The sequence below is a fragment of the Somniosus microcephalus genome, chromosome 4, assembly GCF_052327205.1.
Source record: "Somniosus microcephalus isolate GS21.2 chromosome 4, FLI_Smic_1.0, whole genome shotgun sequence".
Classification (NCBI taxonomy): Eukaryota; Metazoa; Chordata; class Chondrichthyes; order Squaliformes; family Somniosidae; genus Somniosus; species Somniosus microcephalus.
The window spans coordinates 68,868,525-68,929,472 of record NC_140990.1 but is presented as its reverse complement, the minus strand read 5'-3'; the positions used below and the strand labels follow the sequence as shown (position 1 = coordinate 68,929,472).

At 47.4% G+C, this 60,948-nt stretch overlaps 1 protein-coding gene and 1 pseudogene across 1 annotated transcript; one reads left to right on the top strand and one right to left on the bottom strand.

Moving 5' to 3' along the window:
- Positions 1 to 1,424: 1,424 nt before the first annotated feature.
- Positions 1,425 to 7,308, bottom strand: LOC147119141 (uncharacterized; annotated as a pseudogene).
- Positions 7,309 to 9,741: 2,433 nt separating this feature from the next.
- On the top strand, positions 9,742 to 13,317 carry LOC147119140 (uncharacterized). Its single transcript, XM_085984039.1, has 2 exons — positions 9,742 to 9,824; positions 12,777 to 13,317. The coding sequence occupies exons 1-2, from the start codon at positions 9,742 to 9,744 to the stop codon at positions 13,315 to 13,317; spliced, it is 624 nt and encodes a 207-aa protein (XP_085840165.1).
- The last annotated feature ends 47,631 nt before the right edge of the window (positions 13,318 to 60,948 follow it).

Below are 60,948 nucleotides of genomic sequence, written 5' to 3'. Positions count from 1 at the left end.
TCCTGTCTGATATAAACCAATCCCATAGTCACTGACACCAATCTCCTCCTGTCTGATATAAACCAACCCCACTGTCACCAATTTCCTCCTGTCTGATATAAACCAACCCCACAGTCACTGACACCAGTCTCCTCCTGTCTGATATAAACCAACCCCACAGTCACTGACACCAATCTCCTCCTGTCTGATATAAACCAACCCCACAGTCACTGACACCAATCTCCTCCTGTCTGATATAAACCAATCCCATAGTCACTGTCACCAATCTCCTCCTGTCTGATATAAACCAACCCCACAGTCAGTGACACCAATCTCCTCCTGTCTGATATAAACCAACCCCACAGTCACCGACACCAATCTCCTCCTGTCTGATATAAACCAATCCCATAGTCACTGACACCAATCTCCTCCTGTCTGATATAAACCAATCCCATAGTCACTGACACCAATCTCCTCCTGTCTGATATAAACCAACCCCACTGTCACCAATTTCCTCCTGTCTGATATAAACCAACCCCACAGTCACTGACACCAGTCTCCTCCTGTCTGATATAAACCAACCCCACGGTCACTGACACCAATCTCCTCCTGTCTGATATAAACCAACCCCACTGGCCCAGAAAGATTAATCTCAGCTGTTACTTAGATTGGACTCGTCTCCATTCCCGTGCCGAGAGGATTGCTGTACCAGACGGGCAGGGCAACATTTGGGGACTCTCGATTCTCCACCAATTCCCATTCCCCTTCTTTCTGGTGGATAATGGAGATGCCGCTGTGTGTAATGTGCAAGTCAGTAAGAATTGTCAGCGAGGATTAATCAGCACTTTCTAATTGGAGATGTTAATCAGTGGAAACTTTCAGACAATAAATTGTAAATTTTGTACCAACGATTAATTTAGGATTGAAGTAAAAGTTCATAATTTTATTGTGAACTAATTTCTGATGGGAATTCCTGATCACAGACAGCGGTTCTTAAAGGGACACTGCAGCCCCGAGAACACAATCAGCTATATATCTAGAATATTAAACTCCAGCCCAGTTATAGGGTGATTAACATCAGCAGAAAGAAACCTCAACTGTCAAAATGAACATGGTTCAGTCCTGGATGTGATTAACAGCAGCAATAACAGCAGAATCCAACCCCTGCAGTCACTTGTGAACTTGCTGGTGTGTCAGCAGGTGGGATGACTGAGTGAATTCCTTCCCACACACGGGGCAGGCGAATGGCCCCTCCCCAGTGTGAACTCGCTGGTGTTCAATGAGGTTGGATGAGTGCCTGAACTTCTTCCCACAGTGAGAGCAAATGAACGGCCTCTCCCCAGTGTGAACACGCTAGTGTGTCAGCAGGTGGGATGATTTTGTGAATCCCTTTCCACACTCAGAGCAGGTGAATGGCCTCTCCCCAGTGTGAGTGTGTCGATGTGTCAGCAAATCCTTCGTGCTTTTAAAGCTCTTTTCACAGTCAGAACATTTAAAAGGTCTGTTATCAGTGTGAACAAGTTGGTGTTCAGTGAGGTGGGATGAATAAGTGAATCCCTTCCCACACATGGAGTAGGTGAACGGCCTCTCCCCAGTGTGAGTGCGTCGGTGTGTCAGAAGGCTGGATGACTGAATGAATCCCTTCCCACACACAAGACATGTGAACGGCCTCTCCCCAGTGTGAACTCGCTGGTGTCTCAGTAGATGTCTTGTGGTTTTAAAGATTGTGGTGTATGTGCCTTTAAGAGCCCCCTGTGTACTGTAATGCCGGTAATGGCCACTCGGGCTATATAAGCCTGTATATTGTCTTGTATCTGTTAGTTCACCTCCAGACTTTGTTCAGTAAACACCTGTGAAACCAACTCCTGCCTTCCGTGTCTCTATTCACACACGGATACAACAGTGGCGACGAATTGGAAACGGACTTACCTGCAATTCGGCAGCACATCAAGGAGATCGATTCCTCAGACGAAAGTCGAAGAAAAGCAAGAAAGAAAAAAAAAAACGTGGTTTGACCAGCTAGCCGAGCTGGTGGCAGGTACTGCAATAATCCTTCCTGGGCGGCGGGCTGGGGCTCCATCGGCTGGCTCTGCAGCAGGGCCGAGCAGCGAAGGTGGAGGCAAACAGAGACAGAGGGGGGGAGCACTCGGGAGACGGCCGGCGCTGCAAAGCAGGTCGGCGTTCGGACCAAGCAGAGGGAGGGAAAAGTCCCAGAGAGTCCGGCGGGAACGAGTCTCCACCTGTAAATAAAAACCGCAGAAAACAGCGTTGTCAGCAGCAGCAGCGGCGGGAAAGCGCGGGAAGCGCCGTTTTTTTTCTGCAGGGAAGAAAGGAAAGCGCGGGAGGCGCCATTTTTTTTTCAGGATGCCTAAGACTGGCAATATTAATGCTTTCAATAACGATATAGAGGATTGGACCACATATGTGGAAAGAGTGGAGGTATATTGCACAGCAAATGGAATAGAAAATGATAAAAAGGCATCAGTACTTCTAAATCTAATGGGCGCAAGGACATACGGGCTGTTACGAAACTTAATCACTCCAGCCAAACCAAAGGACAAGAATTTTAAGGAGATTGTTGATACCCTACAGGAGCACTTAAACCCAACACCGCTGCTGATAGCGGAACGATTCAAATTCTTCAAGAGGAATCAGCACAAGAATGAAAGTAACGCTGATTACCTCACCGAATTAAGGAAGCTATCAAAGCACTGCCGATTCGGGGCAGGACTGGCAGATTCTCTTCGAGACAAATTCGTCTGTGGTCTCCTAAGTGAAGGAACACAGAAAAGGCTACTTTCTGAAAAAGATTTGACACTGGACAAGGCTTTCAGTATGGCTGTATCATACGAAACAGCCGCAAGAGGAGCTGCAGAGATACAGCAAAAGACACAAGACTTCGGCACCCATGAAATGACACAGGGTTTCGAGAGATGTTATTGGTGCGGCAGATCCACCTGTGACCAGAGGGACTGCTGGTTCAAGGACAAAGCATGCAGGCAATGCGGAAAGATTGGACACATTGCACGTGTATGCCGATCTGGACACAAAAAATCCACGGACAGGAAAAAAATCAATAAGGAAAAGTACAAAAAGGTACAAATGATGATGGACAGTAGCTCCGAAGACCAGAAGAGCGATAGCGACTCCGGAAACAAGAGACTAAGCTGTCTCAAATTACAAAATGTAATTGCCAAAGAAGGTTACCAGACCATTTGGGTTACCCTCACGATAGCGGGGTCCCCAATTAAAATGGAGCTAGATACAGGATCAGCTCTGACCGTCATAAGTCGACGGGATTACGAGCGGCTATTTCCGCATATACCTTTGAAAGACACATCCATTATCTTGAAAACATATACGGGGCAGAAAGTATACCCCAAAGGGAAAATAAGGGTGCCTGTTGTATACAACGGCAAGGAAATACAGAAGTTGTATTTATACGTTCTGCAAGATGGTGGTCCACCGCTGCTGGGACGTGAATGGATCAGGAAGATACGTTTAGACTGGCACTCCATTCAGGCACTGACGGTGACCAGTAAGAAAAAAAATGATGACGTCATACCTGAACGATTAAAAGACATCTTGGCCAACGCCAAAGAAGTGTTTCAACAGAAACTAGGAACCTTGAAAGGCATCACCGCCTCAATAAAAGTGGAAGATGCGGCAATTCCCAAGTTTTTTAAGGCAAGGCCGGTGCCATACGCAATTCGTCCAGCAGTCAAGGCAGAGCTGGAGAATTTGGAAAAGGCAGGCGTATTATCCAAGATAGATTGGAGCGAGTGGGCAACACCCATCGTCCCGGTCATGAAGAAAACGTTGAATGATGATAAATCTGAAGAACAGAGAAAAATTCGCATCTGTGGGGACTTCAAGGTGACTGTAAACCCGGTCCTTCACACGGTACAGTATCCTCTTCCGAGGATAGAAGATATTTTCGCCTCACTATCCGGAGGGAAACGTTTCACCAAAATTGACTTGGCACAGGCATATCTACAGATGGAGGTTGAAGAGGCCTCTAAAAAGTATCTCACGATAAATACACACAAAGGCCTGTACCAGTACAATCGACTGGTTTTCGGAGTAGCATCAGCTCCAGCTATCTGGCAAAGAGCTATGGAGCAAGTCCTCCAAGGGATTCCGGGGACTCAATGCTACCTAGACGACATCCTTGTAACAGGAGAAAACGACAACGAGCACCTTGCCAATTTGGAGCAGGTGCTCACTCAGCTGAGGGAACGGGGCCTACGAGCAAATCGACCCAAGTGCTAATTTTCCAGAAACAAATATATTGTGGCCACATAATTAACGAGGAAGTCACCTGAAAAAATTGAAGCGGTCATAAAAGCCCCAGCACCTGAAAATGTCTCACAATTAAGGTCGTTCCTGGGGTTGATAAATTACTATCATAAATTTTTACCGAACTTGTCAACTCTTCTGCACCCTCTTAACGAACTGCTACAAACGGGAGTAATTTGGAAATGGAGCAAAGACTGTAAATGTGCCTTCCATAAATGCAAAGGCTTGATCACGTCCAAGGAAGTTTTGGCTCATTACAACCCACCACTACCAATCAGACTGGCGTGCGATGCATCCCCTTACGGCATAGGAGCGGTATTATCGCATAGATTCCCTGATGGCTCGGAGCGGCCGATAGCTTTTGCGTCACGCTCATTGAACTCAGCTGAGCGTAACTATGCCCAGATCGACAGGGAAGCACTCAGCCTGGTATGGGGAGTGAAAAAATTCAACCATTACCTACACGGACAAAAATTTACCTTGTTGACTGACCATCAACCCCTCGTCTCCATATTCAACCCTAAAAAGGGTGTTCCCATTATGACAGCGCAAAGGCTACAGAGGTGGTCCCTTTTCCTAGGGGCACACCAATATAACATAGAATACAAAGGATAAAAACAGCATGGGAATGCTGACGGTTTATCGCGCCTACTGTTGCCAATGGTAGAAGAGGCACCTACAGTAGACCCAGTGGAGATGTTCCACTCAACCATAGTGGAATGTCTACCAGTAAGAAATTCTGCCATTGAAAAGGAAACGAGAAATGACCCGACTCTCTCATGAGTCTACGATTTAACGGTGAAGGGATGGCCAGCACATGGAGAACCACTGTTGCCAGCATTCTCGCAAAGAAGAGAACAGCTGTCAGTGTGCCGAGGGACCTTGATGTGTGGATCCAGAGTGGTGATTCCACCCAAACTCCAGGATAAAGTGCTAAAGGAGCTTCACGAGAGGCATCTGGGTGGAGTGAAAATGAAGAACCTAGCCAGAGCGTTTGTGTGGTGGCCAGGTATCGATGGAGACATCGAAGAAATGACCAAGGGCTGTCTAGGATGCCAGAAGGTCCAAAACGCCCCACCACAAGCCCCTCTACATCCATGGGAGTGGCCCTCAGCTCCATGGCAAAGGGTACACATCGACTTTGCTGGTCCATTTATGGACTCAATGTTCTTAATCGCGGTTGATGCACACTCCAAGTGGCCGGAGGTAATAAAGATGTCCTCCACCACCACGGAAAAAAACATCACAGTATTAAGGACCATATTTGCCAGGAATGGGCTGCCTGAACAGATCTGTTCTGATAATGGACCGCAATTTGTGTCCGAAGAATTCAGGAAGTTCTTAAAAAATAATGGGGTTAAGCACTACACGTCTGCCCCATACCATCCCGCCACCAATGGATTGGCTGAAAGGTTTGTCCAGACCTTCAAGAAGGCCATAAAGGCCATGGGTAATGAAGACATAAAACTTCAGCACAAGGTAGATAACTTCTTGTTTGCATACAGGAATGCAACACATGTGGTTACAAACCAAACTCCCGCCATGATGTTCTTCAATAGAAGCCTAAGATGCCAGCTGGATTTGATCAAGCCAAACATCAGAAGGGACGTGGAGAACCGGCAATTTCAAGGCATGAATGAAAGGCCAACAAGAACCTTCCAGATAGGTCAACAAGTTTTGGCCCAGGACTACCGTACCAAGAAATGGCAGCCTGGAACTATTTGCACACGACTAGGACCGCTGATGTATACTGTGGACATTGGAGAATGCATAATAAGGCGCCATGCTGACCAGATCATAGAGTCATCCGAAAAGGGACAACCTACACCACAACTCTATACGCCTAATGATGAAGTAGAGATACCCATAGTATCTACCTCCGATCCGGTGATACTGGAACCAGATGAACCCGACACTGGCATTCAAGCCGAATCAGCCTTGCCAAAAGAACCTACTCCACCACCAGAAACTAGTACACCACCGAGGCGTTACCCGGACCGAGTCAGGAAGCCTCCAGAGAGACTGACTTATAATTGATTAACTGCAGCAAATGTGTAGATTATTGTTCTTGTAACATGTTAATTAATGATTACTATAAATATTATGTACTGGTTGTCTAAAAGGGGAGGAATTGTGGTGTATGTGCCTTTAAGAGCCCCCTGTGTACTGTAATGTCAGTAATGGCCACTCGGGATATATAAGCCTGTATATTGTCTTGTATCTGTTAGTTCACCTCCAGACTTTGTTCAGTAAACACCTGTGAAACCAACTCCTGCATTCCGTGTCTCCATTAACACACGGATACAACAAAGATCTTCTCACATTGAGAACATTTAAAATGTCTCTCATCAGTGTGAACAATTTGGTGTGCAGTGAGGGTGGTTAAAGAAGCGAATCACTTCCCACAGATGGTGCAGGTGAACGCCCTCTCCCCAGTGTGAACTCGCTGGTGTGTCAGAAGGGTGGATGACCGAGTGAATCCCTTCCCACAAACGGTGCAGGTGAACGGCCTCTCCCCGATGTGACTGCATTGGTGTTCAATGAAGTTGTGTGATTGTCTGAACACCTTCCCGCAGTGAGAGCAACCGAACTGTCTCTCAGTGTGAATGAACTGGTGTTTAACCAGGCCCTCGGAGCTTTTAAAGCTGTTCCCACAATCAGAACTGTTAAAAGGCCTTTAATCAGTGTGAACTCGCTGGTGTCTCAGTAGGTGGGACAAAAAATTGAATCCTTTCCCACACACGGAGCAAGTGAACGGCCTCTGCCCGGTGTGAGTACTTTGGTGTGTCAGCAGACTGGATGACTGAGTGAATCCCTTCCCACACGTGGAGCAGGTGAACGGCCTCTCCCCAGTGTGACTGCGTCGATGAGTTTCCAGCTGGGATGAGTAATTGAATCCCTTCCCACAGTCCCCACATTTCCAAGGTTTCTCCATGGTGTGGGTGTCCTTGTGTCTCTCCAGGTTGGATGATCAGTTAAAGCCTCATACACACACAGAACACGTGTACGGTTTCTCCCTGCTGTGAACGGTGCGATGTTTTTTCAGGCTGTGTAACTGGTTAAAGCTCTTTCCACAGTCAGTGCACTGGAACACTCTCACTCAGGTGTGTGTATCTCGGTGCTTTTCCAGTCACACTGATGTTTGAAATCTTTTCCCACAGACAGAACAGACAAACATTTCTCCTTCCACATTCAAAGGCTGATGATATTCCCTGTAAAAAGCAGTTTACAAAAGACATCACTAAGTTCAGGATAAAATTGCAGAACAGATAACTCTAGTTTCTATGGAACATTCTTTCCTCTCTTATTACCTAGAATTACCCAGATTGTACAGCACAGAAACAGGCCATTCGGCCCAACTGGTCCATGCAGTGTTTATGCTCCACACGAGCCTCCTCCCATCTCTCTTCATCTCACCCTATCAGCATCTCCTTCTATTCCTTTCTCCCATGTGTTTATCCAGCTTCCCGTTAAATACATCCCTGCTCTTCGCCTCAACTACTCCCTGTGGCAGCAAGTTCCATATTCTCACCGCTCTCTGGGTGAAGGAGTTTAAACTAAATACAATAAGTTGAGAGGGGAAGTGAAGATGAAAATCAGATTTGCAAAGAGAGAATATGAGAGTAGAATGGCGGTTAACATAAAAAGGAACCCAAAAATCTTCTACTGGCATGTAAACAGTAAGCGGGTAGTAAGAGGCGGGGTGGGGCCTATTAGAAACAAAGAAGGTGATATATGCTTAGATGCGCACGGCAAGGCTAGAATACACAATAAGTACTATGTATCGGTGTTTACTAAGGAGGTGGATGCTGACAAAATATTGGTAGAAGTGGAAAAGGTAGAAAGAATGGAAAGGGTTAAAATTGATAGACAGGATGCACTAGAAAGGCTGGGTATGCTTAGAGTGGACAAGTCGCCTGGTCCAGATGGCTTGCATCCCAGGTTGCTAAGGGAATTGAGGGAAGAGATAGCGGAAGGGCTTGCCATAATTTTCCAATCTTCCCTAGATATGGGGGAGGTGCCTGAGGATTGGAAAGTGGCAAATGTGACACCATTGCTCAAGAAAGGGTGTAAGGACAATCCTAGTAACTACAGGCCGGTCAGTTTAACATCAGTGGTGGGTAAAGTTTTAGAAACAATAATCAAGGTAAAAATGAACGGGCATTTGGAGAAATTTAAGCTAATTAAGGAGAGCCAACACAGGTTTGTAAAAGGAAGATCGTATTTGACTAATCTAATTGAATTTTTTGATGAAGTAACAGAGAGGATTGATGAAGGGAATGCAATGGATGTTGTCTACATGGATTTTCGGAAGGCGTTTGACAAAGTACCACATAGAAGGCTGGTTACAACATTGAGGCTCATGGAATAGGTGGGTCAGTGGCAGCTTGGATAAGGAATCGGCTTAAGGACAGAAAACAGCGAGTTGTGGTAAATGGCTGTTTTTCAGACTGGAGGATGGTAGACAGTGGTGATCCCCAAGGGTCAGTGCTGGGGCCACTGCTTTTTTAATACATATAAATGACCTGGATATTGGAATACAGCGTAGAATTTCTAAATTTGCCGATGACACCAAACTTGGGGGTGTGGCAAACAGTGACGATGACATCAATTGACTGCAACAGGACATAGAAAGGCTAGTAGAATGGGCAGACAAGTGGCAGATGGAATTTAATACAGAGAAGTATGAGGTGATGCATTTTGGCAGAAGGAACAGGGAGAGGCAATATACACTTAATGGCAGGGACAGCGGAGCCTGGGAGGTAAAGTGCACAGGTCCCTGAAGGTGGCAGGACCTGGAATTCGCTGCCGACGGAAGTGGTGGAAGCGGAGACACTCAATGTTTTCAAGGGGAGAATGGATAGGCACTTGAGGGAAATAAACTTGCAGGGCTACGGGGATAGAGTGGGGGAATGGGACTGACTGGATTGCTCTACAGAGAGCCAGCACGGACTCGATGGGCCGAATGGCCTCCTTCTGTGCCATTATGACTCTAAATAGGTCTTTGCCAATGAGCACTACTGCCTCTTTTGTGCATTTCCTGGTGCGGCTAAACAGTTGATATTTTCTGATCAAAAAGAGCTGAGCTCGGCAGCATTAGTCCTATTTTGCCTCCTTTGGAAACCAGGTGTACGAGCAAAGTGAGCGCAGCCTTCACAGCAACCGCAATAAAATTGTTACAGATGTGAAGGAACTTTGTGTCAGTGCACTGGACCACAAACAAATTATGTGTGTCGATTATTGTCTCACTGCACTACTGAGATATTTTAAAGGTGCTATATAAAAGTAAGTTGTTGTTGGTTGAGTTTGCGGTGTGTAAATGCTGCCCTTCTCACAGCCTGTAAAAGGAGTTTACAAAAGCCATCACTGAGTGTCCAGGAAAGAAATTGACAAGATTCTCTCCTCCTGGTTCCTGGCCAAGGGGGCCGCGCATGCGCCCTACTACCCCCTGAGCCTCTCAAGATGGCGGCTGTTACCCCGAGCCTGTCACCGGGAGAAAACCCCGCAGCTGCTGCCCCGCTCGTGACAAACGCCCGGCAGCTCTTGTTCGGGGCCTGAGGCCCACCCCGGGTGTTTGTGAAGCGGATAATGTTGAGTGTTTTAATAACGGGGCCTGGGGCCGCACTCGGGGTGTGAGCGGCCCGCGTCCCCCGGGATTCATGAACCCGCTCCCTGAGCTCTCTCACCTGATGTGTCAGCGGCTGCTGCCAAGGTCCGCGCATGCTCAGCTCACACTGCCGGGTGATTGACGGGAGCTCCGGACCAATAGGAAGAGCGGGGCGGGACTGGAGGACAGAGCGGGCAGCGGGTCCTCCAACCAATCGGCGTGTAGGAGGGGCGGGGCTGACCTTTAAACCTGAACAACAGAAGGTGAGCTGAGCATGCGCGGGAGAGGTTTGTTGGGCAGTGTGAGCTGAGCATGCGCGGGTGGCGAGGCTGCAGCAGGTCAGAGGGAGGGGGGTTAATGAACCCCGGGGGGACGCGGGCTTCACACACCCCGCGTGCGGCCCTAGGCCCGATTATAAGAGCAGTGAACATTATCAGCCCCACCCGCGGGTTCCTGTTTCACTCCGGCCCGAATCTCAACAAAGCGCCAAACTCCGGGACAGACAGGAAGTGAGTCAGGGAGCGTCTGTAAATGGAGGAGAAATGGAGACTGGTCAGGGAGCGTCTGTAAATGAAGGAAAAATGGGGACTGGTCAGGGAGCGTCTGTAAATGGAGGAGAAATGGTGACTGGTCAGGGAGCATCTGCAAATGGAGGAGAAATGGAGACTGGTCAGGGAGCGTCTGTAAATGGAGGAGAAATGGTGCCTGGTCAGGGAGCGTCTAAATGGAGGACAAATAGAGATTGGTCAGGGGCGTCTGTAAATGGAGGAGAAATGGTGACTGGTCAGGGAGCGTCTGTAAATGGAGGAAAAATGGAGACTGGTCAGGGAGCGTCTGTAAATGGAGGAGAAATGGAGACTGGTCAGGGAGCATCTGTAAATGGAGGGAAAATGGAGACTGGTCAGGGAGCGTCTGTAAATGGAGGAGAAATGGAGACTGGTCAGGGAGCGTCTGTAAATGGAGGAAAAATGGTGACTGGTCAGGGAGCATCTGTAAATGGAGGAGAAATGGAGAATGATCAGGGAGCGTCTATAAATGGAGGAGAAATGGCGACTGGTCAGGGAACCTCTAGAAATGGAGGAGAAATGGCGACTGGTCAGGGAGCGTCTGTAAATGGAGGAGAAATGGAGACCGGTCAGTGCGCATCTGTAAATGGAGGAGAAATGGAGACTGGTCACGGACCGTCTGTAAATGGAGGAGAAATGGAGACTGGTCAGGGAGCGTGTATAAATGGAGGAGAAATAGAGACTGGTCAGGGAGCGTCTCTAAATGGAGGAGAAATGGAGACTGGTCAGGGAGCGTGTATAAATGGAGACTGGTCAGGGAGCGTCTGTAAATGGATGAGAAATGGAGACTGGTCAGGGAGCGTCTGTAAATGGAGGAGAAGTGGAGACTGGTCAGGGAGCGTCCTTCACCTAAACTGATAAATATTACACAGGGACAGTTTATAGGGAGGGACCGAGTGGGAAAGGGGGTTTTAGAAGTCCGGAATTAAAATTAAAATATTGTCAAAATGAAAATATTGTCATGATGATTAAATTAGATTTAGAATGAAATTCTAAACACAAGACAGATTTTCTTTATTTCATATACATTTGACCCGCTGAGTGTTTCCAGCGTTTTCTGTTGTTATTTCAGATTTCCAGCATTCGCAGTATTTTGCTATTGTATGTTTACATAGAGGCTGCTAGATTCTGAATTAAAAGACTAACTGCCCAGAAACTCTTGAATTGAAGCTTTTTTTCAATCCCTCCTTGGCCTCACCCCTCCCGATCTCTGTAACCTCCTCCAGCCCTACAACCCTCCCAGATAGTTGCACCCCTCCAATTCTGGCCTCTTGCACGTCCCCAGTTTTAATCGCTCCACCATTGGCGGCCGTGCCTTCAGCTACTGGGCCCTAAGCTCTGGAATTTGTTCCCCAAACTCCCCGACTCTCTTTCCTCTTTTAAGCCGCTCCTTAAAACCTACCTCTTTTGCGCTAATATCTCCTTATGCGGTTTGGTGTCAAATTTTGTTTGATAATAGGCTTCTGTGAAGCACCTTGGGACATGTTACTATGTTAATGGCGCTACATAAATGCAAGTTGTTGTTATTCTCTACACAGAGACCTTCCCTGTTGGAGAGGTCCATAAACATCATTGTGCTGTCTCGGCAACGGGCAAAGCCATCTGTCTTAACTATCAATTTAAGAAGTTTATAGTTCCAATTAACTCCTGAGGCACGACACTCAATTGTGGGAAGAAAATATACTGAAGGAGCTGTTAGTTACAAAAACAATTTGCCAAGCCTATGTCTATGGAAGATCGAGTTAGAGCGAGCACATCTGTAAAAGGAATGCAGCTGGAAGTAATATTCCTTGCAGTTCGATGGAGGCCCTTTGTTAGTTCATTAATTGTAAGATTAGTTTGAGGTTGTTTGTTCTGTAACTTTCCTTCAGCAGGATGATCTGATTGACAGATGTAACAAGAATCACGCAGGCTCTACTTTTCGGGCCTTAATAGAGGGGCAGTTAGCAGCTTGGTTGAGAGTCCGTTCCCCGGGGATAAGAAAGCTGACTGCTGCAGTCAAGGTGGAACATCTTGTGGTGCCTCCCAGATCTGCTAACTATCGGTCTGCTCAGTTGGTGGACACTGCCTGTCAGAAGAACTTTACTACACAATTATAATATTGTATGAATATCATAATTAGTATTTATTTGTAGAATCTGTTATATGAGGAAAATTTTCACAGCGGGGAGAAACCGTACACATGTTCTGTGTGTAGACGAGGCTTCAACCGATCGTCCAACCTGGAGAGACACAAGGACACCCGCACCATGGAGAAACCGTGGGAATGTGGAGACTGGGAAGGGATTCTCTTGCCCATCTGAGCTGGAAATTCATTGGCGCAGTCACACCGGGGAGAGGCCATTCACCTGCTCCATGAGGGGGAAGGGATTCACTCGTTCATCCTACCTCACTACACACCAGCTTGTTCACAGTGATGATGGATCTTTTAAATGCTCTGACTGTGAGAAGAGCTTTAAAAGCAGAAATTCTTTGCTGGCACACCAACGCACTCACACAGAGGAAAGGCCATTCACCTGCTCCGTGTGTGCGAAGGGATTTGCTCGTTCATTCAACTTGCTGGCACACCAACACACTCACAGCGGGGAGAGGCCGTTCACCTGCTCCGTGTGTTGGAAGGTATTCACAGAGTCTGCCAACCTCACTGCACACCAACTTGTTCACACCAAGAAGAGACCTTTAGAATGTTCTGACTCTGAGAAGAGCTTCAAAAGCACAAGGGATCTGCTGACACACCAACGAGTTCACACTGGGGAGAGACCGTTCACCTGCTCCGTGTGTGGGAAGGGCTTCACTTCATCAGCCAACCTTACTTCACACCAACTTGTTCACACTGATAAGAGACCATTTAAATGTTCTGACTGAGAAGACCTTTAAAATGAAAAATGAGCTGCTGACATGGGGATTCCAACCCTTGGACTGTACATGGGGATTCCAACCCTGGGACTGTACATGGGGATCCTAACCCTGGGGCCGTACATGGGGATTCTAACCCTGGGACTGTACATGGGGATTCTAACCCTGGGGCCGCACATGGGGATTCTAACCCAGAGACTGTACATGGGGATTCTAACCCCGGGACTGTACATGGGGATTCTAACCCTGGGAATGTACATGGGGATTCTAACCCTGGGACTGTACATGGGGATTCTAACCCCGGGACTGTACATGGGGATTCTAACCCTGGGACTATACATGGGGATTCTAACCCTGGGACTGTACATGGGGATTCTAACCCTGGGAATGTACATGGGGATTCTAACCCTGGGACTGTACATGGGGATTATAACCCTGGGACTGTACATGGGGATTCTAACCCTGGGACTGTACATGGGGATTCTAACCCTGGGACTGTATTTCGGGATTCTAACCCTGGGGCTGTGCATGGGGATTCTAACCCTGGGACAGTACACGGGGATTCTAACCCTGGGACTGTACATGGGGATTCTAACCCTGGGACTGTACATGGGGATTCCAACCCTGGGACTCTACATGGGGATTCCAACCCTGGGACAGGACATGGGGATTCTAACCCTGGGACTGTACATGGGGATTCTAACCCTGGGACTGTACATGGGGATTCTAACACTGGGACTGTACATGGGGATTCTAACCCTGGGACTGTACATAGGGATTCTAACCCTGGGACTGTACATGGGGATTCTAACCCTGGGACTGCATATGGGGATTCTAAACCTGGGACTGTACATGGGGATTCTAACCCTGGGACTGTACATGGGGATTCTAACCCTGGGACTGTACATGGGGATTCTAACCCTGGGACTGTACATGGGGATTCTAACGCTGCGACTGTACATGGGGCTTCTAACCCTGGGACTATACATGGGGATTCTAACCCTGGGACTGTACAGGGGGTTTCTAACCCTGAGACTGTACATGGGGATTCTAACCCTGGGACTGTACATGGGGATTCTAAACCTGGACAGTACACGGGGTTTCTAACCCTGGGACTCTGCATGGGGATTCTAACCCTGGGACTGTACATGGGGATTCTAACCCTGGGATTGTACATGTGGATTCTAACCCTGGGACTGTACATGGGGATTCTAACCCTGGGACTGTACATGGGGATTCTAACCCTGGGGCTGTACATGGGGATTCTAAACCTGGGACTGTACATGGGGATCCTAACCCTGGGATTGTACATGGGATTCTAACCCTTGGATTGTACATGGTATTCTAATCTTGGGACAGTACATGGGGATTCTAACCCTGGGACTGTACATGGGGATTCTAACCCTGGGACTCTACATGGGGATTCTAACCCTGGGACTCTACATGGGGATTCTAACCCTGGAACTGTACATGGGGATTCTAACCCTGGGACTGTACATGGGGATTCTAACCCTGGGACTGTACATGGGGATTCTAACCCTGGGACTGTACATGGGGATTCTAACCCTGGGACTGTACATGGGGATTCTAACCCTGGGACTGTACATGGGGATTCTAACCCTGCGACTGTACATGGGGATTCTAACCCTGGGACTATACATGGGGATTCTAACCCTGGGACTGTACAGGGGGATTCTAACCCTGAGACTGTACATGGGGATTCTAACCCTGGGACTGTACATGGGGATTCTAACCCTGGACAGTACATGGGGTTTCTAACCCTGGGACTCTACATGGGGATTCTAACCCTGGGACTGTACATGGAGGTCCTAACCCTGGACAGTACACGGGGATTCTAACCCTGGGATTCTGCATGGGGATTCTAACCCTGGGACTGTACATGGGGATTCTAACCCTGGGACTGTACATGTGGATTCTAACCCTGGGACTGTACATGGGGATTCTAACCCTGGGACTGTACATGGGGATTCTAACCCTGGGGCTGTACATGGGGATTCTAAACCTGGGACTGTACATGGGGATCCTAACCCTGGGATTGTACATGGGATTCTAACCCTTGGATTGTACATGGGATTCTAACCTTGGGACAGTACATGGGGATTCTAACCCTGGGACTGTACATGGGGATTCTAACCCTGGGACTCTACATGGGGATTCTAACCCTGGGACTCTACATGGGGATTCTAACCCTTGGATTGTACATGGGATTCTAACCTTGGGACAGTACATGGGGATTCTAACCCTGGAACTGTACATGGGGATTCTAACCCTGGGACTGTACATGGGGATTCTAACCCTGGGACTATATATGGGGATTCTAACCCTGGGACTGTGCATGGGGATTCTAACCCTGGGACTGTACATGGGGATTCTAACCCTGAGACTGTAGATGAGGATTCTAACCCTTGGACTGTACATGGGGATTCTAACCCTGGGACTGTACATGGGGATTCTAACCCTAGGACTGTACATGGGGATTCTAACCCTGGGACTGTACATGGGGATTCTAACCCTGGGACTGTACATGGGGATTCTAACCCTGGGACTGTACATGGGTATTCGAACCCTGGACAGTACATGAGGATTCTAACCCTGGGACTGTACATGGGGATTCTAACCCTGGGACTGTACATGGGGATTCTAACCCTGGGACTGTACATGGGGATTCTAACCCTGGGACTGTACATGGGGATTCTAACCCTGGGACTCTACATGGGGATTCTAACCCTGGGACTCTACATGGGGATTCTAACCCTTGGATTGTACATGGGATTCTAACCCTGGGACTGTACATGGGGATTCTAACCCTGGGACTATATATGGGGATTCTAACCCTGGGACTCTGCATGGGGATTCTAACCCTGGGACTGTACATGGGGATTCTAACCCTGAGACTGTAGATGAGGATTCTAACCCTTGGACTGTACATGGGGATTCTAACCCTGGGACTGTACATGGGGATTCTAACCCTAGGACTGTACATGGGGATTCTAACCCTGGGACTGTACATGGGGATTCTAACCCTGGGACTGTACATGGGGATTCTAACCCTGGGACTGTACATGGGTATTCGAACCCTGGACAGTACATGAGGATTCTAACCCTGGGACTGTACATGGGGATTTTAACCCTGGGACTGTACATGGGGATTCTAACCCTGGGACTGTACATGGGGATTCTAACCCTGGGACTGTACATGGGGATTCTAACCCTGGGACTGCACATGGGTATTCGAACCCTGGACAGTACATGGGGATTCTAACCCTGGGACTGTACATGGGGTTTCTAACCCTGGGACTATACATGGGGATTCTAACCTGGGACTGTACATTGGGATTCTAACCCTGGGACTGTACATGGGGATTCCAACCCTGGGACTGTACAGGGGGATTCTAACCCTGAGACTGTACATGAGGATTCTAACCCTGGGACTGTACATGTGGATTCTAACCCTGGGACTGCACATGGGGATTCTAACCCTAGGACTGTACATGGGGATTCTAATCCTGGGACTGTACATGGGGATTCTAACCCAGGGACTGTACATGGGGATACTAACCCTGGGACTGTACATGGGTATTTGAACCCTGGACAGTACATGGGGATTCTAACCCTGGGACTGTACATGGGGATTCTAACCCTGGGACTGTACATGGGGATTCTAACCCTGGGACTGTACATGGGGATTCTAACCCTGGGACTGTACATTGGGATTCCAGGCCTGGGACTGTACATGGGGATTCTAACCCTGGGACTGTACATGGGGATTCTAACCCTGGGACTGTACATGGGGATTCTAACCGTGGGACTGTACATGTGTATTCAAACCCTGGGGCCATACATGGGGATTTTAACCCTGGGACTGTACATGGGAATTCTAACCCTGGGACTGTACATGGGGATTCTAACCCTGGGACTGTATTTGGGGATTCTAACCCTGGGACTGTACACAGGGATTCTAACCCTGGGACTGTACATGGGGATTCTAACCCTCGGACGGTACATGGGGATTCTAACCCTGGAACTGTACATGGGGATTCTAACCCTGGGACTGTACATGGGGATTTTTACCCTGGGACTGTACATGGGGATTCTAACCCTGGGACTGTACATTGGGATTCTAACCCTGGGACTGTACATGGGGATTCTAACCCTGGGACTGTATTTGGGGATTCTAACCCTGGGACTGTACATGGGGATTCTAACCCTGGGACTGTACATGGGGATTCTAACCCTGGGACTGTACATGGGGATTCTAACCCTGGGACTGTACATGGGGATTCTAACCCTGGGACTGTACATGGGGATTCTAACCCTGGGACTGTACATGGGGATTCTAACCCTGGGACTGTACATGGGGATTCTAACCCTGGAACTGTACATGGGGATTCTAACCCTGGGACTGTACATGGGGATTCTAACCCTGGGACTGTACATGGGGATTCTAACCCTGGGACTGTACATGGGGATTCTAACCCTGGGACTGTACATGGGGATTCTAACCCTGGGGCTGTACATGGGGATTCCAACCCTGGGACTGTACATGGGGATTCTAACCCTGGGATTGTACGTGGGATTCTAACCCTGGGATTGTACATGGGATTCCAACCTTGGGACAGTACATGGGGATTCTAACCCTGGGACTGTACAAGAGGATTCTAACCCTGGGACTCTACATGGGGATTCTAACCCTGGGACTGTACATGGGGATTCTAACCCTTTGACAGTACATGGGGATTCTAACCCTGGGACTGTACATGGGGATTCTAACCCTGCGACTATACATGGGGATTCTAACCCTGGAACTGTTCATGGGGATTCTAACCCTGGGACTCTACATGGGGATTCTAAACCTGGGACTGTACATGGGGATTCTAACCCTGGGACTGTACATGGGGATTCTAACCCTGGGACTCTACATGGTGATTCTAACCCTGGGACTGTACATGGGGATTCCAACCCTGGAACTGTACATGGGGATTCTAACCCTGGGACTGTACATGGGGATTCTAACCCTGGAACTGTACATGGGGATTCTAACCCTGGGACTCTACATGGTGATTCTAACCCTGGGACTGTACATGGGGATTCTAACCCTGGGACTGTACATGGGGATTCTAACCCTGGAACTGTACATGGTGATTCCAACCCTGGGGCAGTACATGGGGATTCTAACCCTGGGACTGTACATGGGGATTCTAACCCTGGGACTGTACATGGGGATTCTAAACCTGGGACTGTACATGGGGATTCTAACCGTGGGACTGTACATGGGGATTCTAACCCTGGGACTGTACATGGGGATTCTAACCCTGGGACTCTACATGGTGATTCCAACCCTGGGGCAGTACATGGGGATTCTAACCCTGGGACTGTACATGGGGATTCTAACCCTGGGACTGTACATGGGGATTCTAAACCTGGGACTGTACATGGGGATTCTAACCGTGGGACTGTACATGGGGATTCTAACCCTGGGACTGTACATGGGGATTCTAACCCTGGGACTGTACATGGGGATTCTAACCCTGGGACTGTACATGGGGATTCTAACCCTGGGACTGTACATGGGGATTCTAACCCTGGGACTGTAGATGGGGATTTTAACCCTGGGACTGTACATGCGGTCCCTGAATTTAGTTTTGCTGTGCAAATAGTCCCTGAGTTTGTTGTCCTATCATAATTCAGCCCTGGGTTAATGGTCCCTGGATTTGGTGTCAGAGTCTAAGTGGTCACTGGATTTAATGTCTCAGTGTAAATGTTTCCTCAATTAGTTGTCATTGTATAACTGGACTGTAGATTTGGTGTCATAGTGTAAATGGCCCCTTGATTTGATGTCACACTGTAAGTGGTCCCTGGATGTTTTTGTCACAGTGTAAGTGATCCCTGGATTTGGTGTCTCAGTGTAACTCGTCCCTGGATTTGGTGTCTCAATGTAACTAGTCCCTGGATTTGGTGTCTCAATGTAACTAGTCCCTGGATTTGATCTCTCAATGCAAGTAGTCTCTGGATTTGGTGTCACATTGTAAGTGGTCCCTAGATTTGATATCAGCAACAACTTACATTTATATAGCATATTTAACATAGTAAAAGGTCACCAGGCGCTGAACAAGAGCAATATAAAAGAACATGTTTGACACCGAGCCACAGAAGGAGATAGCAGGAAAGATGACCAAAAGCTTTATCAAAGAGGTAGGTTTTAAGGAGCATCTTAAAGGGGGAGAGGCTGAGAGTTTTAGGGAGGGAATTCCAGAGCTTAAGGCCAACTCCTCTTTCACACTTGCCTTCCAACGCCCCTCACCCCAACTCCTCTTTCACCCCTAATCTCCAACCCCCCCTCACCCCAACTCCTCTTTCACACCTACTCTCCAACCCCCCTCACCCCAACTCCTCTTTCACCCCAACTCTCCAACCCCCCTCACCCCAACTCCTCTTTCACCCCAACTCTCCAACCCCCTCACCCCAACTCCTCTTTCACACCTACTCTCCAACCCCCCTCACCCCAACTCCTCTTTCACCCCAACTCTCCAACCCCCCCTCACCCCAACTCCTCTTTCACCCCAACTCTCCAACCCCCCTCACCCCAACTCCTCTTTCACCCCAACTCTCCAACCCCCTCACCCCAACTCCTCTTTCACACCTACTCTCCAACCCCCCTCACCCCAACTCCTCTTTCACCCCAACTCTCCAACCCCCCCTCACCCCAACTCCTCTTTCACCCCAACTCTCCAACCCCCTCACCCCAACTCCTCTTTCACACCTACTCTCCAACCCCCCTCACCCCAACTCCTCTTTCACCCCTACTCTCCAACCCCCCTCACCCCAACTCCTCTTTCACCCCTACTCTCCAACCCCCTCACCCCAACTCCTCTTTCACCCCTACTCTCCAACCCCCCTCACCCCAACTCCTCTTTCACCCCTACTCTCCAACCCCCTCACCCCAACTCCTCTTTCACCCCTAATCTCCAACCCCCTCACCCCAACTCCTCTTTCACCCCTAATCTCCAACCCCCCCTCACCCCAACTCCTCTTTCACACCTGCTCTCCAACCCCCCTCACCCCAACTCCTCTTTCACCCCTACTCTCCAACCCCCTCACCCCAACTCCTCTTTCACCCCTACTCTCCAACACCCTCACCCCAACTCCTCTTTCACCCCAGCTCTCCAACCCCCCTCAGCCCAACTCCTCTTTCACCCCTAATCTCCAACCCCCCCTCACCCCAACTCCTCTTTCACCCCTAATCTCCAACCCCCCCTCACCCCAACTCCTCTTTCACCCCTACTCTCCAACCCCCCTCACCCCACCTCCTCTTTCACCCCTAATCTCCAACCCCCCCTCACCCCAACTCCTCTTTCACCCCTACTCTCCAACCCCCTCACCCCAACTCCTCTTTCACCCCTACTCTCCAACCCCCCTCACCCCAACTCCTCTTTCACCCCTATTCTCCAACCCCCCCTCCCCCAACTCCTCTTTCACCCCTACTCTCCAACCCCCTCACCCCAACTCCTCTTTCATCCCTACTCTCCAACCCCCTCCCCCCAACTCCTCTTTCACCCCTACTCTCCAACCCCCCTCACCCCAACTCCTCTTTCACCCCTACTCTCCAACCCCCTCACCCCAACTCCTCTTTCACCCCTACTCTCCAACCCCCCTCACCCCAACTCCTCTTTCACCCCTACTCTCCAAACCCCCTCACCCCAACTCCTCTTTCACCCCTACTCTCCAAACCCCCTCACCCCAACTCCTCTTTCACCCCTACTCTCCAACCCCCCTCACCCCAACTCCTCTTTCACCCCTACTCTCCAAACCCCCTCACCCCAACTCCTCTCACCCCTACTCTCCAACCCCCCTCACCCCAACTCCTCTTTCACCCCTACTCTCCAACCCCCCTCACCCCAACTCCTCTTTCACCCCTACTCTCCAACCCCCCTCACCCCAACTCCTCTTTCACCCCTACTCTCCAACCCCCCTCACCCCAACTCCTCTTTCACCCCTACTCTCCAACCCCCCTCACCCCAACTCCTCTTTCACCCCTACTCTCCAACCCCCCTCACCCCAACTCCTCTTTCACCCCTACTCTCCAACCCCCTCACCCCAACTCCTCTTTCACCCCTACTCTCCAACCCCCCTCACCCCAACTCCTCTTTCACCCCTACTCTCCAACCCCCTCAACCCAACTCCTCTTTCACCCCTACTCTCCAACCCCCTCACCCCAACTCCTCTTTCACCCCTACTCTCCAACCCCCCTCACCCCAACTCCTCTTTCACCCCTACTCTCCAACCCCCCTCACCCCAACTCCTCTTTCACCCCAGCTCTCCAACCCCCCTCACCCCAACTCCTCTTTCACCCCTACTCTCCAACCCCCCTCACCCCAACTCCTCTTTCACCCCTACTCTCCAATCCCCCTCACCCCAACTCCTCTTTCACCCCTACTCTCCAACCCCCCTCACCCCAACTCCTCTTTCACCCCTACTCTCCAACCTCCTCACCCCAACTCCTCTTTCACCCCTACTCTCCAACCCCATCACCCCAACTCCTCTTTCACCCCTACTCCCCAACCCCCTCACCCCAACTCCTCTTTCACCCCTACTTTCCAACCCCCTCACCCCAACTCCTCTTTCACCCCTACTCTCCAAACCCCCTCACCCCAACTCCTCTTTCACCCCTACTTTCCAACCCCCTCACCCCAACTCCTCTTTCACCCCTACTCTCCAACCCCCTCACCCCAGCTCCTCTTTCACCCCAACTCTCCAACCCCCTCACCCCAACTCCTCTTTCACCCCTACTCTCCAACCCCCCTCACCCCAACTCCTCTTTCACCCCTACTCTCCAACCCCCCTCACCCCAACTCCTCTTTCACCCCTACTCTCCAACCCCCTCAACCCAACTCCTCTTTCACCCCTACTCTCCAACCCCCTCACCCCAACTCCTCTTTCACCCCTACTCTCCAACCCCCCTCACCCCAACTCCTCTTTCACCCCTACTCTCCAACCCCCCTCACCCCAACTCCTCTTTCACCCCAGCTCTCCAACCCCCCTCACCCAACTCCTCTTTCACCCCTACTCTCCAACCCCCCTCACCCCAACTCCTCTTTCACCCCTACTCTCCAATCCCCCTCACCCCAACTCCTCTTTCACCCCTACTCTCCAACCCCCTCACCCCAACTCCTCTTTCACCCCTACTCTCCAACCCCCTCACCCCAACTCCTCTTTCACCCCTACTCTCCAACCCCCCTCACCCCAACTCCTCTATTAACCCCTACTCTCCAGCCCCTCTCTCGTCTTCCATGGAACGTACAATGACAATTGATATCAGTCAGGATTTGAAAGATGTTTACAAATTATTCCAGAGGCTCTTTGAGTTGGGATCTTTCTTTATTCTGTCCACTCGAGGAGTGTGATAACAGACTTTCTCCTGTGAATGTAGAGCTGGAGTATTGGGCCATGATGTGTTTACTTGTTCATCTTGTTGAGTCTTAAAATTGAGTCTTGTGGTTTCAGACACCAGATAATCAAGCTCACAACAACAGATTGTCTTTTACTGACTTTACTACAGCACTGCAAAAATACAGACAGAGTATAGTTACCTGATCCGGAGAACAGGGATAATACAGTGGATTCAGAGCACTCTTCTCCCCAGGTCTGTTCTAACAAGCTGCGACTACACTGGCGATATTTATATTCAACTTTTTTACTACATTATTGACCTGGCCCTGCCCAAACCATAACCACAAGGATATCTGTCATTGTTCTGACTGTGACCACAAGGCTGTGCCACTATCACACACACACACCGTTTCCTTGTTTCACATCTCCATACACAGACCATCTCTTTACACATCCCCTTCCATCCTCAATCAACGTCATTGAAAAATAGATTATCTGGTCAATATCACATTGCTGTTTGTGGGAGCTTGCTGTGCACAAATTGGCTGCTGGTTTCCTACATTAGAACAGCGACTACACTTCAAAAGCACTTCCTTGTCTGTAAAGCGCTTTGGGACATCCTGAGGTTGTGAAAGGTGCGATAGAAATACAAGCCTTTTTCCTTGGATAACAGCAATAGTTACACTGGGATAAATCTTCAGTCATTTTCTATTACAGGCTCTCTGGAAGGTGTGGGGAGCTGGGACTTGAGAGTAACTGAAGATATTAGAACTGAGATAATCTAGAGTTAGAAAGGAGAAAAGGCCCAAAAATTGAACAGTCGGTAACAGGACATCAATTAGTCTCCTCTTATCTTGGAGGAAACAAATACTCGACACTGTGTATCTGACATTTATCCAGAATATTAAACTCCAGCCCAGTTACAGGAGGTATTCTCATCAGCTGAAACAAACCCCACCTGTCAGAATGAACATGGTTCAGTCCTGATGTGATTAACAACAGCAATAACAGCAGAATCCAACCCCTGCAGTCACTTGTGAACTCGCTGGTGTCTCAGCAGGTGGAATGACTGTGAATCCCTTCCCACAGTGAATCCCTTCCCCCACACGGAGCAGGTGAACGGCCTCTCCCCAGTGTGAACTCGCTGGTGTCTCAGCAGGGTGGATGAATCAGTGAATCCCTTCCCACACACGGAGCAGGTGAATGGTCTCTCCCCAGTGAGAGTGTGTTGGTGTGTCAGCAGATCTCTTCTGCTTTTAAAGCTCTTCCCACACTCAGAACATTTGAACAGTCTCTTTTCAGTGTGAACAAGTTGGTGTTCAGTGAGGCTGGTCAATCGAGCAAATCCTTTCCCACACACAGTGCAGGTGAACGCTCTCTCCCCAGTGTGAACTCACTGGTGTCTCAGCAGGTTGGATGACCGAGTGAATCCCTTCCCACACATGGAGCAGGTGAACGGCCTCATCCCAGCGTGAGTGTGATGGTGTGTCAGCAGATCTCTTGTGCTTTTAAAGCTCTTTCCACACTCAGAACATTTCAAGGGTCTCTTTTCAGTGTGAACAAGTTGGTGTTCAGTGAGGCTGGTCAATCGAGCAAATCCTTTCCAACACACAGTGCAGGTGAATGGTCTCTCCCCAGTGTGAACTCACTGGTGTGTCAGGAGGTGGGATGACTGAGTGAACCCCTTCCCACACACAGAGCAGACAAACGGCCTCTCCCCAGTGTGACTGCGCCGATGAGTTTCCAGCCGGGACGGGGAACTGAATCCCTTCCCACAGTCCCCACACTTCCACGGTTTCTCCATGGTGCGGGTGTCCTCGTGTCTCTCCAGGTTGGATGATCAGTTGAAGTCTCGTCCACACACAGAACACGTGTACGTTTTCTCCCCGCTGTGAATGGTGCAATGTTTTTTCAGGCTGTGTAACTGGTCAAAGCTCTTTCCACAGTCAGTGCACTGGAACACTCTCACTCGGGTGTGAGAGTCTCGGTGCTTTTCCAGTCACACTGATGTTTGAAATCTTTTCCCACAGACAGAACAAACAAACATTTCTCCTTCCACATTCAAAGGCCGAAGATATTCAGGTCCTGATGAATGGAGTGACTCTGTCAGATCTTGATGTGATGTTTGGTTTGACTTTCCCATCTGTAAATCCTCCCCTTCTAATACCCTGTAAAAGGAGTTTACAGAAGTCATCACTGTAAGTACAGGATAGAAATTCAGAACAGACAATTCTAGTTCCTATGGAACATTCTTTCCTCTCTTGTTCCCCCAAACGTGTGGTCCAATCAAACTAAAAGAAGCCAAAACAAAGTCCCAACAAAAGCAAAGGGAAACTTCCCAACTAAACCAGAATTTTGTTCCCAGTGTCTGAGAGACACTCTGTACCCTGAGGTGCCCACCGGTCGAGGAAGGTATCAAGTGAACCGGTGGACACCGCCTGCTCCCTCTCCAGGGCCACCCGGGCAGGGACAAGACCACGGGAGAGAGGCAGGCAGCCAGAGTGACCCTCCCATGGGCCCCGCCCATCCTGGGCCTACAAATTGCTGTTTTCGCCAGGCCCAAGAGCAGGTCCAGGAGAAGCTCCTCCGACTTACCCACCCCCCTCCGCACCGGGCGGCCAAAGATTAGGAGCGTGGGGCTAAAGTGTAACCAAGGGTTGAGGAGCAGCCCCTTCAGGTAACTATACAGGGGCTGCAACCTCTCACACTGAATATATACACAGCCCATGGACTCCTCTAGGCTGCAAACATCACATGCGGCCTGGGAGTGGGTGAAGGTGATTAAAAACCTGTTGCCCAGGATGCTCCATCTCCCGGGCACTGGGACCCGGTTGGGAACAGAGACCCCGAAGCCCCGCCCACTCTCTGTTCTTGGCCAAGAGAACAACAGAGTGCGTTCGGGGTCAGAGAAAACGCTGGAAAAACTCAGCAGGCCAGGCAGCATCCGTGGAGAGAGAAACAGAGTAAACGTTTCAGGTCGAAGACTTTTCGTCAGAACTGGAAAAAAGAGTATTAGTGTTTGCTAAAAGCGTGTCTTTCGCTTCAGACCATCGCCACCACTCGCACTGCGCATGCTCAGAGTACAGCTTGGTCCTGCGCCTGCGCACTGGGCTCCTGTGGTCATTGATTGGACACATTCTGCCGCGGGGGATTTTTACTCTTATTTAGCCCAGTGGTACCGAGGCCAATTATCACCCCTGAGCTGTCTTGGCTGAGATCAACTAACAGGATTGAACTTGGGACCTTCCTAGTCAGTTGTGCAGAGTGTTTTAAAATTTGGGGGAGGGTTGGAACAGAATATTTTGAAAGGAATGTTACTCCACCTTTAAAGGAAACCTTCATTAAACAGCAAAATTCTGAAGTCTTTCAAAATTGAACAAGCAAAAAGTAGTGAGACATTTTAGAAAGGCTCAAGTCACTAAAATAGACAGGTTTACAATCACTGCACGAGTACAGAAGGGAGCGACTGTTAATAGGAGCTCCGTCAGTGAAGTGCTCCGACACTCCAAGATAAACCAGACTGTCCTTTTAATTATAAATATACAAAGTAAAGGGGTCACGGTCCATTTAAATATCTGCCCCATTCCCCCAGGCAGTGGGAGTAGGAACAGCGCGCGGTCTCTTTATAACCTGACCCAGCGGGCCACATGTGGGGTGGGGCCTTGAGAACCAGCTCTATGGGGGGATCATCTACACAGAGACACCAAATCCAGGGACCACTTACACTGAGGCACCAAATCCAGGGACCACTTACACTGAGACACCAAATCCAGGGACCACTTACATTGAGACACCAAATCCAGGGACCACTTACACTGAGACACCAAATCCAGGGACCACTTACACTGAGACACCAAATCCAGGGACCACTTACACTGAGACACCAAATCCAGGGACCACTTACACTGTGACACCAAATCCAGGGACCACTTACACTGAGACACCAAATCCAGGGACCACTTACACTGAGACACCAAATCCAGGGACCACTTACACTGAGACACCAAATCCAGGGACCACTTACACTGAGACACCAAAGCCAGGGACCACTTACACTGAGACACCAAATCCAGGGACCACTTACACTGAGACACCAAATCCAGGGACCACTTACACTGAGACACCAAAGCCAGGGACCACTTACACTGAGACACCAAATCCAGGGACCACGTACACTGACATCAAATGAAAAAGGACACATCCAGTGACATTGGCATCATCAATAATTATTTCTATCCCTAATCCTAACCTGTAAGCATAACCACTCACCTCTAATCCTAACCACTAACCCCTATTCCTGACCCTAACCACTAACCCGTAACCACCAGTAACTCCTAAGTGTAACACCTGCCCTGAACCCCAAGACCCCAACCACTAACCCTAAATTGTTCAGTGTCAATGGTCATTGTGATGTCACCGGTGATGCAGGTCGGTCGTGTTGTCAATAGTCATTGTGATGTCACCGGTGATGCAGGTCGGTCGTGTTGTCAATAGTCATTGTGATGTCACTGGTGGTGCAGGTCGGTCGTGTTGTCAATAGTGATTGTGATGTCACCGGTGATGCAGGTCGGTCGTGTTGTCAATAGTCATTGTGATGTCACCGGTGATGCAGGTTGGTTGTGTTGTCAACAGTCATTGTGATGTCACTGGTGATGCAGGTTGGCTGTGTTGTCAATAGTCATTGTGATGTCACTGGTGATGAAGGTCGGCCATGATGTCGATAGTCATTGTGATGTCACTGGTGATGCAGGTTGGCCGTGTTGTCAATAGTCATTGTGATGTCACCGGTGATGCAGGTTGGCTGTGTTGTCGATAGTCATTGTGATGTCACCGGTGATGAAGGTCGGCCGTGTTGTCAATAGTCATTGTGATGTCACTGATGATGCAGGTCGGATTAGTTGGTTTTTAGTCATTGTGATGTCACTGGTGATGCAGGTCGAATTAGTTGGTTTTTAGTCATTGTGATGTCACTGGTGATGCAGGTTGGCCGTGTTGTCAATAGTCATTGTGATGTCACTGGTGATGCAGGTTGGCTGTGTTGTCGATAGTCATTGTGATGTCACCGGTGATGAAGGTCGGCCGTGTTGTCAATAGTCATTGTGATGTCACTGGTGATGCAGGTCTTGCTTTACTATCTTATAATCATCAGGAATGGATTTATAATCGTGTGTAGGAATTAAATATAAAAGTCTGTAATCATCAACTGTATGCAATGGTAACCTGAATTATGTATAACATGTGACCCTTTTTATGCTTAAAAGTCTGTGAGTAAGCTGTAACCAGACAACCTGGGGTGAGGAAGATATTGCCGTGGTCGATTAGACTGCGGTTAGCCTGGGAACCAAGGTGAGCTGCAGTTACCACTGTGTGGAAAGTTATAACATCCGCAGTGAATTAAACACAAAGGCCAAGTTCAAGGGTCGTATCACAACCAATGAGACATGTTCCTTTCGTATCGTCATAACTACCCCAGATATGAGTCTTGGTGTCAAAAGCAGATGATGTCAGAGTGTCAGCAGACTAAAGACCGTGTAAACCAGGGTGCTGCGAATGGGGCTTCTTTATTATTGGATTTTGGGTCTGGGTGTCAGCCAGTGATTGGTTCAAGAGGACTCCATAGGTTTTGAATGAGAGTAAGGGGGCCTTAACAGGCACAAATTGTAGAAGATTTCAGGAGTAGAGGATTTCAGGAGTAGAGGATTTCAGGAGTAGGGGATTTCAGGAGTAGAGGATTTCAGGAGTAGAAGATTTCAGGAGTAGAGGATTTCAGGAGTAGAGGATTTCAGGAGTAGAGGATTTCAGGAGTAGAGGATTTCAGGAGTAGAAGATTTCAGGAGTAGAAGATTTCAGGAGTAGAGGATTTCAGGAGTAGAAGATTTCAGGAGTAGAAGATTTCAGGAGTAGAGGATTTCAGGAGTAGAAGATTTCAGGAGTAGAGGATTTCAGGAGTAGAGGATTTCAGGAGTAGAAGATTTCAGGAGTAGAGGATTTCAGGAGTAGAGGATTTCAGGAGTAGAAGATTTCAGGAGTAGAGGATTTCAGGAGTAGAAGATTTCAGGAGTAGAGGATTTCAGGAGTAGAGGATTTCAGGAGTAGAAGATTTCAGGAGTAGAGGATTTCAGGAAATGGGGATTTCAGGAGTAGAGGATTTCAGGAGTAGAAGATTTCAGGAGTAGAAGATTTCAAGAGTAGAGGATTTCAAGAGTAGAAGATTTCAGGAGTAGAAGATTTCAGGAGTAGAGGATTTCAGGAGTAGAAGATTTCAGGAGTAGAAGATTTCAGGAGTAGAGGATTTCAGGAGTAGAAGATTTCAGGAGTAGAGGATTTCAGGAGTAGAGGATTTCAGGAGTAGAAGATTTCAGGAGTAGAAGATTTCAGGAGTAGAGGATTTCAGGAGTAGGAGATTTCAGGAGTAGAAGATTTCAGGAGATGGGGATTTCAGGAGTAGAAGATTTCAGGAGCAGAGGATTTCAGGAATAGAGGATTTCAGGAGTAGAAGATTTCAGGAGTAGAGGATTTCAGGAGTAGAAGATTTCAGGAGTAGAGGATTTCAGGAGTAGAAGATTTCAGGAGTAGAAGATTTGAGGAGAAGAGGATTTCAGGAGTAGAAGATTTCAGGAGTAGAAGATTTCAGAAGTAGAGGATTTCAGGAGTAGAGGATTTCAGGAGTAGAAGATTTCAGGAGTAGAAGATTTCAGGAGTAGAAGATTTCAGGAGTAGAAGATTTCAGGAGTAGAAGATTTCAGGAGTAGAAGATTTCAGGAGTAGAGGATTTCAGGAGTAGAGGATTTCAGGAGTAGAAGATTTCAGGAGTAGAGGATTTCAGGAGTAGAGGATTTCAGGAGTAGAAGATTTCAGGAGTAGAGGATTTCAGGAGTAGAAGATTTCAGGAATAGAAGATTTCAAGAGTAGAGGATTTCAAGAGTAGAAGATTTCAGGAGTAGAGGATTTCAGGAGTAGAAGATTTCAAGAGCAGAGGATTTCAAGAGTAGAAGATTTCAGGAGTAGAGGATTTCAGGAGTAGAAGATTTCAGGAATAGCAGATTTCAAGAGTAGAGGATTTCAGGAGTAGAAGATTTCAGGAGTAGAGGATTTCAGGAGTAGAAGATTTCAGGAGTAGAAGATTTCAGGAGTAGAGGATTTCAGGAGTAGAAGATTTCAGGAGTAGAGGATTTCAGGAGTAGAGGATTTCAGGAGTAGAAGATTTCAGGAGTAGAGGATTTCAGGAGTAGAAGATTTCAGAAGTAGAGGATTTCAGGAGTAGAGGATTTCAGGAGTAGAAGATTTCAGGAGTAGAGGATTTCAGGAGTAGAGGATTTCAGGAGTAGAGGATTTCAGGAGTAGAGGATTTCAGGAAATGGGGATTTCAGGAGTAGAGGATTTCAGGAGCAGAAGATTTCAGGAGTAGAGGATTTCAGGAGTAGAGGATTTCAGGAGTAGAAGATTTCAGGAGTAGAGGATTTCAGGAGTAGAGGATTTCAGGAGTAGAAGATTTCAGGAGTAGAGGATATCAGGAGTAGAAGATTTCAGGAGTAGAGGATTTCAGGAATAGAAGATTTCAGGAGTAGAAGATTTCAGGAGTAGAGGATTTCAGGAGTAGAAGATTTCAGGGGTAGAGGATTTCAGGAGTAGAAGATTTCAGGAGTAGAAGATTTCAGGAGCAGAAGATTTCAGAAGTAGAGGATTTCAGGAGTAGAAGATTTCAGGAGTAGAAGATTTCAGGAGTAGAGGATTTCAGGAGTAGAGGATTTCAGGAGTAGAAGATTTCAGGAGTAGAAGATTTCAGGAGTAGAGGATTTCAGGAGCAGAAGATTTCAGGAGTAGAGGATTTCAGGAGTAGAGGATTTCAGGAGTAGAGGATTTCAGGAGTAGAGGATTTCAGGAGTAGAGGATTTCAGAAGTAGAGGATTTCAGCAGTAGAAGATTTCAGGAGTAGAAAATTTCAGGAGTAGAGGATTTCAGGAGTAGAGGATTTCAGGAGTAGAGGATTTCAGGAGTAGAGGATTTCAGGAGTAGAGGATTTCAGGAGTAGAAGATTTCAGGAGGAGAGGATTTCAGGAGTAGAAGATTTCAGGAGTAGAGGATTTCAGGAGTAGAGGATTTCAGGAGTAGAAGATTTCAGGAGTAGAGGATTTCAGGTGTAGAGGATTTCAGGAGTAGAGGATTTCAGGAGTAGAGGATTTCAGGAGTAGAGGATTTCAGGAGTAGAAGATTTCAGGAGTAGAAGATTTCAGGAGAAGAGGATTTCAGGAGTAGAAGATTTCAGGAGTAGAGGATTTCAGGAGATGGGGATTTCAGGAGATGGGGATTTCAGGAGTAGAGGATTTCAGGAGTAGAAGATTTCAGGAGTAGAGGATTTCAGGAGTAGAAGGTTTCAGGAGTAGAGGATTTCAGGAGTAGAAGATTTCAGGAGTAGAAGATTTCAGGAGAGAGGATTTCAGGAGTAAAAGATTTCAGGAGTAGAAGATTTCAGAAGTAGAGGATTTCAGGAGTAGAGGATTTCAGGAGTAGAGGATTTCAGGAGTAGAGGATTTCAGGAGTAGAGGATTTCAGGAATAGAGGATTTCAGGAGTAGAAGATTTCAGGAGTAGAGGATTTCAGGAAATGGGGATTTCAGGAGTAGAGGATTTCAGGAGTAGAAGATTTCAGGTGTAGAGGATTTCAAGAGTAGAGGATTTCAGGAGTAGAAGATTTCAGGAGTAGAGGATTTCAGGAGTAGAGGATTTCAGGAGTAGAAGATTTCAGGAGTAGAGGATATCAGGAGTAGAAGATTTCAGGAGTAGAGGATTTCAGGAATAGAAGATTTCAGGAGTAGAAGATTTCAGGAGTAGAGGATTTCAGGAGTAGAAGATTTCAGGAGTAGAGGATTTCAGGAGTAGAAGATTTCAGGAGTAGAAGATTTCAGGAGCAGAAGATTTCAGAAGTAGAGGATTTCAGGAGTAGAAGATTTCAGGAGTAGAAGATTTCAGGAGTAGAGGATTTCAGGAGTAGAGGATTTCAGGAGTAGAAGATTTCAGGAGTAGAAGATTTCAGGAGTAGAGGATTTCAGGAGTAGAAGATTTCAGGAGTAGAGGATTTCAGGAGTAGAGGATTTCAGGAGTAGAGGATTTCAGGAGTAGAGGATTTCAGGAGTAGAGGATTTCAGGAGTAGAGGATTTCAGAAGTAGTGGATTTCAGCAGTAGAGGATTTCAGGAGCAGAGGATTTCAGGAGTAGAAGATTTCAGGAGGAGAGGATTTCAGGAGTAGAAGATTTCAGGAGTAGAGGATTTCAGGAGTAGAGGATTTCAGGAGTAGAAGATTTCAGGAGTAGAGGATTTCCGGAGTAGAGGATTTCAGGAGTAGAGGATTTCAGGAGTAGAGGATTTCAGGAGTAGAGCATTTCAGGAGTAGAGGATTTCAGGAGTAGAAGATTTCAGGAGTAGAGGATTTCAGGAGTAGAGGATTTCAGGAGTAGAGGATTTCAGGAGTAGAAGATTTCAGGAGTAGAAGATTTCAGGAGTAGAAGATTTCAGGAGTAGAAGATTTCAGGAGAAGAGGATTTCAGGAGTAGAAGATTTCAGGAGTAGAGGATTTCAGGAGTAGAAGATTTCAGGAGTAGAGGATTTCAGGAGTAGAGGATTTCAGGAGCAGAGGATTTCAGGAGTAGAAGATTTCAGGAGGAGAGGATTTCAGGAGTAGAAGATTTCAGGAGTAGAGGATTTCAGGAGTAGAGGATTTCAGGAGTAGAAGATTTCAGGAGTAGAGGATTTCCGGAGTAGAGGATTTCAGGAGTAGAGGATTTCAGGAGTAGAGGATTTCAGGAGTAGAGGATTTCAGGAGTAGAAGATTTCAGGAGTAGAAGATTTCAGGAGAAGAGGATTTCAGGAGTAGAAGATTTCAGGAGTAGAGGATTTCAGGAGATGGGGATTTCAGGAGATGGGGATTTCAGGAGTAGAGGATTTCAGGAGTAGAAGATTTCAGGAGTAGAGGATTTCAGGAGTAGAAGATTAGAAAGTAGTAGAGGATTTCAGGAGTAGAAGATTTCAGGAGTAGAGGATTTCAGGAGTAGAAGATTTCAGGAGTAGAAGATTTCAGGAGTAGAGGATTTCAGGAGTAGAAGATTTCAGGAGTAGAAGATTTCAGGAGTAGACGATTTCAGGAGTAGAAGATTTCAGGAGTAGAAGATTTCAGGAGAAGAGGATTTCAGGAGTAGAGGATTTCAGGAGTAGGGGATTTCAGGAGTAGAAGATTTCAGGAGTAGAGGATTTCAGGGGTCGAAGATTTCAGGAGTAGAAGATTTCAGGAGTAGAAGATTTCAGGAGTAGAGGATTTCAGGAGTAGAAGATTTCAGGAGTAGAGGATTTCAGGAATAGAAAATTTCAGGAGTAGAAGATTTCAGGAGTAGAAGATTTCAGGAGTAGAGGATTTCAGGAGTAGAAGATTTCAGGAGTAGAGTGTTTCAGGAGTAGAGGATTTCAGGAGTAGAAGATTTCAGGAGTAGAGGATTTCAGGAGGAGAGGATTTCAGGAGTAGAGGATTTCAGGAGTAGAGGATTTCAGGAGTAGAGGATTTCAGGAGCAGAGGATTTCAGGAGTAGAAGATTTCAGGAGGAGAGGATTTCAGGAGTAGAAGATTTCAGGAGTAGAGGATTTCAGGAGTAGAGGATTTCAGGAGTAGAAGATTTCAGGAGTAGAGGATTTCCAGAGTAGAAGATTTCAGGAGTAGAAGATTTCAGGAGTAGAGGATTTCAGGAGTAGAGGATTTCAGGAGTAGAGGATTTCAGGAGTAAAGGATTTCAGGAGTAGAGGATTTCAGGAGTAGAAGATTTCAGGAGTAGAAGATTTCAGGAGAAGAGGATTTCAGGAGTAGAAGATTTCAGGAGTAGAGGATTTCAGGAGATGGGGATTTCAGGAGATGGGGATTTCAGGAGTAGAGGATTTCAGGAGTAGAAGATTTCAGGAGTAGAGTATTTCAGGAGTAGAAGGTTTCAGGAGTAGAGGATTTCAGGAGTAGAAGATTTCAGGAGTAGAAGATTTCAGGAGAAGAGGATTTCAGGAGTAGAAGATTTCAGGAGTAGAAGATTTCAGAAGTAGAGGATTTCAGGAGTAGAGGATTTCAGGAGTAGAAGATTTCAGGAGTAGAGGATTTCAGGAGTAGAGGATTTCAGGAGTAGAGGATTTCAGGAGTAGAGGATTTCAGGAGTAGAAGATTTCAGGAGTAGAGGATTTCAGGAAATGGGGATTTCAGGAGTAGAGGATTTCAGGAGTAGAAGATTTCAGGAGTAGAGGATTTCAGGAGTAGAGGATTTCAGGAGTAGAAGATTTCAGGAGTAGAGGATTTCAGGAGTAGAGGATTTCAGGAGTAGAAGATTTCAGGAGCAGAGGATATCAGGAGTAGAAGATTTCAGGAGTAGAGGATTTCAGGAATAGAAGATTTCAGGAGTAGAAGATTTCAGGAGTAGAGGATTTCAGGAGTAGAAGATTTCAGGAGTAGAGGATTTCAGGAGTAGAAGATTTCAGGAGTAGAAGATTTCAGGAGCAGAAGATTTCAGAAGTAGAGGATTTCAGGAGTAGAAGATTTCAGGAGTAGAAGATTTCAGGAGAAGAGGATTTCAGGAGTAGAAGATTTCAGGAGTAGACGATTTCAGGAGATGGGGATTTCAGGAGATGGGGATTTCAGGAGTAGAGGATTTCAGGAGTAGAAGATTTCAGGAGTAGAGGATTTCAGGAGTAGAAGATTTCAGGAGTAGAGTATTTCAGGAGTAGAAGATTTCAGGAGTAGAGGATTTCAGGAGTAGAAGATTTCAGGAGTAGAAGATTTCAGGAGTAGAGGATTTCAGGAGTAGAAGATTTCAGGAGTAGAAGATTTCAGGAGTAGACGATTTCAGGAGTAGAAGATTTCAGGAGTAGAAGATTTCAGGAGAAGAGATTTCAGGAGTAGAGGATTTCAGGAGTAGGGGATTTCAGGAGTAGAAGATTTCAGGAGTAGAGGATTTCAGGGGTCGAAGATTTCAGGAGTAGAAGATTTCAGGAGTAGAAGATTTCAGGAGTAGAGGATTTCAGGAGTAGAAGATTTCAGGAGTAGAGGATTTCAGGAATAGAAGATTTCAGGAGTAGAAATTTCAGGAGTAGAGGATTTCAGGAGTAGAAGATTTCAGGAGCAGAAGATTTCAGAAGTAGAGGATTTCAGGAGTAGAAGATTTCAGGAGTAGAAGATTTCAGGAGTAGAGGATTTCAGGAGTAGAGGATTTCAGGAGTAGAAGATTTCAGGAGTAGAGGATTTCAGGAGTAGAAGATTTCAGGAGAAGAGGATTTCAGGAGTAGAGGATTTCAGGAGTAGAAGATTTCAGGAGTAGAGGATTTCAGGAAATGGGGATTTCAGGAGTAGAGGATTTCAGGAGTAGAAGATTTCAGGAGTAGAGGATTTCAGGAGTAGAGGATTTCAGGAGTAGAAGATTTCAGGAGTAGAGGATTTCAGGAGTAGAGGATTTCAGGAGTAGAAGATTTCAGGAGCAGAGGATATCAGGAGTAGAAGATTTCAGGAGTAGAGGATTTCAGGAATAGAAGATTTCAGGAGTAGAAGATTTCAGGAGTAGAGGATTTCAGGAGTAGAAGATTTCAGGAGTAGAGGATTTCAGGAGTAGAAGATTTCAGGAGTAGAAGATTTCAGGAGCAGAAGATTTCAGAAGTAGAGGATTTCAGGAGTAGAAGATTTCAGGAGTAGAAGATTTCAGGAGAAGAGGATTTCAGGAGTAGAAGATTTCAGGAGTAGACGATTTCAGGAGATGGGGATTTCAGGAGATGGGGATTTCAGGAGTAGAGGATTTCAGGAGTAGAAGATTTCAGGAGTAGAGGATTTCAGGAGTAGAAGATTTCAGGAGTAGAGTATTTCAGGAGTAGAAGATTTCAGGAGTAGAGGATTTCAGGAGTAGAAGATTTCAGGAGTAGAAGATTTCAGGAGTAGAGGATTTCAGGAGTAGAAGATTTCAGGAGTAGAAGATTTCAGGAGTAGACGATTTCAGGAGTAGAAGATTTCAGGAGTAGAAGATTTCAGGAGAAGAGATTTCAGGAGTAGAGGATTTCAGGAGTAGGGGATTTCAGGAGTAGAAGATTTCAGGAGTAGAGGATTTCAGGGGTCGAAGATTTCAGGAGTAGAAGATTTCAGGAGTAGAAGATTTCAGGAGTAGAGGATTTCAGGAGTAGAAGATTTCAGGAGTAGAGGATTTCAGGAATAGAAGATTTCAGGAGTAGAAGATTTCAGGAGTAGAGGATTTCAGGAGTAGAAGATTTGAGGAGCAGAAGATTTCAGAAGTAGAGGATTTCAGGAGTAGAAGATTTCAGGAGTAGAAGATTTCAGGAGTAGAGGATTTCAGGAGTAGAGGATTTCAGGAGTAGAAGATTTCAGGAGTAGAGGATTTCAGGAGTAGAAGATTTCAGGAGAAGAGGATTTCAGGAGTAGAGGATTTCAGGAGTAGAAGATTTCAGGAGTAGAGGATTTCAGGAGGAGAGGATTTCAGGAGTAGAGGATTTCAGGAGTAGAGGATTTCAGGAGTAGAGGATTTCAGGAGCAGAGGATTTCAGGAGTAGAAGATTTCAGGAGTAGAGGATTTCAGGAGATGGGGATTTCAGGAGATGGGGATTTCAGGAGTAGAGGATTTCAGGAGTAGAAGATTTCAGGAGTAGAGGATTTCAGGAGTAGAGGATTTCAGAAGTAGAAGATTTCAGGAGTAGAAGATTTCAGGAGAAGAGGATTTCAGGAGTAGAAGATTTCAGGAGTAGAGGATTTCAGGAGATGGGGATTTCAGGAGATGGGGATTTCAGGAGTAGAGGATTTCAGGAGTAGAAGATTTCAGGAGTAGAGGATTTCAGGAGTAGAGGATTTCAGGAGTAGAAGATTTCAGGAGTAGAAGATTTCAGGAGTAGAGGATTTCAGGAGTAGAAGATTTCAGGAGCAGAAGATTTCAGAAGTAGAGGATTTCAGGAGTAGAAGATTTCAGGAGTAGAAGATTTCAGGAGTAGAGGATTTCAGGAGTAGAGGATTTCAGGAGTAGAAGATTTCAGGAGTAGAGGATTTCAGGAGTAGAAGATTTCAGGAGTAGAGGATTTCAGGAGTAGAGGATTTCAGGAGTAGAAGATTTCAGGAGTAGAGGATTTCAGGAGGAGAGGATTTCAGGAGTAGAGGATTTCAGGAGTAGAGGATTTCAGGAGTAGAGGATTTCAGGAGCAGAGGATTTCAGGAGTAGAAGATTTCAGGAGGAGAGGATTTCAGGAGTAGAAGATTTCAGGAGTAGAGGATTTCAGGAGTAGAGGATTTCAGGAGTAGAGGATTTCAGGAGTAGAGGATTTCAGGAGTAGAAGATTTCAGGAGAAGAGGATTTCAGGAGTAGAAGATTTCAGGAGTAGAGGATTTCAGGAGATGGGGATTTCAGGAAATGGGGATTTCAGGAGTAGAGGATTTCAGGAGTAGAAGATTTCAGGAGTAGAGGATTTCAGGAGGAGAAGATTTCAGGAGTAGAGGATTTCAGGAGTAGAAGATTTCAGGAGTAGAGGATTTCAGGAGTAGAAGATTTCTGGAGTAGAAGATTTCAGGAGTAGAGGATTTCAGGAGTGGAAGATTTCAGGAGTAGAAGATTTCAGGAGTAGACGATTTCAGGAGTAGAAGATTTCAGGAGTAGAAGATTTCAGGAGAAGAGGATTTCAGGAGTAGAGGATTTCAGGAGTAGGGGATTTCAGGAGTAGAAGATGTCAGGAGTAGAGGATTTCAGGAGTAGAAGATTTCAGGAGTAGAGGATTTCAGGAGTAGAAGATTTCAGGAGTAGAGGATTTCAGGAGTAGAAGATTTCAGGAGTAGAGGATTTCAGGAGTAGAAGATTTCAGGAGTAGAAGATTTCAGGAGTAGAGGATTTCAGGAGTAGAAGATTTCAGGAGTAGAAGATTTCAGGAGTAGACGATTTCAGGAGTAGAAGATTTCAGGAGTAGAAGATTTCAGGAGAAGAGGATTTCAGGAGTAGAGGATTTCAGGAGTAGGGGATTTCAGGAGTAGAAGATTTCAGGAGTAGAGGATTTCAGGGGTCGAAGATTTCAGGAGTAGAAGATTTCAGGAGTAGAAGATTTCAGGAGTAGAGGATTTCAGGAGTAGAAGATTTCAGGAGTAGAGGATTTCAGGAATAGAAGATTTCAGGAGTAGAAGATTTCAGGAGTAGAGGATTTCAGGAGTAGAAGATTTCAGGAGCAGAAGATTTCAGAAGTAGAGGATTTCAGGAGTAGAAGATTTCAGGAGTAGAAGATTTCAGGAGTAGAGGATTTCAGGAGTAGAGGATTTCAGGAGTAGAAGATTTCAGGAGTAGAGGATTTCAGGAGTAGAAGATTTCAGGAGTAGAGGATTTCAGGAGGAGAGGATTTCAGGAGTAGAAGATTTCAGGAGTAGAGGATTTCAGGAGGAGAGGATTTCAGGAGTAGAGGATTTCAGGAGTAGAGGATTTCAGGAGTAGAGGATTTCAGGAGCAGAGGATTTCAGGAGTAGAAGATTTCAGGAGGAGAGGATTTCAGGAGTAGAAGATTTCAGGAGAAGAGGATTTCAGGAGTAGAGGATTTCAGGAGTAGAAGATTTCAGGAGTAGAGGATTTCAGGAGTAGAGGATTTCAGGAGTAGAAGATTTCAGGAGTAGAAGATTTCAGGAGAAGAGGATTTCAGGAGTAGAAGATTTCAGGAGTAGAGGATTTCAGGAGATGGGGATTTCAGGAGATGGGGATTTCAGGAGTAGAGGATTTCAGGAGTAGAAGATTTCAGGAGTAGAGGATTTCAGGAGTAGAGGATTTCAGGAGTAGAAGATTTCAGGAGTAGAAGATTTCAGGAGTAGAGGATTTCAGGAGTAGAAGATTTCAGGAGCAGAAGATTTCAGAAGTAGAGGATTTCAGGAGTAGAAGATTTCAGGAGTAGAAGATTTCAGGAGTAGAGGATTTCAGGAGTAGAGGATTTCAGGAGTAGAAGATTTCAGGAGTAGAGGATTTCAGGAGTAGAAGATTTCAGGAGTAGAGGATTTCAGGAGTAGAAGATTTCAGGAGTAGAGGATTTCAGGAGGAGAGGATTTCAGGAGTAGAGGATTTCAGGAGTAGAGGATTTCAGGAGTAGAGGATTTCAGGAGCAGAGGATTTCAGGAGTAGAAGATTTCAGGAGGAGAGGATTTCAGGAGTAGAAGATTTCAGGAGTAGAGGATTTCAGGAGTAGAGGATTTCAGGAGTAGAAGATTTCAGGAGTAGAGGATTTCAGGAGTAGAGGATTTCAGGAGTAGAAGATTTCAGGAGTAGAAGATTTCAGGAGAAGAGGATTTCAGGAGTAGAAAATTTCAGGAGTAGAGGATTTCAGGAGATGGGGATTTCAGGAGATGGGGATTTCAGGAGTAGAGGATTTCAGGAGTAGAAGATTTCAGGAGTAGAGGATTTCAGGAGTAGAAGATTTCAGGAGTAGAGGATTTCAGGAGTAGAAGATTTCAGGAGTAGAGGATTTCAGGAGTAGAAGTTTTCTGGAGTAGAAGATTTCAGGAGTAGAGGATTTCAGGAGTGGAAGATTTCAGGAGTAGAAGATTTCAGGAGTAGACGATTTCAGGAGTAGAAGATTTCAGGAGTAGAAGATTTCAGGAGAAGAAGATTTCAGGAGTAGAGGATTTCAGGAGTAGGGGATTTCAGGAGTAGAAGATTTCAGGAGTAGAGGATTTCAGGAGTAGAAGATTTCAGGAGTAGAAGATTTCAGGAGTAGAAGATTTCAGGGGTAGAAGATTTCAGGAGTAGAGGATTTCAGAAGTAGAAGATTTCAAGAGTAGAGGATCTCAGGAGTAGAAGATTTCAGGAGTAGAGGATTTCAGGAGTAGAAGATTTCATGAGTAGGGGATTTCAGGAGTAGAAGATTTCAGGAGTAGAAGATTTCAGGAGTAGTGGATTTCAGGAGTAGAAGATTTCAGGAGTAGAGGATTTCAGGAGTAGAGGATTTCAGGAGTAGAAGATTTCAGGAGTAGAAGATTTCAGGAGTAGAAGATTTCAGGAGTAGAGGATTTCAGGAGTAGAGGATTTCAGGAGTAGAAGATTTCAGAAGTAGAAGATTTCAGGAGCAGAAGATTTCAGGAGTAGAAGATTTCAGGAGTAGAAGATTTCAGGAGTAGAGGATTTCAGGAGTAGAGGATTTCAGGAGTAGAGGATTTCAGCAGTAGATGATTTCAGGAGTGGAGGATTTCAGGAGTGCAAGATTTCAGAAGTAGAAGATTTCAGGAGAAGAGGATTTCAGGAGTAGAAGATTTCAGGAGTAGAGGATTTCAGGAGATGGGGATTTCAGGAGTAGAAGATTTCAGGAGTAGAGGATTTCAGGAGTAGAGGATTTCAGGAAATGGGGATTTCAGGAGTGGAGGATTTCAGGAGTAGAAGATTTCAAGAGTAGAGGATTTCAAGAGTAGAAGATTTCAGGAGTAGAAGATTTCAGGAGTAGAAGATTTCAGGAGTAGAGGATTTCAGGAGTAGAGGATTTCAGGAGTAGAAGATTTCAGGAGTAGTGGATTTCAGGAGTAGAGGATTTCAGGAGTAGAAGACTCCAGGAGTAGAAGATTTCAGGAGCAGAACATTTCAGGAGATGGGGATTTCAGGAGTAGAAGATTTCAGGAGTAGAGGATTTCAGGAGTAGAGGATTTCAGGAGATGGGGATTTCAGGAGTAGAAGATTTCAGGAGAAGAGGATTTCAGGAGTAGAGGATTTCAGGTGTAGAAGATTTCAGGAGTAGAGGATTTCAGGAGTAGAAGATTTCAGGAGTAGAGGATTTCAGGAGTAGAAGATTTCAGGAGAAGAGGATTTCAGGAGTAGAGGATTTCAGGAAGTGGGGATTTCAGGAGTAGAGGATTTCAGGAGTAGAAGATTTCAGGAGTAGAGGATTTCAGGAGATGGGGATTTCAGGAGTAGAGGATTTCGGGAGTGGAAGATTTCAGGAGTAGAAGATTTCAGGAGTAGAGGATTTCAGGAGTAGAGGATTTCAGGAGTAGAGGATTTCAGGAGTAGAAGATTTCAGGAGTAGAAGATTTCAGGAGTAGAGGATTTCAGGAGTAGAAGATTTCAGGAGTAGAGGATTTCAGGAATAGAAGATTTCAGGAGTAGAAGATTTCAGGAGCAGAGGATTTCAGGAGTAGAGGATTTCAGGAGTAGAGGATTCAGGAGTAGAAGATATCAGGAGTCGAGGATTTCAGGAGCAGAAGATTTCAGGAGTAGAGGATTTCAGGAGTAGAAGATTTCAGGAGTAGAGGATTTCAGGAGTAGAGGATTTCAGGAGTAGAGGATTTCAGGAGTAGAAGATTTCAGGAGCAGAAGATTTCAGGAGTAGAGGATTTCAGGAGTAGAGGATTTCAGGAGTAGAGGATTTCAGGAGTAGAGGATTTCAGGAGTAGAAGATTTCAGGAGTAGAAGATTTCAGGAGTAGAAGATTTCAGGAGTAGAAGATTTCAGGAGTGGAACATTTCAGGAGTAGAAGATTTCAGGAGTAGAACATTTCAGGAGCAGAAGATTTCAGAAGTAGAGGGTTTCAGGAGTCGAAGATTTCAGGAGTAGAAGATTTCAGGAGTAGAGGATTTCAGGAGTAGAGGATTTCAGGAGGAGAAGATTTCAGGAGTAGGGGATTTCAGGAGTAGAGGATTTCAGGAGTAGAAGATTTCAGGAGTAGAGGATTTCAGGAGTAGAGGATTTCAGGAGTAGAAGATTTCAGGAGTAGAAGATTTCAGGACTAGAAGATTTCAGGAGTACAGGATTTCAGGAGCAGAGGATTTCAGGAGTAGAGGATTTCAGGAGTAGAGGATTTCAGGAGCAGAGGATTTCAGGAGTAGAAGATTTCAGGAGCAGAGGATTTCAGGAGTAGAAGATTTCAGGAGGAGAGGATTTCAGGAGTAGAAGATTTCAGGAGTAGGGGATTTCAGGAGTAGAAGATTTCATGAGTAGAGGATTTCAGGAGTAGAGGATTTCCGGAGTAGAGGATTTCCGGAGTAGAGGATTTCAGGAGTAGACGATTTCAGGAGTAGAGGATTTCAGGAGTAGAAGATTTCAGGAGTAGAAGATTTCAGGAGAAGAGGATTTCAGGAGTAGAGGATTTCAGGAGATGGGGATTTCAGGAGATGGGGATTTCAGGAGTAGAGGATTTCAGGAGTAGAAGATTTCAGGAGTAGAGGATTTCAGGAGTAGAAGATTTCAGGAGTAGAGGATTTCAGGAGTAGAAGATTTCAGGAGTAGAGGATTTCAGGAGTAGAAGTTTTCTGGAGTAGAAAATTTCAGGAGTAGAGGATTTCAGGAGTGGAAGATTTCAGGAGTAGAAGATTTCAGGAGTAGACGATTTCAGGAGTAGAAGATTTCAGGAGTAGAAGATTTCAGGAGAAGAAGATTTCAGGAGTAGAGGATTTCAGGAGTAGGGGATTTCAGGAGTAGAAGATTTCAGGAGTAGAGGATTTCAGGAGTAGAAGATTTCAGGAGTAGAAGATTTCAGGAGTAGAAGATTTCAGGAGTAGAAGATTTCAGGAGTAGTGGATTTCAGAAGTAGAAGATTTCAAGAGTAGAGGATCTCAGGAGTAGAAGATTTCAGGAGTAGAGGATTTCAGGAGTAGAAGATTTCATGAGTAGGGGATTTCAGGAGTAGAAGATTTCAGGAGTAGAAGATTTCAGGAGTAGTGGATTTCAGGAGTAGAAGATTTCAGGAGTAGAGGATTTCAGGAGTAGAGGATTTCAGGAGTAGAAGATTTCAGGAGTAGAAGATTTCAGGAGTAGAAGATTTCAGGAGTAGAGGATTTCAGGAGTAGAGGATTTCAGGAGTAGAAGATTTCAGAAGTAGAAGATTTCAGGAGCAGAAGATTTCAGGAGTAGAAGATTTCAGGAGTAGAAGATTTCAGGAGTAGAGGATTTCAGGAGTAGAGGATTTCAGGAGTAGAGGATTTCAGCAGTAGATGATTTCAGGAGTGGAGGATTTCAGGAGTACAAGATTTCAGAAGTAGAAGATTTCAGGAGAAGAGGATTTCAGGAGTAGAAGATTTCAGGAGTAGAGGATTCAGGAGATGGGGATTTCAGGAGTAGAAGATTTCAGGAGTAGAGGATTTCAGGAGTAGAGGATTTCAGGAAATGGGGATTTCAGGAGTGGAGGATTTCAGGAGTAGAAGATTTCAAGAGTAGAGGATTTCAAGAGTAGAAGATTTCAGGAGTAGAAGATTTCAGGAGTAGAAGATTTCAGGAGTAGAGGATTTCAGGAGTAGAGGATTTCAGGAGTAGAAGATTTCAGGAGTAGTGGATTTCAGGAGTAGAGGATTTCAGGAGTAGAAGACTCCAGGAGTAGAAGATTTCAGGAGCAGAACATTTCAGGAGATGGGGATTTCAGGAGTAGAAGATTTCAGGAGTAGAGGATTTCAGGAGTAGAGGATTTCAGGAGATGGGGATTTCAGGAGTAGAAGATTTCAGGAGAAGAGGATTTCAGGAGTAGAGGATTTCAGGTGTAGAAGATTTCAGGAGTAGAGGATTTCAGGAGTAGAAGATTTCAGGAGTAGAGGATTTTGGGAGTAGAAGATTTCAGGAGAAGAGGATTTCAGGAGTAGAGGATTTCAGGAAGTGGGGATTTCAGGAGTAGAGGATTTCAGGAGTAGAAGATTTCAGGAGTAGAGGATTTCAGGAGATGGGGATTTCAGGAGTAGAGGATTTCAGGAGTGGAAGATTTCAGGAGTAGAAGATTTCAGGAGTAGAGGATTTCAGGAGTAGAGGATTTCAGGAGTAGAGGATTTCAGGAGTAGAAGATTTCAGGAGTAGAAGATTTCAGGAGTAGAGGATTTCAGGAGTAGAAGATTTCAGGAGTAGAGGATTTCAGGAATAGAAGATTTCAGGAGTAGAAGATTTCAGGAGCAGAGGATTTCAGGAGTAGAGGATTTCAGGAGTAGAGGATTTCAGGAGTAGAAGATATCAGGAGTAGAGGATTTCAGGAGCAGAAGATTTCAGGAGTAGAGGATTTCAGGAGTAGAAGATTTCAGGAGTAGAGGATTTCAGGAGTAGAGGATTTCAGGAGTAGAGGATTTCAGGAGTAGAAGATTTCAGGAGCAGAAGATTTCAGGAGTAGAGGATTTCAGGAGTAGAGGATTTCAGGAGTAGAGGATTTCAGGAGTAGAGGATTTCAGGAGTAGAGGATTTCAGGAGTAGAAGATTTCAGGAGTAGAAGATTTCAGGAGTAGAAGATTTCAGGAGTAGAAGATTTCAGGAGTGGAACATTTCAGGAGTAGAAGATTTCAGGAGTAGAACATTTCAGGAGCAGAAGATTTCAGAAGTAGAGGGTTTCAGGAGTCGAAGATTTCAGGAGTAGAAGATTTCAGGAGTAGAGGATTTCAGGAGTAGAGGATTTCAGGAGGAGAAGATTTCAGGAGTAGGGGATTTCAGGAGTAGAGGATTTCAGGAGTAGAAGATTTCAGGAGTAGAGGATTTCAGGAGTAGAGGATTTCAGGAGTAGAAGATTTCAGGAGTAGAAGATTTCAGGACTAGAAGATTTCAGGAGTACAGGATTTCAGGAGCAGAGGATTTCAGGAGTAGAGGATTTCAGGAGTAGAGGATTTCAGGAGCAGAGGATTTCAGGAGTAGAAGATTTCAGGAGCAGAGGATTTCAGGAGTAGAAGATTTCAGGAGGAGAGGATTTCAGGAGTAGAAGATTTCAGGAGTAGGGGATTTCAGGAGTAGAAGATTTCATGAGTAGAGGATTTCAGGAGTAGAGGATTTCCGGAGTAGAGGATTTCCGGAGTAGAGGATTTCAGGAGTAGACGATTTCAGGAGTAGAGGATTTCAGGAGTAGAAGATTTCAGGAGTAGAAGATTTCAGGAGAAGAGGATTTCAGGAGTAGAGGATTTCAGGAGTAGAGGATTTCAGGAGTAGAGGATTTCAGGAGTAGAAGATTTCAGGAGTAGAAGATTTCAGGAGAAGTGGATTTCAGGAGTAGAGGATTTCAGGAGTAGAGGATTTCAGCAGTAGAAGATTTCAGGAGTAGAAGATTTCAGGAGTAGAAGATTTCAGGAGAAGAGGATTTCAGGAGTAGAGGATTTCAGGAGTAGAGGATTTCAGGAGCAGAGGATTTCAGGAGTAGAAGATTTCAGGAGTAGAAGATTTCAGGAGTAGAGGATTTCAGGAGTAGAAGATTTCAGGAGTAGAGGATTTCAGGAGTAGAAGATTTCAGGAGTAGAGGATTTCAGGAGTAGAGGATTTCAGGAGTAGAAGATTTCAGGAGTAGAAGATTTCAGGAGTAGAGGATTTCAGGAGTAGAAGATTTCAGGAGAAGAGGATTTCAGGAGTAGAAGATTTCAGGAGTAGAGGATTTCAGGAGTAGAAGATTTCAGGAGTAGAGGATTTCAGGAGTAGAAGATTTCAGGAGTAGAAGATTTCAGGAGTAGAGGATTTCAGGAGATGGGGATTTCAGGAGTAGAAGATTTCAGGAGTAGAGGATTTCAGGAGTAGAAGATTTCAGGAGTAGAAGATTTCAGGAGTAGAAGATTTCAGGAGTAGAGGATTTCAGGAAAGGAGGATTTCAGGAGTAGAGGATTTCAGGAGTAGAAGATTTCAGGAGTAGAGGATTTCAGGAGTAGAAGATTTCAGGAGTAGAAGATTTCAGGAGCAGAGGATTTCAGGAGTAGGGGATTTCAGGAGTAGGGGATTTCAGGAGTAGAAGATTTCAGGAGTAGAGCATTTCAGGAGTAGAGGATTTCAGGAGTAGAGGATTTCAGGAGTAGAGGATTTCAGGAGTAGAGGATTTCAGGAGTAGAAGATTTCAGGAGTAGAGGATTTCAGGAGTAGAGGATTTCAGGAGTAGAAGATTTCAGGAGTAGGGGATTTGAGGAGTAGAAGATTTCAGGAGTAGAGGATTTCAGGAGTCGAGGATTTCAGGAGTAGAAGATTTCAGGAGTAGAGGATTTCAGGAGTAGAGGATTTCAGGAGTAGAGGATTTCAGGAGTAGAAGATTTCAGGAGTAGAGGATTTCAGGAGTAGAGGATTTCAGGAGTAGAAGATTTCAGGAGTAGAAGATTTCAGGAGTAGAGGATTTCAGGAGTAGAGGATTTCAGGAGTAGAGGATTTCAGGAGTAGAGGATTTCAGGAGTAGAAGATTTCAGGAGTAGAAGATTTCAGGAGAAGAGGATTTCAGGAGTAGAAGATTTCAGGAGTAGAGGATTTCAGGAGTAGAAGATTTCAGGAGTAGAAGATTTCAGGAGTAGAGGATTTCAGGAGTAGAGGATTTCAGGAGTAGAAGATTTCAGGAGTAGAGGATTTCAGGAGTGGAAGATTTCAGGAGTAGAGGATTTCAGGAGTAGAGGATTTCAGGAGTAGAGGATTTCAGGAGTAGAAGATTTCAGGAGTAGAAGATTTCAGGAGTAGAGGATTTCAGGAGTAGAGGATTTCAGGAGTAGAAGATTTCAGGAGTAGAGGATCTCAGGAGTAGAAGATTTCAGGAGTAGAAGATTTCAGGAGTAGAGGATTTCAGGAGTAGAAGATTTCAGGAGTAGAGGATCTCAGGAGTAGAAGATTTCAGGAGTAGAGGATCTCAGGAGTAGAAGATTTCAGGAGTAGAGGATTTCAGGAGTAGAGGATTTCAGGAGTAGAGGATTTCAGGAGTAGAAGATTTCAGGAGTAGAGGATTTCAGGAGCAGAGGATTTCAGGAGTAGAGGATTTCAGGAGTAGCAGATTTCAGGAGCAGAGGATTTCAGGAGTAGAGGATTTCAGGAGTAGAAGATTTCAGGAGTAGAAGATTTCAGGAGTAGAGGATTTCAGGAGTAGAAGATTTCAGGAGTAGAGGATTTCAGGAGTAGAACATTTCAGGAGTAGAAGATTTCAGGAGTAGAGGATCTCAGGAGTAGAAGATTTCAGGAGTAGAAGATTTCAGGAGTAGAGGATTTCAGGAGTAGAGGATTTCAGGAGTAGAGGATTTCAGGAGTAGAAGATTTCAGGAGTAGAGGATTTCAGGAGCAGAGGATTTCAGGAGTAGAGGATTTCAGGAGTAGAAGATTTCAGGAGTAGAGGATTTCAGGAGTAGAGGATTTCAGGAGCAGAGGATTTCAGGAGTAGAGGATTTCAGGAGTAGAAGATTTCAGGAGTAGAGGATTTCAGGAGTAGAGGATTTCAGGAGTGGAAGATTTCAGGAGTAGAGGATTTCAGGAGTAGAAGATTTCAGGAGTAGAGGATTTCAGGAGTAGAGGATTTCAGGAGTAGAAGATTTCAGGAGTAGAGGATTTCAGGAGTAGAAGATTTCAGGAGTAGAGGATTTCAGGAGTAGAAGATTTCAGGAGTAGAAGATTTCAGGAGTAGAGGATTTCAGGAGTAGAGGATTTCAGGAGATGGGGATTTCAGGAGATGGGGATTTCAGAAGTAGAAGATTTTTGGAGATGGGGATTTCAGGAGTAGAGGATTTCAGGAGTAGAGGATTTCAGCAGTAGGGAATTTCAGTAGAGGATTTCAGCAGTAGAGGATTTCAGGAGATGGGGATTTCAGCAGTAGAGGATTTCAGGAGATGGGGATTTCAGCAGTAGGGAATTTCAGTAGAGGATTTCAGGAGTAGAGGATTTCTGGAGTAGAGGATTTCAGGAATAATCAAGGAGACACCCGAGAGATGAAGAGAGAGAGAGACACAGGGTGCAGCTTATTCACAGCTGCGCTTCTACCCAGAGTTTAAGTGGTAATATAAGTCTCAATTATACTCTGTAAACTGCTGCTTGAATACTGTAATATATTAAGTCTTGCTTGTGCTGAATAAAGTTAAATCACTGCCTCCAATATGGGTCAACCTCGAATCATTAGGAACCGGGGTCCCTCTGGGATCTTACACCATGCACGTGCTTCCCTGGTCCTTCTAGGAGTGGAGGTCGTGGGTTTGGCAGGTTCTGTCAAAGAAGCCTTATCAAGTTGCAGATGTTTAAAGTCCCTCTCCATCGCCCCTCCCACCTCTCTCTATCCTCCCATAGAGGCCAGAATCGTGTGTAGGCCCAGACCAGGTGGCGGATTCCCTTCCCTGAGGGACATTAGTGAACCAGTTGGGTTTTACGACAATCCAGCAGCTTTCATGGTCACTTGTTTCTGCTGCCGGCCCCACAAATGACCAGATTCATTGAGCTCAATTTCACAACCTGCCTTTGTTTTATTGTGGGTTCTCTCTCACGCTCCCTTTTTCCTGTTTTAAATTCATTTTGCAGGGTATTGGAAGGGGCGGATTTGCAGACAGGAAGATCAAACCAAACATCACATCAAGATCTGACAGAGTCACTCGATTCATCAGGAACTGAATTTCATCGGCCTTTGAACATGGAAACAAAAAGCACCATTCACGGTGTGGAGAAACCGTACGCGTGTTGTGTGTGTGGACGAGGATTCAGCCAATCACTTGGTCTGTCAAGACACAAGTGCAGTCACACCGCGGACAAACCGTGTAAATGTGGGGATTGTGGGAAAAGATTCAATTACCCGTCCCAGCTGGAAACTCATCGGCGCAGTCACACCGGGGAGAGACCATTCACCTGCTGAGTGTGGGAAGGGATTCACTCGTTCATCCAACCTGCTGAATCACCAGCGAGGTCACAAGTGACTGCAGGGGTTGGATTCTGTTGTTTTTGCTGCTGTTAATCACATCCAAGACTGAACCATGTTCATTTTGACAGTTGGGGTTTGTTTCTGCTGATGTTAATAACTCCAATAACTGGGCTGGAGTTTAATATCCTCGATATATGCCAAATAAATCAGCTTTGTTTTAAACACATTGTTGTAGATTATTGTTTTCTCACCTGAGTGTTTAGCATCACCTGGCTGGGGCTCAGAAAGGACAATCTGGAGGAGGATTGTACAGCAGGAACAGAACTTCAGCCTGGACACAGTCCTTCAGGGCCACACTGAGAGGGGCAAACGGCACTTTGGTCTTTCTCGTCTCTCTTCACTGACAGCAAAGACTCCGTATGGGTTAATCTTGAGGCCTGTAAGAAATGTGTCCCAGCCGCTCTCTTCCATGGTCCAGAGCTCCTAGGCACAGAACAGAAGGCTCCTTTCCAACTGTATTTAGGTTTTTTTTTATTCGTTCCTGGGATGTGGGCGTCGCTTGCAAATCCAGCATTTATTGCCCATCCTTAGTTGGCCTCGAGAAGTGGGTGGTGAGCTGCCTTCTTGAACCGCTGCAGTCCGTGTGGTGAAGGTACTCCCACAGTGCTGTTAGGGATGGAGTTCCAGGATTTTGACCCACCGACAATGAAGGAACGGCGATATATTTCCATGTTTGACTTGGAGGGGAACTTGGAGTGGTGGTGTTCCTGTGCGGCTGCTGCCCTTGTCTTAGGTGGTGGAGGTCACGGGTTTGGGAGGTTCTGTCGCAGGTTCAGGGAGAATAACGGTGAATGCTGGAAACGTGCTGTTGAATCAGAGATTTGTGTCAAACTGCGATCTGTTCCTGACTCAAATTGAAACCAGTTTAAGTTTCCAGTCTAAAAATGACTGGTAATTATTCTACGAAGCTTTAACGTGTTTGTGTGGCAGTCCTGGGTCTACCATTTTAAGGCAGACATTAACTCATTTAACATGAACCCATTTAAAATAAATTGGTTAAAGTCTGCATTAAAATAGCAGATGGAGGAGTTCACAGGAGCCTGTTAACTGCTGGTACAATTATACAACAGACATTTGATCTCCAGATAAAGAAGGACCGATGAGTTTCCAACTCAGACGGGTAATTGAATCCCTTCCCACAATTCCCACATTTCCACGGTTTCTCCATGGTGCGGGTGTCCTTGTGTCTCTCTAGGTTGGATGATCAGTTGAAGCCTCGTCCACACACAGAACACGTGTACGGTTTCTCCCCACTGTGAACGGTGCGATGTTTTTCAGGCTGTGTAACTGGTTAAAGCTCTTTCCACAGTCAGTGCACTGGAGCACTCTCACTCGGGTGTGTGTGTCTCGGTGCTTTTCCAGTCACACTGATGATTGAAATCATTTCCCACAGACAGAACAGACAAACATTTCTCCTTCCACATTCAAAGGCCGATGATATTCAGGTCCTGGTGAATGGAGTGACTCTGTCAGATCTTGACGTGGTGTTTGGTCTGAGTTTGCGGTCTGTAAATGTTGCCCTTCTCACAGCCTGTAAAAGGAGTTTACAAAAGACATCACTGTGAGTCCAGGATAGAAATTGACAACAACAGAAAATGCTGGAAAAACTCAGCAGGCCAGGCAACATCCATGGAGAGAAAATAGAGTCAATGTTTCAGGTCGAAACACTTTGTCAAGACTGAAAAAACACAGGAAATGAAACAGATTAAAAGGCCAGTTTGGGGGCTGGGAAATGGGGATGAAAGAACAAAAGAGAAGTGAAGAGACATTAAGAGGTATTCAAGCCGAGACGAGATGGTGATAGGACTAGTGGAGACAAAAGACGGCTCTAGATTAGGTGTGAAATGCACTGGCAGAATGGGAGACAGCTGCCATGTGGGAGAGAAAAAAGGGGTGGGGGGGGAAGGGCCAAAACAAAGTTGTGGATAAAAAATATAAGTAAAAATGTAATGGGGTCCGAGGTTATGATCTGAAATTGTTGAACTCGATATTGAGTCCGGAAGGCTGTAAAGTGTCTAATCGGAAGATGAGGTGCTGTTCCTCGAGTTTACGGTGAGCTTCTATGGAACAATGCAAGAGGCCGAGTACAGTGAGGTCCGAGTGGGAATGGGGCGGTGAATTAAAATGACAGGCGACCGGAAGCTCGGGGTCACCCTTACGGACTGAACGGAGGTGTTCCGCAAAGCGGTCACCCAATCTTCGTTTGGTCTCCCCAATGTAGAGGAGACCACATCATGAGCAGCGAATACAAGATTGCAAGAAGTACAAGTAAATCGCTGTTTCACCTGGAAGGGGTGTTTGGGGCCCTGGACAGTGGGAAGGTGGGGAGGTATAGGGGCAGGTGTTACATCTCCTGCGCTTGCACGGGAAGGTGCCAGGCGAAGGGGTGCTGGGGGTGATAGAGGAGTGGATTAGGGTGTCTCGGAGGGTGCGGTCCCTATGGAATGCTGAAATGGGAGGGGAGGGGAAGATACGTTTGGTGGTGGGATCACGTTGGAGGTGGCGGAAATGGCGGAGGATGATCCGTTGAATGTGAAGGCTGGTGGGGTGAAAGGTGAGGGCAAGGGGAACCCTATCATGGTGCCGGGAGGGAGGGGCAGGGGTGAGGGCAGAAGTGCGGGAGGTAGAACGGACACGGTCAAGGGCCGTGTCAACCACGGTAGATGGGAATCCTCAGTTGAGGAAAAAGGAAGGCACGTCGGAAGCACTGGTGTGGAAGGTGGCATCGCCGGAGCAGATGCGGCGGAGACGGTGAAACTGGGAGAATGGAATAGAGTCCTTACAGGAGGCGGGGTGGGAGGAAGTGTAGTCCAGGTAGCTGTGGGAGTCAGTGGGCTTGTAGTGAATGTTAGTCAATAACCTATCCCCAGAGATGGAGACGGAGAAGTCGAGGAAGGGAAGGGAAGAGTCAGAGATGGACCATGTGAAGGTGAGGGAAGGGTGAAAATTGGAGGCAAATTGAATGAAATTGACAAGATTCTCTCCTCCTGGTTCCTGGCCAAGGGGGTCGCGCATGCGCCCTGCTGCCACCTGAGCCTCTCAAGATGGCGGCCGTTACCCCGGGCCTGTCACTGGGAGAAAGCCCCACAGCTGCCGCCCCGCTCGGGGCAAACGCCCGGCCCGGAGGCTCTTGTTCGGGGCCTGAGGCCCACCCTGGGTGTTTGTGAAGCGGATAATGTTGAGTGTTTTAATAATGGGGCCTGGGGCCGCACTCGGGGTGTGAGCAGCCCGCGTCCCCCCGGGGTTCATGAACCCGCTCCCTGAGCTCGGGGTGTGAGCGGCCCGCGTCCCCCCGGGGTTCATGAACCCGCTCCCTGAGCTTGGGGTGTGAGCGGCCCGCGTCCCCCCCGGGGTTCATGAACCCGCTCCCTGAGCTCGGGGTGTGAGCGGCCCGCGTCCCCCCGGGGTTCATGAACCCGCTCCCTGAGCTCGGGGTGTGAGCGGCCCGCGTCCCCCCGGGGTTCATGAACCCGCTCCCTGAGCTCGGGGTGTGAGCGGCCCGCGTCCCCCCGGGGTTCATGAACCCGCTCCCTGAGCTCGGGGTGTGAGCGGCCCGCGTCCCCCCGGGGTTCATGAATCCGCTCCCTGAGCTCGGGGTGTGAGCAGCCCGCGTCCCCCCGGGGTTCATGAACCCGCTCCCTGAGCTCGGGGTGTGAGCGTCCCGCGTCCCCCCCAGGGTTCATGAACCCGCTCCCTGAGCTCGGGGTGTGAGCGTCCCGCGTCCCCCCGGGGTTCATGAACCCGCTCCCTGAGCTCGGGGTGTGAGCGGCCCGCGTCCCCCCCAGGGTTCATGAACCCGCTCCCTGAGCTCGGGGTGTGAGCGTCCCGCGTCCCCCCGGGGTTCATGAACCCGCTCCCTGAACTCGGGGTGTGAGCGTCCCGCGTCCCCCCGGGGTTCATGAACCCGCTCCCTGAGCTCGGGGTGTGACCGGCCCGCGGTCCGCGTCCCCCAGGGGTTCATGAACCCGCTCCCTGAGCTCTCTTACCTGATGTGTCAGCGGCTGCTGCCAAGGCCCGCGCATGCTCAGCTCACACTGCCCGGGTGATTGACGGGAGCTCCGAACCAATAGGAAGAGCGGGGCGAGGCTGGAGGACAGAGCGGGCGGCGGGTCCTCCAACCAATCAGAGTGTGTGAGGGGCGGGGCTTGACCTTTAAACCGGAACAACAGAAGGTGAGCTGAGCATGCGCGGACCTTGGCAGCAGCCGCTGACACATCAGGTAAGAGAGCTCAGGGAGCGGGTTCATGAACCCCGGGGGGACGCGGGCCGCTCACACCCCGAGCTCAGGGAGCGGGTTCATGAACCCCGGGGGGACGCGGGCCGCTCACACCCCGAGCTCAGGGAGCGGGTTCATGAACCCCGGGGGGACGCGGGCCGCTCGCACCCCGAGCTCAGGGAGCGGGTGCATGAACCCCGGGGGGATGCGGGCCGCTCACACCCCGAGCTCAGGGAGCGGGTTCATGAACCCCGGGGGGACGCGGGCTGCTCACACCCCGAGTGCGGCCCCAGGCCCCATTATTAAAACGCTCAACATTAGCTGCCCGCCACTTCCCGTTTTTTCCCGATTCGCTCAGCAAAGGGGCCCCGCGCCAAACTCCGGGACAGACAGGAAGTCAGGGAGCGTCTGTAAATGGAGGAGAAATGGTGACTGGTCAGGGAGCGTCTGTAAATGGAGGAGAAATGGTGTCTGGTCAGGGAGCGTCTGTAAATGGAGAAGTGGTGGCTGGTCAGGGAGCGTCTGTAAATGAAGGTGAAATGGTGACAGGTTAGGGAGCGCCTGTAAATGAAGGAGAAATGGTGACAGGTCAGGGAGCGTCTGTAAATGAAGGAGAAATGGTGACAGGTTAGGGAGCGCCTGTAAATGAAGGAGAAATGGTGACAGGTCAGGGAGCATCTGTAAATGAGGAGAAATGGCGACAGATCAGGGAGCGTCTGAAATGGTGGAGAAATGGTGACTGGTCAGGGAGTGTCTGTAAATGAAGGAGAAATGGTGACTGGTTAGGGAGTGTCTGTAAATGAAGGAGAAATTATTCATTATTTTGGGGCTTGGTTTGTTTGAATAAATATATCACTAATTTAAATTAGACTCTTTTCCGTGCCCCAGCTCCTGTAAATACTGGCTGGAAAGAGGCCGGACTCTCAGGAGCCTCCACACTGCTGGCTGCTCCTGCGTAAGTGATCTCCCATCAGATTAATGTGCTTCTGCTGTGTGTGTGTTTAACAACGTGCCCGAAGCTGTTCATAAGGTGGGGAGCCAGAAAGTGTAGAACTGAACCCAGCCAGAGTCAGCACCTTCAGGGGAGGAGAGGAAGGGGAACCAGAGAATGTAGAACTGAACCCAGCCAGAGTCAGCACCTTCAGGGGAGGAGAGAGAGAGGAACCAGTGAGTGTAGAACTGAACCCAGCCAGAGTCAGCACCTTCAGGGGAGGAGAGTGAGGGGAACTAGTGAGTGTAGAACTGAACCCAGCCAGAGTCAGCACCTTCAGGGGAGGAGAGGGAGGCGAACTAGTGAGTGTAGAACTGAACCGAGCCAGAGTCAGCACCTTCAGGGCAGGAGAGGGAGGGGAAACAGTGAGTGTAGAACTGAACCCAGCCAGAGTCAGCACCTTCAGGGGAGGAGAGGGAGGCGAACCAATGAGTGTAGAACTGAACCCAGTCAGAGTCAGCACCTTCAGGGGAGGAGAGGGAGGTGAACCAGTGAGTGTAGCACTGGACCCAGCCAGAGTCAGCACCTTCAGGGGAGGAGAGAGAGGGGAACCAGTGAGTGTAGAACTGAACCCAGCCAGAGTCAGCACCTTCAGGGGAGGAGAGGGAGGGGAACTATAGAGTGTAGAACTGAACCCAGCCAGAGTCAGCACCTTCAGGGGATGAGAGGGAGGGGAACCAGTGAGTGTAGAACTGAACCCAGCCACAGTCAGCACCTTCAAGGGTGGAGAGGGAGGGGAACTATAGAGTGTAGAACTGAACCCAGCCAGAGTCAGCACCTTCAGGGGTGGAGAGGGAGGGGAACTATAGAGTGTAGAACTGAACCCAGCCAGAGTCAGCACCTTCAGGGGAGGAGAGTGAGGGGAACCAGTGAGTGCAAAACTGAACCCAGCCAGAATCAGCACCTTCAGAGGAGGAGAGCGAGGAACCAGTGAGTGTAGAACTGAACCCAGCCAGAGTCAGCACTGTAGTGTATGTGACCTGTACCACCTTAAGAGGATACCTTAAGGTGATGGACTACTTTTTGATGGCTCCTGTACATTGTTGTACCGGTGGTGAGCACACCGGTACATAAACCCTGTGGAGCAAAGTGTATCCCAGTTCAGCCCTGACCCTCAATCATTAAAGACCTGTTTACTTACTTCTGTAGTCTGTGTCCTGTTATTCCGTATAACTGCACTTGAAACCACAGACTCAACAGTGGCGACGAGTCTGATCTTACCTTGCGGCAGTTTTGCATCAAAGGAAGCTTCGTCCTCAGACACGGACGTCGAAAAAGGGCATCCGCCCTCAACATCCTGCATCGCACGGGAGGCCATCGGAAACCCGGGTTGGTTTGCTGACCACGAAGTCAAGCATCAGTGAGCATCCCTTCTACGACAGCGGCGGGTAAGCCCGATCGAGCGGCACGGGGGGGGGAAAGTCGGCCGAGTTGTCAGTGGGAGAAGGGGAGGGAAAACGATGAAAAGGGCGGAGAACACGACTGCAGCCGGTGTCAGGGGCCGGACTGCAATCGGGCAGAGACGCGCAGCAGCCAGAAAAGCGTTTATGGCCACAAGGACCACGGGAGCGGCGGGGGAACAAGAGCAGCAATGCAGGGGAAAATAAAGGACCGCTGGGAGGCGTGGACGGCAACAGCGCGGGAATCGCCATTTTGAGTCGGCGGGGGAAGAAGACAAGCGCGGGAAAAGCCGCCAAGCACGGGAAAAGCCGCCATCTTAAAATAAAAATAAAAAAAATAAAAAAATAATAATATCCAAAGGCGAAGGAGAAACTCAGCAAGGATGCCAAAAACGGGTAACATCACTGCTTTTGATAACGATGTGGAAGATTGGGCCTCTTATGTGGAACGCATCGAAGTTTACTGTACAACGAATGAGGTACCGGATGATAAGAAAGCACTAACCCTATTAAATTCAATGGGTGCGAAGACGTACGGGTTATTAAGGAACCTTGTAACACCAGACAAACCGGTAGGGAAGAGTTTCGCGGATATTGTTACTATCCTGCAGGAGCATTTAAACCCCACGCCGCTGCTGATAGCGGAACGATTTAAATTCTACAAAAGAATTCAACTTAAAGAAGAAAGCAACGCTGAATTCCTAACAGAACTGCGCAAGTTATCAAAGTACTGCCAGTTCGGAACAGGACTAGCAGATGCACTGAGAGATAAGTTTGTGTGTGGGCTCCTAAGGGAAGGAACCCAGAAGCAACTGCTAGAGGAAAAGGACCTTACGCTGGACAAAGCTTTCAGCATTGCAGCATCCCACGAGGCAACAGCACGGGGTGCTGCAGAGATACAGCAAAGGCCATTGGAATTCAGCACCAATGAAATGGCATTGGGCACAATAAAGTGCTATCATTGTGGAAGGACAACGCATGGCCAGAACCAGTGCTGGTTCAAAGATAAAGAATGCAGGCAATGTGGCAAACTTGGTCACATAGCGAGAGTATGCCGGTCCGGAAAGAAGACCAGCAGCAAAAAGTCTCCGCAGGAGAAGTACAAAAAAGTACACAAGGTGACAGAGAACAGTTCGGATGAACAGAAGACGGATTCAGACTCCAGCAGTAAGCAACTGGGTTGTCTGAAAATACATAATGTGGGTAACACAGCAGACCACCAAACTATCTGGGTCATGCTTCGGATTGCAGGGGTCCAAGTGAAGATGGAATTGGACACTGGGTCGGCATTAACATGATTACAATAGGTTATTCTCGCACATTCCCCTGAGGGATACGGAGATTGTATTGAAAACATACACGGGGCAAATAGTATACCCCAAAGGAAAGATAAAAGTAAACGTGGTCTACAATGGTAAAGAAAGTCAGAAAATGGACTTGTATGTGTTACCTGATGGAGGTCCGCCACTACTGGGACGGGAATGGATCCGGAGAATAAATGTGGACTGGCATTCCATACACGCACTGACTGTAGATGCCTGTAAGGAGGACGACGTCAAACCTAAACGACTGTCGAAAATCTTAGACGATGCTAAGGAGGTGTTCCAACAGGGACTTGGAACACTGAAAGGAATTACGGCAACCATCAAGGTTGAAGAACATGCAAACCCAAAATTTTTCAAAGCCAGCCTTATGCGATACGACCTGCTGTGGAAGCAGAGCTGGTAGGGCTAGAATGTTCAGGGGTACTGTCCAAGGTGGACTGGAGCGAATGGGCTACACCCATTGTTCCTGTCATGAAGCGTTCGTTGAGCAACAAGCAGGGGGAACCTGGGAAGGTTCGCATCTGTGGCGATTTCAAGATCACTGTTAATCCGGTTCTTCACACGGTGCAATATCCGCTTCCGTGGATTGAAGATATCTTCGCTTCGCTGTCTGGCGGGAAACACTTCACTAAGATAGACCTGACGCAGGCGTACCTACAGATGGAAGTTGATGAAGCGTCACGTCAGTATCTCACGATCAGCACGCATAAGGGCTTATATCGGTACAATAGACTGGTTTTTGGAGTGGCATCGGCTCCAGCGATTTGGCAAAGGGCCATGGAGCAGGTATTGCAGGGAATTCCAGGCACACTATGCTACCTGGATGACATCCTGATTACAGGAGATAACGATAAGGATCACCTCGCGAATTTGGAGCAGGTGCTCATCAGATTGAAAGAATATGGGCTCAGAATTAATCGCCAGAAATGCGAGTTCTTTCAAAAGCGAATCTCGTACTGCGGCCACGTCATTGACCGGGAGGGGCTCCATAAGTCACCTGACAAGATCGAAGCTGTGGTAAAAGCTCCTGCACTGGAAAATGTATCCCAGTTGAGGTCGTTCCTCGGGTTGGTTAACTATTACCACAAGTTTCTTCCAAATTTATCCACGGTGTTACACCCGCTAAACACTCTTTTGCAAATGGGAATACCATGGAAGTGGAGCGATGATTGTAAGCGGGCTTTTCAAAAGAGCAAGGCACTGATCACCTCTAAGGAAGTGTTGGCTCACTTTAACCCAACGCTGCCTATTCGCTTAGCTTGTGATGCTTCTCCATATGGTATCGGGGCAGTGCTCTCACATAAGTTTCCAGGTGGCTCAGAAAGGCCAGTCGCTTTCGCATCCAGATCACTGACCTCCGCTGAGCGCAACTATGCTCAGATAGATAGGGAGGCTCTCAGCCTCGTGTGGGGAGTTAAGAAATGTAACCATTACCTGCAAGGCCAAAAGTTTACGCTGCTGACAGATCACCAGCCGTTGGTTTCCATTTTCAACCCTAAGAAGGGTGTTCCAGTAATGACGGCGCAGAGGCTTCAGAGATGGTCCCTTTTCCTAGGGGCACATCAATATGATATTGAATTCAAAGGTACAAAGCAACATGGTAATGCTGATGGGCTGTCGCGCTTGCCACTACCTACAGCGGAAGAGGCACCGGCAGTTGACCCTGTCGAGATATTTCACTCGACCATCATCGAATGCTTACCAGTCACCAATGCGGGTATTGAGAGAGAGACCCGAAATGACCCGACACTGTCTCGGGTCTACGACTTGACAGTGAAGGGATGGCCAGCACATGGCGAACCACTGTTACCAGCATTCTCAGCCAGACGAGAACAGCTGTCCGTACGTCAAGGAACATTGATGTATGGAACAAGGGTGATTATTCCTCCAAAATTAAGAGAGAGAGTTCTGAAAGAATTGCACGAAGGTCATCTGGGGGGAGTCAAGATGAAAAGCCTTGCTAGGGCTTATGTGTGGTGGCCAGGTATCGACAAACAAATAGAGGATCTGACTAAAAGCTGCTCAGGGTGCCAAAAAGTTCAAAATGCACCTCCAATTGCACCGCTGCATCCGTGGGAATGGCCTTCAGCCCCATGGCAACATGTGCATATCGACTTTGCAGGTCCATTCATGGATTCATGTTTTTGGTAGCAGTAGACGCACATTCTAAATGACCAGAAGTAATTAAGATGTCGACCACTACCTCTGAGAAAATGATTGCAGTTCTAAGAACCATATTTGCAAGGAATGGGTTGCCGGAGCAAATATGTTCAGACAACGGACCACAGTTCATGTCAGAAGAATTCCAGAAATTCATGAAAAAGAATGGGGTGGAACACTATACATCTGCCCCATATCATCCGGCTACAAATGGGTTGGCCGAGAGATTTGTACAAACGTTCAAAAAGGCGATAAAGGCCATGAGTGAAGACCATATTCCACTACAACACAAGGTGGACAATTTCCTGATGGCATATCGAAACGCCACGCATGTAGTGACAAATCAAAGCCCTGCCATAATGTTCTATAACAGAAGGTTGCGGTCCCGGTTGGATTTGTTAAAACCCAATGTGCGAAGGGAAGTCGAAAACAAACAATTCCAGCATGTAAATAACAAGGCCACTCGTAGTATCGAAATAGGACAACCAGTGTTGGCCAGGGACTATAGGGATGATAAATGGCAACCTGGAAAAATTCGTGCACGACAAGGACCCTTGATGTACACGGTAGACGTTGGAGAGAACGTAATACGATGTCATGCTGACCAACTTGTGGAATCGAGAACAAGGGTCGACCCCATGTCTACGGCAGAGACACCAGTTGAAGAACTTATTGAGCCTGTAGCATCTACCTCAGACTCGAACGTACCTGATGATGTTCAATCCATAGGAGATCAAGTGGATGAGTCACCCCAGCAACGAGAACCAGAGACCCCTGAAAGGCGTTATCTGGCCCGGATCAGGAAGCCTCCTCAGAGACTGAATCTTTGAACAGTTGTGTGTAAATTGTATATATGTTATCCATGTAATGTTTAATTTGGGGTGTACACTGTTAAGCTAAAAGGGGAGGAATTGTAGTGTATGTAATCTGTACCACCTTAAGAGGATACCTTAAGGTGATGGACTACTTTTTGATGGCTCCTGTACATTGTAGTACCGGTGGTGACCACACCGGTATATAAACCCTGTGGAGCAAAGTGTATCCCAGTTCAGCCCTGACCCTCAATTACTAAGAGTCTTCAGTGCATTTCTGGCTGTCTCAGTCAGCAGGAGGAGAAGGAGCAGCCAAACCAAGAGAGTGGAGAGTGGAAAGTGGTGGTCTCCTGACCAGGAAGAGGAGGAGAACAATAGACCACCACCTCCACCTCCTCCACCATCATCACAGCAACTGAGGTGCCTGGAGAGATAGGACAGAGGAGGAGAAGGAGAAAGGAGGCCAGCAACAACACCAACCAGGGGAGAGGCCTTTCCATTACTGCCTCCCCAAATTGGCCTCCACTTCAGGAGAGGGAGAGAGGGGAGAGAAACAACCAACAACCACCAACTGTTTGGAAGGAGGGAAGAACAAAATCATCTCTTCTGAACATCTACAGGTGGGTGTTATTTGGGGCACTCTCCCAAAGACTTTTTATTTTAGGTGGGGGGAGAAAAGAAGAAACAAGGCCGGATCATCAAGGGGTGTCTATGTGTGTGTGTGTGGCTCTTGTTAAAAGCTAGGCCACGCACACCACTAATAAGCACCGCTTCTATTGCCTGACCTGGGACAGCTGGAGCTGCCTAGGTGAAGTCTTTAATTCCATTAATTGCGTCGTTAAGACCTGCTGCAGGACTGAGCCTGGGCATCTCCAGCTTTCCCAGGTGAAGACATCTTCTCCCCCTGCCAGAAGACCACCACCACCAAAGACTTTTAAATCCCATCAGGAGAGTGCACCCCTGCCAACACCCACCCACCATCCTGAGTGGCAACACTGCCCTTGCGGCCTCCCTCCTTCCCACCCCCCCATCGCTCTCTCTCTTTGTCTCTCTCTGCCTCTTTCTCTGAGGCACCTCATTTTCATCTCTTTTTATTAATTGCCTATTGAGCAGAGGGGAGAAGGCCCCTCTCCCAATTTCAATCAATAAGGGGAGAGGTGTGTCTTCATTTTAATCAGCTCCCTCTGCTCAATAGAGGACCAAAAAATACCTGAGGCCATTAAAACCTTCAGGCCTGTGACTTGGGGTGAGTGTAGCCCTTTATAATACCACCCCATAATGGCGACTGCATCTTCGCCGGTGGCGGGGCAAGCCAGGACTTATACGGGAGTGGCAGCCACAGCCACAGCTGCTCCCGCTGCTTCTGCTGCCCCGTCACCATTCAGATTAATAACAAAAAAGCTTGGGGTGAAGAGCTACACTCACCCCACTATGACCATTGAGGCCTGCGTTAAAGCCATGGCTGGGGTTGTCAGCCCCTCAGCCATCGTCGCGGCCTCAAAAATGTATGGGAAGGCTGTGTTCTTCCTGGGGTCGGAGCGGGCGGTGTCCCTGTTTGTCGCCAAGGGGCTCACCGTGGGCGGGACCTTCCTGCCGGTGGATCCTCTCGAGGCCACCGCGCAGAGGATCGTCATTTCTAACGTCCCGCCCTATGTTCCTGGTGAGCTCCTCCTTCCCCATTTATGTCAACTTGGGGAGGTGGGGTCGGGGATCACACCCATCCCGCTCGGCTTCCGGGAGGCCAGCCTTCGCC

Bases quoted from the DNA above. Each gene is read 5' to 3' on its own strand.
- LOC147119140 (XM_085984039.1), top strand. From the start codon at position 9,742: ATGGCGGCTGTTACCCCGAGCCTGTCACCGGGAGAAAACCCCGCAGCT. The intron at 9,825-12,776 runs GTTCGGGGCCTG...TCATTGGCGCAG, and splicing joins ACAAACGCCCGGCAGCTCTT to TCACACCGGGGAGAGGCCAT.